General features: G+C 40.6%; 1 protein-coding gene across 1 annotated transcript; it reads left to right on the top strand.

The window, feature by feature from the left end:
* Window positions 1-34,555: 34,555 nt before the first annotated feature.
* Window positions 34,556-52,686, top strand: STOML1 (stomatin like 1). The gene is made up of 8 exons (XM_089488322.1): window positions 34,556-34,631; window positions 34,714-34,820; window positions 40,101-40,250; window positions 43,683-43,886; window positions 46,101-46,305; window positions 47,559-47,582; window positions 49,616-49,756; window positions 52,490-52,686. The coding sequence occupies exons 1-8, from the start codon at window positions 34,556-34,558 to the stop codon at window positions 52,684-52,686; spliced, it is 1,104 nt and encodes a 367-aa protein (XP_089344448.1).
* The last annotated feature ends 19,403 nt before the right edge of the window (window positions 52,687-72,089 follow it).

Raw genomic sequence — 72,089 nt, 5'->3', positions numbered from 1 at the left:
ACAGGGAAAAGAAGCTCTCGGTAAGTAGAACTTCCTGTTTCCGATAACTCCCCTTGTTGATTCTTACAGATATCTCACCATAACTTCTGCTTTTGCTCTGTGTAACACAATTGCAAATGTTCATTAGGGTGTTTTTCTGTAAAGATAAGCATGAACATGAGGCCAAACCACCAAATTGTTTGTTTCTTTCAGGAAATGAAACATATTCCACAGTCATCCGGCAGACAAACAATGGGTTCGCCAAGAAACCCAGATTTCACAAGATTTATGGGAGTAGACCGTTATTATACACAGGAGATTATTTTATGAGAAGTAAGTTAACGATGAGAGCAAGGCCCTAATGTCTGACAGGGAATGTGGGACAAAGAATGGGTAGCGAATAGTATCAAAAAATGGCAAATAGGGGAGTGAAAACTGAGGTGGAAGGAATTGTAATCTTGGTGAAATGGAAAGCACTTGGAGAATAATTAGGACCAATAAATGAGGAAAAAGAGGAGAAGGCATAGTGCTGTTCATGTCCAGTTTATAGCCTATGGTACCCCTTCCTGAATGCTAAGGTAAGGGAGAACCTAGTGCTTCCATCCCTCAATATCTAGCTAGGCATCCATGTTACTGCAAAGTTTTGAGTAATAAAATGAGACAATGTACACCAGTTGTAGTATTTTATCATTTTTATTCCATCAGCACTACCTCCCATACCATGTATTCCTGCCTACTGAAATATTACACATCAATCTCTTTTCTACCCCTTCCTAGACCCTCATTTTGTGAAGTCCATGGTGGTGGAGAAAGAAGACAAAGACCAAGATAAAATTTTACTCTTCTTCAGAGAGGACAACGTTCAAACTCGCACTTCAGAGAAAAGCCTGTCCATGGTGGCTCACATATGTAAGGTGAAGGAAACATCAAATGACAACACTAATATGGGCTGGGAAGAAACTGATTAAGAAAATAGTTGACATTATGGTGTTTTATAGGAATAATTCAGTAAAAAATATACAGAAAAGTGAAGGTGCATTACATGTATTTACAGAGTGCCATCAGATTTTGTAGTACCATTACAATAGGAAACAGTGAAAGGTAACATTAATATTAATTAATATTGACAATATAATTTGACCATCAGGTTAACACATTTTAAGAATGAGGACATAAGTACCCTGTTCTTGCAAGCTTTCAATCTCAAAGGAGGTTGAGGATAGGTAGTGTGTCCTCATCTATACTGCCCTTACAGTAAAATGATGCTTCCTTGCTTGAGGTCTAAATAGCCCAATAAAATGGATTAAACATTTTCTCAGATTTTTTTTTTATAGATATGTATTGTTAATGCAGTCTCTCTCGTTTTGCTCCTCACATTTTATTCATTCCTTCTTTTTCCGCCACTCTCTCTCTTGATCAGGGGGAACAAGGTGCACAGAACACCAATAGTTACAATATGTTTAGTACTGCACTGAAATCACGACTTGTATGCGGGTCTATCCAGAAGGGACAGTATTTTCCTGTCCTCCAGGATGTTTTTCTGCTTAAGAGCAGGACAGGAAATCTGATATATGGCTTGTTTACTAATGCATGGTGAGTTTCCTTAATTATACAAATATTAATTCAAGTTTGCCAAAAGCCATCATTAGAAGAAAATCAAATGGTACTTTAGCGTCCCGATACTTAGCAGTATCGATTAGGCATTTGTGGGCCTGGAAATAAAAATGTTACTTTAGAAAGAGAAGGCAAATTAGTACTTTTTAAAAAAAAAAAGTAGACAGTTGCAAAATAACTCGAGCGGACAGCTATATACAGAGATTATTCTGCACCCAGGCCTAGTGTGGCACATCCAGGGTGTTGGCAGTCCCCCTAAAACAGATCGCCCCATGAGATTTCCCTCATTGCCGTCAACTATGAAGTATTTATAATAATTTTTTAAAAATTGTTAACTAGTCATGTATCTGCTTCCATAAAAAATAATGCAATTAAGCCAAGTGTTGCTGTTATGCATCTCCAGTTGCTTTACACAAAGGATTGAGTCTCCCAGGAGTCACCTGGGAACTCTATTAACAAAATGTATCCCTACCTTTCTATTATTAACAAAAATGTAGTCAGGTTAAATATCTCCTGTTAAAAAGTGAACCCTCCTGTGATTTGTAAAGAAAACAACGAAATCAGAATGTTTGACATTTAAATATCTGAAAATACATTGGCACAAATAGTCTGTTCCTTAATTTATGTAGGATAACAATAACAAATTGACAACTGCGTTACAAGCGATCTTTCATCCCATTCCTATAAACTACTGTAAAAATGCCAGAGAAGTTCCGTTTTTGGAGCCTTAATATGCCCTAGGAAAACCCCAGGGTCCTGTAAAACCTCCTAAATATACCTTTTGCGTGCCCTTACATGAGAGCCTTTCTCTTCTTCGTAGGAATCATAGTGCAGTCTGTTTATACAGTCTGTTGGACATTGAGAATGTCTTCAGCACTTCCACTTTGTTTGAATCTGAGAAGAACAACCTGCGCGTACGCCCAGGGACGGTAAGATTCCCCACTTATTTATTTGCCCTACTAAATTCTTTCTTTACAAACTTTTACTAGCCAATTAACTAGTAAATGGAGAGATTATACTTTATTCCCTATACAGTGCCACAATTGCATATTTTTATCAAAATCGCATTTTAAATCTACATAATGTTTAGATTTCTCTGTATATCTGTTACCTCTCTAAGTTTTACCTAGAGCTATGACATTCCACCTATTTATCCGTAGGGTCTCCCTTTCTATTGTTCCTTCCCCAGTTTACTTCTCATTTTCTCCTTATGATCTGTTCTGTTTCCAGTAATATTTTCCTTCTCTTTTCCAACACAATCTTCCACTGCATGAACCTGGTGTTTTTTCTCATTATTCCTTCTTCTTTTAGTGCCTTCCATCTGGAGGACACACTCCAGAGGACACATTTACAGAGGTTTCCAAACACCCTGAGCTGACAGATTGGGTGGAACCAAAGGGAAGGGATGTAGTTTTCCAGACCCTAAGTCACTACACAAGATTTGTGGTGGATGAAATAACAACAGGAGACGGGGAGACCAACAGGGTTATCTTTCTGGCTACAGGTAACACAAACTGACAAATCACCAGGACACGGAGAGCAATAATAACCGTGTGACCTTCTCTAAACATAACCCTTTGCGTGCTTTTTATGCTCGTAACCTTTGATTTTCCTCTATATTAATGCTAGCCTTATGGCAGCTACATTAATGTAGTACAAAGCTCAGCTTACAATAGTAAAAAGACTTATGTACAATGCATGCCATGTCTTTGCTTTCTTGGTACACAACTCTTTTTTGGTATCCTTATCTCACATTTTCCCCAGTTTTTTCAGCTTATCCAGAGCCAATGAATGTATTTGAAACTACAATAAGAGCAGGAACAAATAGAATATGACACTACCGTTTGTCTTTCTCCAGATAATGGGACTGTACACAAGATTGTAGAGTTGGGTGACGGAGCCATGAATATACAAGAGATTCGTCTATTCTCGGAGTCAGAAAAAATTCTTTACCTTGAGCTGGAGCCAACAAAAGTAAGGGGCAGACAGAAGTTAAAGTTGTGGGGGGGGGGGGGGGGCATGGCAGTTAACACCCCTGGTCCCGTGACTACCTCCACCACAGCTTGCGATCTTATTTCCTCCATGAATGACTGTACCACTTCCTTTACGTTACACCACCCCCTCCAAATATCACGCATTAGCTCCCCTGCACATATCTTAACCACATTTTCCTTCCTCAACTTTTACACTTCCAACAAATAAAGATGAAGATTTGAATTTGTTTACATCAATCTATTATTAAACTAAGACAGTTGTGCTTTTTTGATTATTCTTATTGAATGTTAAATTGAAGAAATGCAATGTGTACAAATGTGTATATGTAATGGCTGGGGATGTACTTGAGTTCAAACATTCTCTCTTAACTTGTAGCTGTATAGCAATGCATTATTACTCAAGTCAGATTTTTTTAGTTGTTTAACCTATTATCAAGAAGCCACATACTGAATGTTGGTGCTATTGGAACAGTACTCGGTAGATTTACAATACGAGTCACATAAGCACCTTACCAGGAAAAGAAAAAAGGCAAATAAAAACATAAAACACTGGACCAATTTATTCAAGTCACAACCAAAATGCTGTATGCGGCCCATTATACCTGTTCTGGCAGTGGTTATCTAAAGTGTAATATGTAAACTGTAAGGTGCCCATACAGAAAAATATTCTGTACCAAAACAAAAGACGCCTCGTAATCCAAATAGTATACGATGCTCTCCAGGCCAACATTCAGTATGTTTTTATTGTATTTTAGTAACCACTTAGTCACACTAGTAACAACACAGTAGACTGTTTTTTCTGAAGGACATTCCATGAGTTTGTGATGCATAAGTATTATCTTTGTCTCCAGCATGTGCTTTATGTGGGCACTGCCATACAAGTGGTTAGGCTACTCGTGGATGACTGTACAGCGTACAGCCAAGACTGCGAGAGCTGTATCCGCGCGAGGGATCCCTATTGTGGCTGGGAAAATGGGAACTGTACGTCTGTCCTGAGAAACAAAAGGTGAGTCATTTCACCCAGCTATGCCTTTTAAACATATCACTGAATCAAGAAATGTTTATCCTCCGCAAAATACAATCTAATAATCAAAAGGGATGGTTTGTTCTTAAACTACAACCTCATGAATGGCCACTGAGGATATTGAATTGAAATTCATGCTGACTGAAGCTGTTCAGCATTGTGGTAGATATACAACAAAAACTTCAGATATTTGTACTTTTAACAAAAACAAAATACTCAGTGTTTCTATAATTCCTTGCAACAAAGCAAAGGAAATGGCACAGCTGACTTCATATAAGAGAATTGGTCATCCTTCCGTGAGTCAGCATAGCTTGATAATTATGATGATTATCATTTAATGTTTCTTTTCAACAATAGCAGCTTTTAAAGGACACTAACCCCATAATTAGATTTGTTTCAAGTTAACATCAAAATAAGTTGTTTACTCCTCTTGATCTTACTGCCAAATGGAGAGAGTTCACAGTTTCTACTGAGAGTAGCCAGACTAAAAACATGTTAAAATATACATTTATATATTTATTTAGAGTTTGTCTACTAAATAAATATCATCTGTTTACAAGACAAGAAGATTTAAATGCCAAAAAATCCTTTCTTGTTAATGGAAAGAGAGTACATGGGTCAAAATGCGTCCTATCCACTTTTAAGTGAGTATCCCCAAAATGATTACATTACAAATGGCTGAAAGAAAACAAAAAAACCCACAAAGTATATGTAGCATTCATTAAGTCTACTTTTCCAACAGTTTGTGCTTTCACCTATGCACTAGTAAATTTTGTTCCTTTCTTTCGTACATTGTGTTTCCACTTTACAAAACCCCTTCTGGACTGTCCATTGTCCAGCGTGCTACCAAAATAGGCCTAAAAAACTACAGTCAACTGAGATTAGATAAACACTTATTTTATATGTACCAGGGACAAACGGAATAGAAAAACAGGCCTCGTCGGATGTAAATTTGAGGACGATAAAGGATTCATTGTAAAGGTTCAAGGTCAAATGGGGTCAATCAATTACGAAGAAACACAGGATGAATGAGCACGAAGTGGAATTAATGCTGCGCGTTTTTTATGTATATATGAAAGTAAAAGTAGATAAACGGGGAAAGTAACAAGGTTGACAGTGTTGTTTACTGGTAGCACAGGAACCGTGGTTGGGCTCGGCATTTATTTAATGCATATTTAATCATCTTCCCCATTAGCTAGAGGCTGGGAAAATGTTTACTACCTATCTGGAGTGATGTGGTATAATGTAGAGACAAACAAAAAATGAAATGTCAAATAGGTTTTAGGACGCCTCCACTTCCTATCTTATGTCTGGAATCTTTAGAATTCTAGAGTATCTAGCTCTTGCAAAAAAGTTATTTATAGGTAGGTTTTTAGGCAACATTAGATTTACATTCGGGTGTGTCTCAGGCAAAGGGAGTAGAGAGCATCATATACTATTTGCATTATGACTTCTTTTTGTTTCGGTACAGAATTTTTTTTCTGTATAGGCAGTATAATACATATTGTACTTTAGATAACAGTGCTGCCAGAACAGGTCTAGTGGGCCGCATACAGCTTTTTGGCTGTGACTTATTGGTCCCAGTGTTAAGTTTTTCTTGGTTTGTGTTTTTCTTTTCTGTTTTTTCTTTTCCTGGTAAAGTGCTTATGTGACTTGAGTGCTTGAGTACTGACCAACACAACTAGAACACTAGTTGTGTCTATCAAACGGATCCAATGTATGATTGTCTTAACCATTATATGCTTGCCAACATAATCCAGCTGAATAGGCAGCTTGAAAGTGTTATCTATTGGCTTGGAGGGCCAGAGAGCTTTACAATTCATGGATAAAAATATCATGATGCTAATATTTGAGTATATGTGGCTTTATTACCTCTGTTTGACCAGCTTTAACATATAAAGCACAAACACCCTACCTGTTTGCTTTTATTAGTGAATTCTAAGTTACATTGCTAATTATTTATAAGGAAGGGTGGTTTCAGTTTTAATGTGAGTGTTCATTTTCACACTATAGATTTTGCTCTCAGCAACCCAAATGTGGTAAAATTTCACACTTTCAAATTTCAGTAGTCAAAAAGTTTCCTACAAACCGAGGCCCTCAGATACTGAACACTTGGCTGCTTTGTTCATTTGGGTTGATATGAAAATACTAAATTAAATGACTCCTGCATTCCAAAGTATGGAAGGGAAAACAAAAAACAATTTCCCTTCAACATGATCTATAAACATAACAACCCCAAATTGTCCTAGCACTCTTGTACTACAATAGCAAGAACAAAACAAACACAAAATAATAATGTATTGTATCTTGTTTTAATGACAAAAGTATTAGCAACAATATATTGATTGTGTGAGAACATGTGGACTAATCGCAAAGGAGAAAATATTTAGTCCACCACTGAAATGTCCAGTTGAACCTTAAAATATAATAGAAGACAAAAAAGCAAAATTGCCACATAGTTATTAAAAAATATCAAATTGATACAAATGCATAGCCAGACAGCGACTCCACATTTCAGTTCATAGTGATATTGAAATGCCATTGTGTTAATATCATGCCTCTGCCCTGGCTCTGCTGATTGTGTTACAGCCCAGAGGTCAACAACAAACCATTGTTTGCACATCTCTTGTCTCCTTAGGAGTTTGCAGAATATCACACATGGAGCTCATGTGAACTGCATCCAGCAACGTGAGTATTCAATCCAATTAATGTATCTTTAAAAAATCGAACAGCAGCCTATGTAGCCAATTTATGAACAAATCTGTGCGTTTATATTTATATAAGATCAGAAATATATGGACACCTGGCCATCTATATGAGCATACAATTTTCTAAAGTGTCTTTGTATACTGTAGCATTAACATTATCCCTCACTGGAAGTAAGGGGCCTAGCCAAAACCCTGAAAAACAGCCCTAGACCATTCTCCTTCCTCCACCAACCTTTACAATAGGCTTGTACTTACACATACATCCTCGTGCTACTACACACACTTACACTAACTCGCACTTTAGCACATGTAGTTACACACAGACATACTCATGCTATACACACGCTAACACACATTCTAAAATAAACTAATTCACTCATGCTAAACCGCACACTAAGAGTGTGCATACTTACACATACACAGGCATGGTAACATACTGCACGTACACACTCATGCTAACACATATATATATATTACACATGCATATGTCTTATGGCTATGTGCTAATACACACACACACACACACACAAAATGAGAATAACACCTTTCTTTTCTCATTCTCCAGGAAGCCAAGTATTGTCTCAGACTCCTTTTTCTGAGGGCTATAATGATACTCGTTACTTTTTGACCTGCCCAGCCGTTTCGAAGCATGCCACATATAGCTGGAGATATGGAGACTTTGAAATAAGTGGCTGTACCCCACATAATGGTGTTTGTGCTCTGCTGTTTGACAAGGTCACACATTTTGGAGAGTACCAGTGCATAGAACAGGAACAAGAAACTCAGAGATTGGTGTCCAGATTTTTTCTGGTGATGGAGAATAGGGGAACCCCCAGGCTTCCTACTGGTCTGTGGGTGTTTGCCACACTTTTAGTTTTGTTTTATATGTGACACCCCTTTCAACAAGTTTGCACTGGATTTGGACTGTTTTCATGTTGCTGCCCTTGAACCATTCTATTTCTAAGAAAGTCACTGCTCACTGGATAAGGAGTAGAGGCTTGCACGGAGAGTGCTGAACTAATGGAACAATTCATGGACGTGGACAAGCCTGATGCTGTCAAAGCTTTTAGTTTAACTTCTTTCAACCCATTGTTACATATGCTGTTCTATCACCTTAATCTAAATTGTTGTCCTTTCTTAGCAGTATTTATTTTTATTTAAGCCGTTCCATTGTCAATTCCATATTACAAACATAGAATATTCTTAATTACTCTTGACTATAAATATGAAAGTTTTGTTCAGATTCAAAGCAATTCCATGATTAAAAGTTCAAGATTTGTTTATTATTATTATTATTATTATTATTATAAATTTGGAGTGTTTGCAGATCTTCAGGCCCCACCGAATAAGAAGGAAAAAGGAATAAGTTACAGTAAAAACTGTAAATGTGGCAAACAAGTGCCAGTCACAAAACCTAGATCATTCATCAAATAATCACACGTGGGAGTGGGGGAGAGATAATATCAGAGCAAGCTATTGTTCATAAATTAAGTCATGATATGATAAGAAAACCATCCCAGGGAGATTGTTTAAAATAAATAAAAAAACAGACAAAGCAAAAGAAGTAAATTGGACCTCAGGTAAGATTTCTGTCGTTCTCTGATTCAGGGTAGCCAAATATCAAATTTGTCAAGTTTATTAATTTTGAGGGAATAACCTCTTTCCATTAAGTAGGATTGATTAACAACTTATTCCCAGTTAAATAGACCTGCTTGTCTCCAGTGTATGGCTATACATATCTTCACAGCCATAAAGATATGCATAATTAGAATTCTGTGGTTTGGACGGAATTTCTCAAATCCTAGATAGAACAGAAACATCTGTGGCTCTAGTTGATCCTGGAAGTGGAAAAGCGATCCAAGTAATTGCAGGATATTATTTTTTAAGTTTAGTAATTGTGGGCACTCCCACCATATGTGGGCAAATGTGCCTATGTGGGCGAGGTAGCACCAACAACTATTTGAGTGTGTGCTACTTATTTTGTTAAGTCTAGTTGGAACTAAATACCATCTGTAAACTATCTTAATGTAGATCTCTGTTATTGAATGAACATATTTTTTTGTGGATACAAAGGCCTGACGCCATTGTGCCAAAGAAAAGTCAATACCTAGATCTCTTTCCCACTTCAGGATCGGTTGATCTTTCTCGTCTTTTTGCAGAGATAATAAGAGTATGGTAGAACTTGAGATTTGTTTGGGTTTTTTTTTTTTTTCTTGTCAGCCAATGTTATAGTTCGGGATTCCTACTTGGTTAATAAAGTTCTTAATCCTCAATTAAAAGAATAATTCAAATGTTGGTAGTGAGAAGGATTCGCAGCGCTGGGGAAAAGGCATGATAGTGTCTTGATGTAGCAAATTTCCAATACAGGAGATACCGCATCTGGTCAGGTCTATGTCCCTGATGGAGTAGCGGATAGCCTCAATAGGAGTAAAGGGCATAAGAGATCTGTTCGTCCCCGTTTTTTGTTTAAGTTTAAGCAGCGTTTTAAGTGTGTCATGGATTATGGGATTCAAAATTCAATCGAAATATATCAGCCCAAAACAGAAAATATAATTCGCCATTCCGGATATCTACTTCCTCTATTTGTTCTATCGGTGTAGAGCCCCTCTCCTGTTTTTATCAATACTCCTCTCGTGTATGCCTTAAATGCGCACCAAAGAATAGGGTCTGATACATCACCATTGTCACTTACCTGACAAAATTGCTAGGCCTCCTGTGACAATTCTTGTAAAATTGAAGTCTTTCTCAATAAGGATTCATTTAGTCTCCATTTATTTCTTATGTTTTAATCAGGGTTATTAGTAAGCTCTAAGAAGAGTCCTTCACCATTTTCAGGGAATTTGCTTTTGTCAGGAAAAAATCTATTCGCGAATAGGTTTGGTGCATATTTAAAAAGAATGTATAATCTCTCTAGTGGATGAATAGTACGCCAGCAGTCAGAGTGTTTCTTTGTGAGTTTGTGCGTTTATTAGGAAGGTATTTAGGATGGCTAGGATCTATCTTGGGTTCCTGAACAGAGTTAAAATCCCCGCCTAAGTAAGAGTACCCAGCTGAAGCTCAATTTTAGTAATAAGTGTATCAAAGAAACAGACAGAAATCCTATTTGGAGCATCAACGTTAACTAGTGTGTACATAATGTCATTAATTTTAACTATCAATATCAAGAAGCGTCCATTAGGATCTGCTTCCTCATAGATAAGATCAATTTTAAGTTTGTTAGAAAAAATGAAAGTGACCCCCCCTTTTCTTCTTTACGCCTTCCAGCAGTAAATTTTTAGCAGTATTTGACTGTTATTTTTAATGCACTTTAAAGGTTTCCCATGTGTACATAGACAAGCTGCTGAAGGAAGAACTACTAAGGAGTCTGCAAAAAAAAAAAAAAGCATCTGTGTGTCCTTCCTACCCTAAACCACTGTGTAGTTATATCAGACACCACCATAGTCTTACGATTTGTCACAGAATATAATTCGTTATATGTTTAACAAGGAAATGCTGCACTAAATGCGAGAGGAAATAAATCCTGAAATATAATCAAACAGTATTTAAAGAAAATAAAAATCTTAACTTTTTAACTTTTACTTTCCATGAAGCTGAGACTCACTCAGCAAAAGGCACAAGATTATCTTATGACTTGCACAATCAACTACATGTGTTAGGAAGTACGGTAATATTCATCTGCTTAAGTTTTAGATTTTGTTTCTAACCCTTCTGATTTTGAGTATGCATATGTTTAGTATCTAGTAGAAGACTGGCCACTTTTGAAAGCAATAAATAGTAAAAGCTAATAAATCAGAAGAAATCAGTAGTACACATAGTCTGAGGAAGTCAAATATAGCTAATAATAGCTAATACAAAGTATCGTATTTGCTCTAATATAACATGACCCCCCAAACTGTGAATATTTATTAACCTAGGAAAAAAGAGAGCCTGAATATAAGACTACACTATAGGGAAAAAGGTTTACTAGTAAATAGTTTGTGAATATTTTTTCATATTTTTTTTTTTCAATAATATTTTTAATTTATTTAATATTATGTTTTTATTTCCTTTTATTTGCCAATCTGCCCCACGGCTTGCTACTCTGCCCCCCAGATATACTATATAGCACTATTAAACTAGGGCAGAATACAAAATGATCAATTGTAAGAAATCATTTTTATACTTTTATTTTGTTCTGCACATTCTAGGCCTGAATGCAACTTGAGTGCTAGGAACATATGGTATCAATTAAGTGACGTAGTTTAGAGGGTCTTCTGTGGAATGCCGGTGTATCCTATTACTGTTCCAATAGGATTCCTTTACGTATACCCTAACCAAATGTAAAGGGGTATAAATTGGCATGACTACAAAGACAAAGTCTCTTTCCACGCTCTCATCTTCATCTCACCAAGATACTTAGCCTACAGTACCTTTTATCAACATTTGTTCCAGCATTGGTATTGTATGAATTGATAATTTGTTATCGAATAAACCTTATTAATAAGACATAGAAGCTGTGGTCTTGATTGCTGTTTGATCACTGGAGAAGCTTAGATATTCAAGACAAAGAATATTCTAACATCAATGTATTCTCATTAAGTCTCATTAATAATCTCACAAAATCAAGAATTACATGAACCCATGTTGAGACATAGTGGTATAGAAGGAAACAAGTGCGTTCGAGTTAACAAATTAGCTCCTATTCTGAATCCGCACACTTGAAATGCGTTGATTGCTCATAAAGAGACATGACTGTAAACCCCAGAAACCAAAGAAGCAGCCGTCACACATTATTGTTAAGAACAAGACACTTAATATATACCACAGAGCTGTGCATCAACCATAGCTTGGAACTTTCTAAATGAACAGACCCTGAGACGCTTCAAAATATTAACCCTTTAATGGTCCATTATGGAGATTCTATGTAAAGATTCATCAAACGTGTTAACCAAATTACTCTAATACTGGTTCTCATGGAAACCTTTGTCCATTGCATGTACATATTAACCCATAACAAATCAATAAAAACCACAGACACAGTATTGTAAATTGGATAAAATTGGCCGTAGCTTTATTTTAGTGGGTATATGAGGCATCAACAACTCAAACCATTTAATGTAATAACAACCAAATTCTTATATATAATACACCAAATATAATCCGCCCCTTTCCAGTTGGGGGCTCCCTTCACTAAGCTCCTTAACGCCCTGCGGCTGGGGGAGCTCTTGCACCCCCACTCTCTGATGGCCACAATCACTGTCCTGCCGAAAGAGGGTAAAGATCCGCTGCTCTGCCAGAGTTATAGGCCCATCTCGCTTTTGAACTCCGATTTGAAAATCTTTGCTAAAGTGCTGGCCACTAAGCTGCAGGGGGTACTGGGCTCCTTGATCCATCCTGATCAGTCGGGATTCATGGTGGGGAGGGAGGGAGGGACACGATGGGACATATCGAGCTCTTAACACGATTCACCTGGCTCACTCTCATCCCCGTGTCTACGCCTGAATGGGGCCCTCACGGCCTCTTTCCCCATTCACAATGGGATGGGGCAGGGCTGCCCCCTGTCTCCGCTTCTTTTCGCTGTCTCCCTTGAACCCTTCTTGGAGGCAATCAGGAAAAATCCTAGCATATACGGACTGACCTGCTCCGGCCGCGAACACAAGGTCTCTGCGTACGTGGACGACTTGCTGTTCGCGATCTCCCAGCCTGTTGTTTCCTTTCCCCACATACATGCTGCGCTGCGGACCTATGGGTCCCTCATTTTAAGATTAACGCCGACAAGTCTGAGGTTCTGGATGTGTCATTGTCGGCGGCTGAGTTATGCGCGGTGCGCGCCTCATTTCCCTACAGATGGTGCCCGGACCACATTAAGTACTTAGGAGTGCAACTCCCCAGGGATCTTACGTCTATCTAGAGGGTGAACTTTCCTCCACTCTTCCAACAGTTACGTGCCGATCTTACTCGATGGAACTTCCCTCATTTCTCCTGGCACGGGCGAGTTAGCGTGATCAAAATAAACCTCCTCCCGAGAGTCCTATATCTTTTTCAGACCCTGCCGATTGTCATCCCGAAAAAAAATTTCTCGGACCTCCGCGCTCTGGTGACGCGGTATGTTTGGAAGGGCAGTCATCCTAGACTCAGCTACAGGCTGCTAACGCGCCCGAAAGATAGAGGGGGTCTCTCCCTGCCCGACTTCTTTGGCTACTATCGTGCCACCCACCTATTGCGTTTTCTTGAATGGAGATTCCGCCCGGCCTCCAAGATTTGGGTCGCGATGGAACAATCTGATACACGTATACCCTTTGGGGGCTGCTTGGGGCTCCGCCCTAAGTTGCTTCAGCTCTTTCTCAGCCTGAACCCCTTTGTGCAGGCGACCTGGGGGGTGTGGCGGAGAAGATGTGTTAGCGGCGCTCTCTCCTCCTTTCCGTCACCGCTTACTCCATTTGCTGGCAACCCGGACTTTGTCCCGGACCTGGAGGGCGGTTATCTTCAATCGCTGGAATTGCCCCCTGGCGCCACTGTTTTGACAATCTGGGATGGCGTTGCCCCTGTGCCTCTTGACCGAGTGAGCCCTACAATCCAGGGCACTCTGTTACAACGTTTTCACTACGCCCAAATGGTGCGATATGTTCTCTCCCGGGCAAACATCATATTACTAGGCCCCTTACTCCGTTCGAACAGCTGGCTGGAATCTCTGCGATCTACCGCACTCTTCTGGAAGTGGACTCTTCGGTTCCCCCAGCGTTCATGGGGAAGTGGGAGGCTGAGCTTGGAGCAGTGCTTACTGACCAGGAGTTGGAGAAGGTCTGCGTTTTGACGCATAAATGCTCTATTGCGTCGAGGTTCCAAGAAACCGCCTATAAACTGATGTCTCGTTAGGACATATATATAGGACTCCGGTTGCTATCAGTAAACTTATACCGGGGAGTGATCCGACCTGTTGGAGGTGTGGGGTGGAGAGGGGTACTTACCTACACATCTGGTGGGACTGCTCAACTTCAGCCCTACTGGAATGGGATATTTCGCTGTCTGGAGGAGGTGTCGGGGGGGCCGCTCCGGCCTCCTCCGAGCTTTGGCCTCCTTCTTCACTCAGAGCGCTCCTTGGGGCTGATGAAGCGTTCGGTCCTTCGCCACCTTCTCAATGCGGCTCGCAGTCTCATCCCACTTTATTGGAAACGGTCGGAGGTTCCCTCGTTGCGCCAATGGGTTACCCGTGTGGAGGAGATACAGGGTTTAGAGGAGATGGTTTATTTGGCTTCTGACAGGATGGAGTCATATACTGCGGTGTGGGCTAGCTGGCTGTCCTTCTAATCTTCTCCCGTTTTGGCCTCCCTGCTCCGGCAGTGATTGCTCAGTGAGCGTTTGGGTGTCTCTCCCTCCCTTCTGCCTTTATGCCCTTACTTCTTGCTATTGCTCTTCTCCCCTTCCGATGTTTGCTTTTCCTCCTTCCCTCGCCCTTCCTTCTCCCTCCCCCCTCTTGTTCGTGTTGGTCTGTTCCTGTTCTCGTTTTAATGTGGGTCTCTCACAGAGGCAGGTGGCACTTTGCAAACGCGGTCTGACTGACCTCGCCCTAACTCCGCATTGCTTTTCAACTGTGCGCCACTCGGACTTGCGTAAAAAGTACAGCGATAGAATATTGCCGCTGCTATTAAGATTTTGAATTACCGTATTTGCTCGATTATAAGATTAGGTTTTTTCCAGAGCAAATGCTCTGACTATGAGACTAAGATCCAGATCCCCTGCAGCGATGCAGGGGACCTGGATCCTCCTGTGTATGCCCTCCCCCCCTCCCAACTTACCGGTGCTTCTGAGTCCCCGGTGCTTAGTCTGGGCAGCGTGTAGAGCTCTACGCGATTCGCGTAGAGCTCTACACGCTGCCCGGACTAAGCACCGGGGGACTCAGAAGCACCGGTAAGTTTGGAGGAGGGAGGGAGTGTTAAATGGGGGGGCATAAGGCATTTCTGAAGGCAGAGTGCTCTGTGAAATGCCTTTTAACCCCCTTAATGCCAGTCTGCCTCCAGAAACGCCTTTTAACCGTCTATACGCCACTCTGCCTCCTGAAATGCCCTATACCTCCCTATATGCCACTCTGCCCCATAAAATGCCTTTTAACCCTCTAAATGCCAGAGTGGCATAAAGGGGTATAAGGCATTTCTGGAGGCAGAGTGGCACATAGGGGGTCAAAGGCACAGTGGCATATAGAGAGTTAAAAGGTGTATCATGGGGCACGGTGGCATTTAGAGGGTTAAAAGGCATATATGGGGTATAAGGCATTTCTGGGGCAGAGTGGCATATATGGGGTATAAGGCATTTCTGGGGCAGAGTGGCAAGCCTGGGGGATGATGTGCATAACTGGGGGGGGCAGGTTGAAAAAAAAAAAAGGAAATAAAAACAAAATATTTTTCTCAATCGTAGCTTTTGTTAACAAACAATTGTTTACATGAATTAACAGTTACTGGAAAAACTTTTTTCCTATAGGGTCGTCTTATATTCAGGCTTTTTCTTTTTTTCATAAATTAATATTCAGATTTTGGGGGGTCGTCTTATAATCAGGGTCGTCTGCCTCACCACCCCACCCTTTATATTGTGTCTTTCCCCTATTGTCTTGATGTATTGTGTTTATCCATGTTTCAAAAATTTTCAATAAAATTTAATTCCCCTATAATACGCCTCTTTCTCAGCCAGATTGTGTAACGCCAAGCCTCTGTCCACCTCAACACAGAGGCGACCTTTACTCCTATAAAACTACAACAATATTGCCCGGCAACCTAGAACTAGATTTAGCTAACCTGGCCCGCCTTAACTTTCCTGACCTTTTAGTGACCCCTGTTATATAACTAATGCCCAGCAATGGACAATTAGCGCGCTGCTTAGGCAGCTTGCTCTTTCAACTCTTTTCATTATTGAAAGATGCAATTGAGCAACATGCATTTAAACAGGGACATCAACCAGGCCCGGACTGGCCATCGGGCACACCGGGCGTTTGCCCGGTGGGCCGGGCCATGGCAGGGCCGCATTGACTTAGGGGCTGATGGAGCTGCAGCTCCAGGCCCCTACCCTACCTACGGCCGCATTAACGCAGGGCATAAGGGGCACCTGCCCCTTAAGCCCGCCGCAACTGCGACCGGGTCCGCCACTCTAAGAGGCCGGGAAGTCCCAACCAAGGCCGGCCTTACGGGTCTGCGGCCGCACAGGGTTTAAATTAAAACATCGGGGTTTTTTTAACTTTATTTAACATCCTCCATGTTAAATAAAGTTTTTTTTAACTTTATTTAACATGGAGGATGTTAAATAAAGTTGAAAAAAAACCCCGATGTTTTAATTTAAACCCTGTGCGGCCGCAGACCCCTAAGGCCGGCCCTGGTGGGGGCTTCCCTGCCCCTTAGAGCAGGACCGGCCTTTGGGGTGTGCGACCGCACAGGGCGTCACACTCTAGGGGGCGGGGGGCAGTCCGCACCGGGTGCTGCTCATCAGGGGGTGCCAACTTGCGGCACCCGGCACCCCTCCAGAGACGGACAGTAATGTCCGCCGCTGGAGGAGCAGGCTCGCAAGGGAGCGGTATCGGAGGTCTTTAACAGACCTCCGGTTCCCTTGAGTGATTTTAAGCCGGGTTCAACTCGGCTTAAAATCACTCAAGGGAGCCGGAGGTCTGCTAAAGACCTCCGATACTGCTCCCTTGTGATCCACGCAGCAACAGCTGCTGTGCGCCGGGGTTTGTTGACAGATCCCGGCGCACAACACTGAAGCCGCGCCCACCGCTGTCCGTGCCCTCTGAACCGGAAGAAGACAGAGAAGACAGAAGAACTGAAGAAGAGGAGCGAAGAGGAGGAAAAGGAGCTGTAAGGAGAAAAGAGGAAAGGTAGGAAAATATTCAGTGAGAGTGGATTAGTATATATGTGTGGATTGGTATATATGTGTGGATTGGTATATATGTGTGGATTGGTATATATGTGTGGATTGGTGTATGTGTGGATTGGTATATACGTGTGGATTGGTATATACGTGTGGATTGGTATATACGTGTGGATTGGTATACGTGTGGATTGGTATATATGTGTGGATTGGTAAGTGTGTGAGAGTGATGGGTGTTATGCTGTACCATTTCCAATGTCTTTTTCATGATCTAATTATGCTCTAAAAGTACATCATAACTCCCATCACTCTATACTGTTCCATACAGTGGCAGAGCTGGGAGGCAGAGGCCTTGCACCCTCACCGCAGGACTCCTGAAAGGTAAGTGAACTTCAAAGAGGGAGAGGGTAGATAGTTAGGAGGGGGTAGATAGGGAGAAGGGCGTGAGACGGGGGAAAGGGGGTAGATAGGGGAGAAGGGAGTGAGAAGGGGCAGAAGGGAGTGAGAAGGGGTAGATAGGGCAATCATACTCCTATCATGTCTGCGAGTACATCCTGGAATCTGAGTATGCCTGGGCATGATAGGAATGTGATTGCTGTTAACAATCATATATATATATATATACATATAATATTGTTTTTTAATTGTTTTGTCCTATTTTGGTGTGTTACTTTAAATAAAAGTGTTTTTTTTATGGTGTGGGGAGGTCACATTCGGTTTCGGACAGGTAAATGCTGCATTTTCGGTTTCAGTCCAGAATTCGTTTCGGTGCATCCCTACTACTAAGCCAGACAATGAAGTGGTAGGCCTACACCACATCAATGTTTGGCGTAGTATATAGTGATTGGGGTTATGCTGCACTATTGTCAATGTCTGGCTCAATGTATAGTGATAGGGATTACGCTGTACCACTGTCAATGTGTGCCTCAGTATATCGTGATAGGTGTTATGCTGTACCACCGTCATTGTCTGCCTCAGTATATAGTGGTAGGTGTTATGCTGTACCACCGTCAATTTCTGCCTCAGTATATAGTGATAAGTATTATGCTGTACCACCGTCAATGTCTGCCTCAGTATATAATGATAACAGTGAGAAGAGGCAGAGGTGGTAGATAGTGATACAGGGGGATAGATAGTGAGAAAGGGGAGTTTTGTTACAAGTTTTTATTCCTTCCTTTTTTTGGGATGGGGGGCACCAGAGGAGTAGTCCGCACAGGGCGCCAGAACACCTAAGGCCGGCTCTGCCTTAGAGTGGCGGACCCGGTTGCAGTTGCGGCGGGCTTAAGGGGCTCTGCCTTAATGCGACCATATAGGCCCAGTCAGTCCGGTCCTGACTTGGCCCTTTTTTAAGGTAGGAGCCTGGAGCTGCAGCTCCATCAGCCCCTAAGTCAATCCTGCCCTGCCACAGGCGCGGTCGCAGTTACTGCTTGCTCTGGCAACAAGGTAAGTAGGGTGAGGGAAGGGGCTGCAGTGAGAAGGGGCAGAGGGGGGTTAGGTAGTGAGAAAGGGGGAGAGAGGATAGATAGAGGCGGTACATATTGAGAAGTGGGGAAGGGGGTTACATAGTGAAAAGGGGGAACATAGTGAGAAGGGGCAGATAAGATGATGAGAGGGGGTAGTGTGAATGCATATGAGAATGAATGAATAAATGTGTGGATGAATTGTGTGAATGCGTATGACAATTAATGAATTCATGTGTGGATGAATTGCTTGAATGATTTGTGAGACTGCATTAATGAATGTGTTAATGATTTGTGTGAATGATTAAATGCAAAGATGGTACATGAAGGGTGGGCTTTAACAATAAATAAATAAATAAATAAATAAATAAATAAATATGGGCTGCTCAGGCTTAAATGCCCGGGCCTATTTTTTGTCCCAGTCCGGGCCTGACATCAACCATGACATACTGGTAGCAAACGCACAAATCAGGAGTCTTATGGCGATATCAGACTAGTGTGGAGCATGAATGAGTTAGTTCCAAACTGTGTGACGCTGAGATTTTGCTCCTTTACTCTGAGATTGGAGCAAAAGCCATGAGACACATGATCAAACTCTGAGAGTTTCCAGGTATGGCAATAGTAATTATAGTACTTAAAATTATGTTTTATTTACATATGGCTGCACATTCTACTTCTTTTCTTGGAGAATGTATATGTTTAGTATCTAGTAGAAGACTGGCCACTTCTGAATGCAATACGTAATAAAAGCTAATAAATAATACACATAGTCTGAGGAAGTCTCCACATAGTATGTTATACAAAGTAAGAAAGTATTGGATGACGGGAGCTCTTAAACACTAGTGAATAGAATTATTCTTTTCTCTACTGTTAATCATATGGGTGATAATTTACCTCCCCAGGTCTGCAGACTGACATGTGACTGTTTAGTGAAAAAGAAATGTCAGAAATATTCCTCGGAATATTTCTGACATGTGACTGTTTAGTGAAATAGAAGTTTCTGAGGAACCAAAAGGTCCTCTTTATACTTGGTTTCGGCGGGTAACTGCTTCTTCCACATTCTTATTTCACATGTCTTTATTTTTTCTGCAAAATAACGTTTATGACAGAATCCTCTACAGATCTTAATGATGCCACACCCTATTCATTTAAAGCAGATGGACACTATGAGATATAAGATGGCTCTGCACTGCATTAATCGGGTAATAGACATGTCTGCTGTAGAGCGGCTTCTCTCTGCTAAGCTGTTTATGAGCAGCTCAGGGTACTGCAAATCAAGTTACTGAACTACAAAATGTGTCATGCGCGCCTTGGCTAACCCAGCCCTGTCAGTGGGCCAGCTGGGGAGAGGTTGAATCGCTGATCGAGGAAAGTCTTGGGTTGTGGCTGACAGTTGCCTGGGCCAAGCTTAAGGCATTGACACACATAAATAACTTTTTGGTTACATTTGTATCAATGTCCATTGCATGTACATATTAACCCATAACAAATCAATAAAAAAACCACAGACACCGAATTGTAAAATTGGCCGTAGCTTTATTTAAGTGGGTATAAGAGGCATTAACAACACAAACCATTTAATGTAAAACCCAAATAAATTCTTATATATAATACACCAATTACAATCCGCCCCTTTCTCAGCCAGATTGTGTAACACCAAGCCTCTGTCCACCTCAACACAGAGGCGACCTTTACCCCTTATAAAACTACGACAATATAACATATTACATACGTTACATTTAAACACAAAAAAGGGAGGGGGGTGGGACGCTCGCTCAGCAACAGCTCCTTGAAGATTTCTCTTGAGGTAAATTTAATCTCCCTTCGCGCAGCTTATTTATTTATTTTAAAATTGTCTCACGCCGCGAGCACAGCTGATTGCACCAATCAGCTGTGCTTATTTTCCCGCCACACAGAACGCACCCGCAAACGCTCGTGCTGCAGCACAGCTGATTAACCAATCAGCTGTGCTAACTAAACTACCTGCCCAGCAACCTAGAATTAGATTTAGCTAACCTGGCGCGCCAAAACTTTAGCCTTAACTTTCCTGACCTTTTAGTGACCCCTGTTAAATAACTAATGTCCAGCAATGGACAATTAGCGCGCCGCTTAGGCAGCTTGCGCTTTCAATTCTATAAATAATTCACTGGGAGCAGACAATGGCTTTCTAGGGACATAGGTGTAGTGCTCTTCTTGGCTCAGGGTTATTTTAAGTTGTAACCAAAATAGTATGTCTTGCTTTCAAATGAGAATGTATGAAACTTTCTTTAACAAAGTCTAATAATGTAGATCTAATGGACTAAATTTGTTGAGAGTAAGACACGAAAGAGTTATAGGTTTTGGATCCCCAGCACACTTTAGGCGGCAGCAACTGATCTAGTCAGTTTGAAGTTAATGCCTTTAAAGGAATGATCTAGGATGTATTTCACAAGGAAATTTGCTCATTTATTTTGAAATTGGGGTCTTTGTTCTAAGGAAACGCTTAACAATGTAAAGCTATAACTAAGTAATTTCCGTCCGAAAGATATATTTCATACGGTGAAATTAACTTTGGTAGCATGTCATGTAACGCAGATGTACACTGGCCAATAGTGAAGAATTATTTCTATAAAATGGATCTCTATCTTGTTTTTTTATTGAGAGCAATCAATTAACTTCTAGAGCTAGAACTGAAAAGTATTGAAAAAACAGGATTTCTTAACTGTATTTCTGCAGGTTAGCTGTGCTACTGTAGCGATACATACCACTCACATCTCCTACTTTAGTAAATAAACTCCTCTGTGGTGTAAACAATTGCAGAATACCCCAAAAAGATCATGTCCAAAAGACTGATATAAGTAACTTCATTTCATTAGGGGTGAACTGAGTATTTAATCCAGAGCCGGCCTTAAGTGTTTTGGCCGGCCCTGTGCGGACTACTCCTGTGGCCCCCCCCATCCCAAAAAAGGAAAGGAAAAAAATCTTGTCACAAAACTCCCCTTTCTCACTATCTACCACCTCTGCCCCTTCTCACTGCCTCCCCCCCCTCTGCCCCATCTCACTGCCGCCCCTCACTCTCCATGACTCTGTTGCGATGCCAGCGTTTCATGCTGAGCGCTGGAATATGACATCATTACGGTTGCTGAAAACTTCATGAGCAACCGCTCGGCGCCCCTGCCCGGGACTTAACGCATCGGGGTTTTTTTGTTGTTTTAACTTTATTTAATATCCTCCATGTTAAATAAACTTTATTTAACATGGAGGATTTAAATAAAGTTAAAAAACACAAAAAAACCCGATGTTTTAATTTAAGTCCCGGGCAGCAGCACAGGGCAGCCGCCCCTGTTGCCATGGCGCCCTGTGCGGCCGCACAGGTCGCACACCCCTAAGGCCGGCCCAGATTTAATCCATTTCCTTTGCTGCTCTCTCATTTTTTTCACTCTGCGTTTATAATTTGAGATATTTCTTGAATTTGAGATGTAGGAAGTCTGCATGCCAAGCAGTAGCAGTCACAAGATCCTTGAATAAAGACTTCATTGTGATAGACGCCTTTTTTCCACTGCAGCTGTCATACAATAAACCAAGCATTCTCGGTTGGTATTATGTGTCCTGAACAACAGCTGGAGTGACAGGCATTGCCTAAAAAACTCATATTGTGTATGAAGCACTTACTCATGTACAGAATCTCCTGTAGTTGTAAGGTCCATTTTGAACCTATAGAAAGCAGGCTGCCACCGCAGGTAAACTATCCTCGGAGATAACTGCACTATTTTACTATCTCTAATCAATAGTCCTCTGTAATTTTTGGTTCAACAACTGTTCTGGCTTTCAGCAACTGATAGCCCAGTCCAATCCTAACAGGAGCAACACTAATCCATAAATTGGCTTCCTTTTTATAATTTGTGCTACTATTAAAATAACACTGGTATATTTAAAACATTTTTTTTTATCTCTTACCTACTTTTCCATTTCATTCTCTCAACACTTAAGTGGTGGGTGGCTTAATTGTGGTTGGCAGTTTTGAGAAGCTGTATGGTTCTGACAGATGTTTATATATAAAATTCCATGTACCTATTAGTGCATGGATTGTGTACATTATACTAAAGTGGGTATGTAATTTTGACAGTCATTGTTAATGTGACCACTGGATTACTTTCTCTCAAAACACAAACGTTTAGTTCTTCGAACATGTAACTAAATACAAATTGTAACAAGGTGCGGGGTGTTGTCGTGGAAGGGGTATACATTCCCCCTCGATTTTGCAGGGTTTTATACGACATATAGGGCAGGCTGGTGCTCCACCCCGCAGTTTACATGCACCTGGACTGACACGGGTTCCAGGCCGGGAGTTTAAGCTGACTCCAATGCACTGGTCAGCTGCAGGTAATTAGCTGCACTGACTGCAATATAACCTGACCTGTTGGACAGAGGGAGAGAGAGAGTTTGTTTGGAAGCAGCAGAGCTTGCTATGCACAAAAGAGACCATCAAAGAGGTTGGTGGGATTATGTTTTGTTTTAGTTTAGACCCTTAGTAGTGAGGGAGTTATATGTTAGTAAGCGCTCAGACGAGCTAGGCTTTTGTTTGTAGCAAATTTGTGTTCTATGTAATCCCGTAAATATCTGCATACGTGGACTAGAAATAAATCGATGGTGATTACCTAACTGAGATGTGGCGTTAATACCCTAGAGGACCGTGCTGTTTGGTACCCTGTGTGGGTGCAGGATCACAAAATATACTTGTTTATCTTGAAAAGTAAATTTTTTAAAAAAAACACTACTCCCAGTTTCTCATAGTTTTGTTAAAATTGCAGGTTGTAATTTTACATTCTAAACAATAAAATATTTTTCATTAACTTTGATAGCTGAAACATAACCATGCATTCATAAGCCTTTTTATGTGCGAACAAAACATAGTTCCCATTAGTAATTTCTGGTGTAGCAAAATCATATACCACAGGACTAGCCAAGTGTGTCCAGGCCCAGACATCTGGCACACTGGGGAATACACGGTGGCCCAGTAGCCCGACAGCGCCACCCACTCACCAGATCTGTTTCTCCAGTAAGCATAAAAAAGTAGCGCGCAGGTGTGCATAACCAGCTGTTGGCCTTGCTTACGTCATCAGGGGGCCGATGGACCTATAGTGCCAGGGCCATCTCAACATCGCTAGGCCAAATCACTTTTTTGAAACCACACTCCCCTCCGTTGTATTTACAAGAGAAACACTCTGCAGATTTGGTAGCCAGCCACCATTTTCGGATGTGGGCACCCTATTGCATAGGATATTGCTAAAATCTTTACTGAAACCATAGACAAGTGACAAAATACACTAAGAACAGCGCAATCAGGAAGCTACTCTGATTAAAAAAAAGGGACACGTTTGCTTAACCGATTCCTTACAGGATAGACATAAGCGCCCCTTTAGTTAAAGCGTTAAAGGTTTGTTTAACCAACTGGTTGCATTGCTAGTACTTTTTTGAGTCCCAGACATAAATATTTTTACATGAGGTTTATTCTACACCAATGTGTGTGGCTATATATTTAGCAGCCTAGGAGTAAAATACAGGATTCATGGCAACCCAAATGCGCATATTTTTTATGTTTAAGATATAATTTTGAAATAATAGTTTACAAAGAAGGAAAGGGCAGGCCCCACAGTTTACACATATGATACTGATACAGTTTCAGTGATAGTTATTTTATTTTTACACAGGCTTTTTTTTTGGAAAGTACGTGTCACGCATTCATTTGGGGGAATATTTTGCTTTGGAATATTTGGGTGACTTTGTGTGTTTGTGAATGATTCTTATATTAGTGTATTAAGAGGAACATTGATTCCTGAAATGACATATCAAATGAGTCACTCTGAGTACATGAACATATTTAACACAAGCCAGGATGTAAAGTCTGCAGGGCTAAATAAAATAGCAGAAAGGTTACCGGTTATTCTTGCAATATCCGTTGCATCAGATGTTTCCTATACAGCATGTATATGAAACCATGTGTGTCTGCATTGTGTATCAAGGGCAGGTCTTAAGTAGAAGTTGTGGAACTCAGGTTCAGGCAGGGGAGGGCTGGCAGCCCAAGGCCTGGGGGGCAAGTCTAGTCAACTGGCCCATTGCGCCACCAAAGCGGCAGCGAGCGACATTGAAAGTGGCTGTCGTGCGGCAGTCACTCCACCGGCGCCTAATGAAATCAAAGCGGCCGGCGTGCACGCACCGCACAATGGCTGTGCCTCAGCTCTTCATCCCACCCCTTTTAAGACGTGGGACAAAGAGCTGAGGCACAGCCATTGGGTCTGACTGCCGCATGATGCAGGGGCGTACCGAGAGTATTTGACACCTGTGGCATATACTGTATGTGGCACCCCCCCACACACACTTTAAAACTGCATAGTTTCTATGGTTAGGCAAACATTGACAGGGGTACAGCATAACTATTATATACTGAGGCACACATTGACGTCAATGCGTGCCTATCACTATACATTGAGCCAGACACTGACAATACTGCACTACAACCCCTATCACTATATACTAAGCCAAACATTGATGTGGTGTAGGCCTACCACGTCAGTGACTGGCTTAGTATATAGTAGGGATGCACCGAAATGAAAATTCTGGACCTAAACTGAAAATTCAGCATTCACTTGGCCAAAACCACAAAAAAAACCCCAAAAAACTTTAAAATACTTTATTAAAAGTAACTCACCAAAATTAGACAAAAAAAAAATCAACAACAATATTAATATATATATATATATATATATATAATTACCAGCAATCACAATCCTATCATGCCCAGGTTCTAGCATGTGGTGGCTGACTTAGCATGATAGGAGTGTGATTGCTGTTTGCAATATATATATATATATATATATATATATTATTCTGTCCAATAAAAGTGTTGTTAACACACCAAAGTTGGACCAAAAAAAATATTGATAACAGCAATCACACTCCTATCATGCCTAGGCAGCCAGTATATGCTGGAATCTGGGCATGAAAGGAATGTGATTACAGCCTCCCTATGCCATGCTATCAACCAACATTTACACATCCATGCATAACACCCGTCACTCTCACACACTATCCACTCTCGCTGAATCTTGTCCTACCTTTCTTCTGTCACTGTCACTTTTCCTCCTCCTCTTCGTTCTTCCTCTTCTTCTGTGTCCTGTCCTTCTGGTGCGGAAGATGGTGGGCGTGGCTTCAGTGTTTTTCTCAAATCCCGACGCACAAGTCCTGACGTACAGCCACAGTTGCCACGCCGGCACCCCTCAGATGAGCGGCAGCCGGGGTGGGCCGCCCCCCGCCAGGTACGCTACCGGCACGACGGCCGCATTCAATCCAGCCGCAAACTAAGCGGCTGCGTTGAATATCCGTCTGCCGCCCTTCCGGCCGGCCCACTGGCCCGGATTCAGGGCGGCCTGGGGGGCAATTGCAATATCAGATATTATTATTTATTGTTTTATATAGCAGCATCATATTCCGTAGTGCTGTACAATGGGTAGACAGGACCTAACGTAACAATTTTACTTACAGAAAAGGCAAGGAGGGACCTGCTCAAACGAGTTTATAATCTAGATATCAGTTGAAAACAGCAAGGTAGAGGGATAAAGTAAAAGTGGAAGCCAGAAATCATGAAATTGTGAAATTCAGTAATCAGAAGTACAAACACCAAAACCTGGATTATTTCAATGCAGGAGTACACAACAATGTCAGGCAATAGGTGAAAGCCAGATACTAACAAAGTCTAAGCAAACAATGCAAAGGGGCAAGAACCAAATGTAGAACAAAAATGGAGGTCAAACCAGGCAGCTGAAACTGACGGGATATGCAACATTCCAGTAAATTATATATAAACACTTAAAATGATATAATGGAACATTAATGATCTTATAGCTCTTTATGAAGTGTGTATACATGTCGCAGTTTAAGACAAATAGAAGAGTGCATATTTTTTCTTAACAACAATAAAACATTTCTTGTCTTCCAAATTGCTTATGTAATACAATTCATCATTGTCATCATGGTCAATTGTGAAGAACTGGCATCAGGACCACACAGATAATCCAGACGCACAGGACACCTGATTACCTGGTTAATCCACTGAATTGGTTTAAATAACTGTTTGATAAACCCTTAATTGCTTGAGTGAAGCTAATTGTATAATTTGCACAAAAATTCAAATTAGTAGAAGACTAGCATGATTAGCAATCCAACATGTTAACCGTATCAGTTTTTATCTCTAGAAATTGTAAAGATGTGGTAGGGAAAACTGTCTTTTCTTTAGCTAATGGGATACAAAAGGTTTTGAGCATCGACATGCAATCCTCTCTACCTGTTTTCCCCATTAAAAAAAAAATAATCCAGGAATTAAATTACTGAATCCAAAACCTCAACCCTTTTTACTGCCCTTCCCAAGAAGGAAGCAAAAAATTCATAATAAAAAACATGAAAACAGCACAACCCATTAGCAAACATTTATCAAACCAAAATCTAAAAGCTGCCTCTATATTCACTTGAGGTGCATATGCCCCACTAGGTACCCTAGGCATGGTTCGTAATTGTAACCATAAAATTATTTCTGTAAGTGGACAAAAAAAACCAGACTGAAACATAAGAATGTGGCAAATGAAGTCTCGTTTATTATTTACAACAAACTGGGATATGGAGTCCCCTCAACTAATGTGGCATTCCCTCTCCCTGAGGACAGCTGCTGAGTCACCATGCGCTCAGTTTACAGCTCATCCTACACCTGGTGTGACACGTGGGTCCGAGGGGCAGGAGTTCAACTAGCCATTCACCCCACCCCAAAACAACAGATAGCAAGCCAGGCCCCCCTCCCAGCTGCAAACAGGGAGGATCAACGGGGCATTATCACAATGGCCCTCCCCATCCTCACCCTGGCATGCCTCTGGCAAAAGCCCCATTCGCCCTGAAGACAAGCCTGACCACAAGATCAGTGCTTGCCCTTGACCACCTGGCCACAAAGCCTGTGCTTGTCATTGACCGATACCCTGATACCATCACCGGAGGAGTATGCCTGCACCCAGCCATATGCCTTTGCAAGGTCCAACCATGAAGTCAGTGCCCAGTTCTAACTCGAACAGAACTGTAGAGAATGTTTGCTGGCTGCATTACCACTGACAGTCTGTGGAGCTTTTGGTGTAGCTTGAGACTTCTTTGTTTTTTTTTCCGGTGCTCCTGCATCGCTCTCGATGGGATTGGTGGGTGTAAAACAAAGCAGAAAAGTAATAATCAAATGGTCCAGAGGGCCAGTTTAAATTGCCATTTAATTTGCCTAATCCCCTTTGTCCCTGCCACAAATTTTCCTGCCTTTTGCATGCTGGGCTAACCTGGGCACCATTTTAGGTGTACCTGGGGATAAAGCACCTTAATGGTGCTCATTCTCAGGCAGTCCCTCGCTAGTAGTTTAGCTTATAATGCATTTCTACAACACCCTGCTAATTTTAAAGCTTCTTCAAAGGATTTGTAATTCACATACCTGGGAACCTGGCTACCCACTGACGCCAGTGTGTGGTCTCGCTGATGTCAGTGGGCGTTCTTGCTGATGTCAATGGGCATTCCCGCTGACATCCCGGGAAACACCCTAATTTAAAGGGGAAATGGGCAGGGCCGAACTGGGAATGAAAAGCAGCCCTGGAAACATTTGGAGAGCAGCCCCATATAGTTTATCTCGCGGTCGAGCTCTTATACCCACACACACCCCTAATATATACCCAAGTCACACTATTTGCCATACAAATAACTATAAAACATTCTTTTTATCACATTATTTGTATTAAAATGCCAGAAAGCAAAAGTGTTAAAAGGCCCTAATAAATTAAATACATTAGACATAATGGAATCAAAACATTTGCTACTGCAAACATTTTTAGATGAAAAAGTTCCATTTTATTCAGTGGAACAAAACAGTGATCACATTATTCTTCACAATATTCTTGTAAGAAACTTTTATTTCTTTATTAATTCATGTAAACTATTTTTTCATATTTAATAAAAGCTGTGCCTGGTTGCCACTTTCAATACCGCTCAGCGGCTGTTTTGAAGGTTGATCTGCCGCCAACCGGCCCATGGAGCGACCGGCCCACCGGGAAATTTCCCGGTATCCAGGTGGCCCAGTCCGGCCCTGGAAATGGGGTGTGTCAAGATCCTGTTTCCACCACCCAGAGGATTCGGGTATTGACATGGAGAAGCATCAAGCCCGGAGAATTCCCAGGTATGGTAATTCACTGAAAAGTTGTCTTTACATATTTCATCATTCAAAGTGCCACTTTTTGTAAATGGTAAATGATGAATCAGCCTAAATGATCCAGGATCCTTCCTAGATAAGCGAAAATAAACAAACGGTTGTTCATAAAAAGGGCATTCTATTCTACTCAAATTTATTTCCTTTTCTTATTATCCTCCACAGAAATTACTCACCCTTATATACTGGATATTTGCAAGATAAATCAGCTCCACTACCCGTCTGTTTGGGTAATTGCCTAAAAGAGGGAGCAGACCTTCACTGGTATCATTGCTTTTCTGAACCTGCTTCTTCCTAATCTGCCCTCTTTTATGATAACAGCAGGAAGCAGGGTGATTACCAGCACAAACAGTACATTCATGATTAATATTATGCATGGTGGGCTACATACATTGTGAGTCATAACAACCCCAACAAATTCTCTTCTGGCGACCTCCCTGTGATCTGTAATTACTAAAATTTCACTGTGGCAGCATAATGCTCATCCCGGTAACTATATCCTTCATACCACATTTTTAGGTCTGTCTAAAAATCTCATCATAGTAAAAACCACCCTGACCACCAAAATGCATTGCATACCTGGGAACTTCTGGGGTCCAGCTACCTGGAGCCTACCCTTACAGGACGCGCCAGGACTGCCCACTGATGTCGGGGCTGCCCCAGTGACATCAGTGGGCAGTCCCACTGATGTCGGCAGGGCATTCCCGCTGACGTCCTGGGAGTTCCTGCTGATGTCACTGGGCGATCCCGCTGATATTGCAGGAAACACTGCCATTTAAAGGGGAAATGGGTGAGGAGTGGGGCCTGTATAATTTTTTCTTGTTACTACTAAATACATAATTTTTCTTTAAAAGAATAATTAAAAAGCAGTAACAATATATTCCTAATTTGTTGATTGTTATCAAAGATACCATTGAGACACCTTCAACACAATTTGTATCAAGATTGCTAACTATAAACGTAATAATTGCTAATCTTCATAAGCAACATATAAAAAAGTTCATTACAACACTATCATACAATAATAGATAATAAAGTCCATCCACAATCTTCAAACACTATAATTAATCTGTACTGTTGGAATCTCTTCCTCCTATAAATTTTCACTTGGTTTCCATGAAAGCAGTTTTCAGTCCTGTATCTGGGTGTTTCCAAAAAGTCGACAATGCCCCCAAAGTAACGTCAGAATACAAAGAGCTCTGTGGTTAAAAGTACATTTATTCATAAAACGGTAATATAAATAATATCTATCCATGTGAAAACCAAGCCAAATTTCCTAGGAAGTTAAGTTTAGATGTGGAACTTATATATAAATTCCAGACCCTGAGATTGCGGTAAAATGAAAGCCGGAAAGCTGTTACAGTCCCTTCCGGGTTGCGTCACTACTGACGTAACCCAAAAGTTAATCGGAGGACAGGATATCCCCTGCAGGCTATATATAAATTAGGTATTTCTGAAATCATGACACCTGAATTGATAAACTTGGAGGGGATTTTCCATCACTTTACCTAATTTTGTGAGGATTCAGAGGGAAAATGTAAAAAAAAATTAGGTGGTTTTTTTTTATATTCGCTAGTTTTTACTAAATTTCTCATTCCAAATTATCAGCTAATCATCCAACTATGGTATCAAAAGAAAGCTCTATCTCTCCTTGAAAAAAAACAATATATAGTTTACATGGGTACACTATTCACAGGAAAAGAGAATAATCGCTGAACCGGCAAAAATGGCAAAATTGCTCTGGTACTTAAGGGAACCAAAAACCTCTGGGATTGAAGAGGTTAAAATTCTATTTTAATTAACATATCAAGGCTCTGACAACTAGTCCAGTATTGGTGAAGAAAGGAGCTGCCAGATGGTGTTGTGTGCAGATAGGGCAGGGGCTGTTGGATGGAGTTGTAGGGTAGCTGCATACTTTTGTGCAGTGAGAAGAGGGGCTGCTGGGTGGTGGTGTGTGCTGGGAAGAGAGAAGATGTCAGTGGAACACCTTGATATACTTACTACCAGTTAGCTCCAGCACTGACTTGGCAAACACTGAGTTTTTTAACATGTGTAGAAAGTTCTCCCAGTGATTTGCTGATCGAAGCTATTTATATATATTTTTTTCTATAACTTGCCCTTGAACATTTCAATCCTAAACATATCATAATATCATTAAATACTATTAAATGACTAATTTCTGGAAGGAAATAGTCGTGGTTTTTGATTGATGCACTTTGAAAAACCTATATATATATATTAGGGCTGAAACAACGAATCGATAAAATCGATAATAATCGATAACGGAAATCGTTGTCGACGATTTCCGTTATCGATTAATCGATTCGTTGTTGGAGCACTCGGCTCCTTTTACTTACCTCCGCGAGCGTTCCCGGCTTCCGGTTCGCTCTGTGCGAGTGGCTCCGTTCGCACAGAGCGGTTCGCTCTGTGCGAGTGGCTCCGTTCGCACAGAGCGAACCGCTCTGTGCGAGTGGCTCCGTTCGCACAGAGCGAACCGCTCTGTGCGAGTGGCTCCGTTCGCACAGAGCGAACCGCTCTGTGCGAGTGGCTCCGTTCGCACAGAGCGAACCGCTCTGTGCGAGTGGCTCCGTTCGCACAGAGCGATTCGCCGGGGTGGGGGTGGGGTTTCAGGGGATGCAGGGCAGAGTGGGGGTGGGGGGGCAGGCCAGGGTAGGAGACTGAGTGCAGGGCAGGGTGTGAGTGTGGGGGCAGGGCAGGAGACTGGGTGCAGGGCAGAGTTGGAGACTGGGTGCAGGGCAGAGTGTGAGTGTGGGTGCAGGGTGTGAGTGTGGGTGCAGGGCAGAGTGGGTGCAGGGTGTGAGTGTGGGGGCAGGGCAGAATGTGGGGGCAGGGCTGGGTGCAGGGCAGAGTTGGAGACTGGGTGCAGGGGCACAGTGCAAACTGCCAGGGCTGGGTGCAAAGTGCCAGGGCTGGGTGCAAAGTTCTGGGTGCAAAGTGCCAGGGCTGGGTGCAAAGTGCCAGGGCTGGGTGCAAAGTGCTGGGTGCAAAGTGCCAGGGCTGGGGCAAAGTGCTGAGTGCTGGGTGCAAAGTGCCGGGTGCAAAGTGCCAGGGGTGGGGCAAAGTGCTGGGTGCAAAGTGCCAGGGCTGGGTGCAAAGTGCTGGGTGCAAAGTGCCAGGGCTGGGTGCAAAGTGCTGGGTGCAAAGTTTCTTGAACAGTAATAGTCCACCTCTTTTCAGAATGTTTGGGGTTATTTTGTTTCAGAAATATTGTGTTTGGGTTTTTGTACTTTGAAAATATTGTTTTTTTTATTACATCATAACAAAATAAGAATGTTAATGTAAATTTTAAGTTGTTTTTTAACATCCAGTTCATTAAATTATTTTAAATAAACAAAAAATTTGCATATTGTTTTTTTTATCCGATTAATCGATTAATCGAAAAAATAATCGGCCAACTAATCGATTATTAAAATAATCGTTAGTTGCAGCCCTAATATATATAACAAATATGTTAATAGAATGAACCCCCTGGAATATGTGAAATCAGTATGGAGTACAAGTAGTAGACTGTATAAAATGAGGAAGCCTGAAATAGAACATTGTTATTTCAGCTGCTTCATCAAGAATTCTTCCAGTAACTCCAAATTTCCAATGAATAATTAAATCCTACTGAATAATTAAACCCCACCCATATGGTGCCAGAAGAGCCATCATTGAATTATCTCACTGCTCCGGCTTTTCAAGAGCTCAATTCGAAGTAATGCTAAATGTAATTTCTTGGACAGCATTTGGAACGGAAGGTAGAGATGATAAAGAGACATCCTGAACCTTAAAACACTAACTTGCACATAGAGAAGAAGCGTCTTTTAAAGGGGCAAATCCATCCTTAAAGGGACAGTCTAATGTCCCCGGTACCCCTACTTTATAACAATTATTAAACTACTCTCTGAGTATTTTAATATTGCATACTTCTAAAAAACAAAATAAAACATGAGAATTTATAGGGACCACACAGCTATCATATGCATTAAAGTACATATGAAGGCTGGAGTACCCTTTTCAATACCAGAAAAGAAAGTTACCATAATTATATCATTGAATTGCGTGTCTTTAATTCTTAAAGCCTTGACAGCTATATTATTGTTGAGAAATTTTCTTTTATGTTTCACTATTTTTCCTTTTATATTTAACCATTTATATTATACAACCCTTTTTATTGTAAGCAAACATGCATATTAGAACCTTACAATTTACAACACTGCAAACTAATTTTATTGGAGAAAAGAAAAATGTGGGTGCGCTAAGCTAGTCCCAGGCTCAAATAATACAAATGTGTAAAATGAGGCCTACCAAACGGTGTGAGCATGCTGCAAATAAAGTGAATTGGCTGTACAGAAAAAAAAAACAAAAAAAAAAACTGTCTGCGCTTCCCACCCTAATAAAGTTGGCAATTGTATTGAATTTTATAAAATAATAAGAACACAGACAAAAACAAGAAAAAAAGGGCAGTACATAGCTCATTCGTCATCACCCCAGATCTTGACAACGTGGTAATGAATGAACAAACAAAACAAGGTCCACTGAGCATCGTAAATAATGCTGTGTCGGGTGAGCTTAATTATGCTTTGACCATTTCATATAACCAAAACCTCTCATTTATATTATGTTAATATATTTCTTGCCAACTTTATTAGGGTGAGAAGAGCAGTCTTTGTTTTTTGTAAACTAATTTTATTGTACAGTGCTGTCTGAACCACTTTCTGTAACCTTGTGAATACTCATAAGATAAGCCTGTGAATCCTTAGTGGTTCTTTATAAAATATATCCTCATGAAGGACGTGTTTTGTTGTGTATTACGATAAGCGCAGTTAAAGGGCAAGGCTTTACTGAGAACAGCATTTAGTAGATTAATGCCTTTTATTTTGACAACGCAATTAGATTGTAAACTCTTTTGAACAGGGCCCTCCTCACCTCGTGTTTCTGTGAGTCGAAATGTTATATACTACTTGGAATTATGTCATTACTCATTGTACAGTGCTGCGGAATATTATGGCGTTACATAAAACAATACAATAATAATATAATAAACACATTTTCTGATGTTTACATACACAATGTTGTGACATTTAAGCCCCTTCACCGAGATATACGGTAATCATACCCTAGCGGCAGTAGCTGTCCAGGCATCTGTGGCGCTCAGTAAGGCCACCTAATGTGACACTCGGTACTAGAGCCGCAGCGCCACCACATGCAAGAAGAACTGGAGCTAAGCCGGATTTCATGACCCAGCCCTGAGCTGCTGTCCAAGGTATCTGCCCCACCTCTCCCGTGTGTGTGGCAGACGCAGTAATTGACAGCATGTAAAACACCGAGCAGTTTCCGGGAACGTATTGACCCGGAAGTGTTTATATAATTCGGTCCAGTGCAGAGAAACCAGAAAATACAGTTGATCTGGAAAAGATTGGTGTTATGGTCTGTGGCGGCATCGCGTTTACTTATTAACCCGTATAGTTCCAAACTACTGTTAACTTCAGATCCAATGCAATGGTTCAGATAGGTTTTCCAGCGAAGCTTTGATGAAGTAGAGGACCTGTCATTTCCGAAACCTGAACGCTCGCCTCCGATTTATCTGCGTTGTTTTTGACTTTGAATACTTTGTTGGGTAAAGCAAATGTTCTTTAGGGGGTAGTGGTGTATTGCAGCCCTCTTCTTTCTTACTATGCACCCTTGAAATCATGTGGAGCCAGTATACATATACGAGTTTGCCGGTTGGGTTAGATGAACCTCCTCCATCGCAGTCTCAGAAAACCGGTAAATATAAACCATTACCTGCTTGTCAATGTATTACAGATTAGGTGAAGCTCTCAGTAACGTGCGATCCTCTAACCCACAGCTCCTTCTCAGTCATTGCTGCTTTCTGGATTGTACACGGCAGTTACCTGCCTGTCATGCCTCATCCTTGTCATAACCTTCCCTCTCTCCATCTGGTGTCTTCTAAAGGTAAGCAGACTGAAGCTTACTCCCACATACCACACTCTGTGCCCCATATATATATGGATGAATTGGCAATGAGATCTGTCCCAGGAGCCAACCATGTATCTTATACAGTGACAGTATTTCTATAATGTAGTGGAATGCCAGTGATCATGGGTCATGCCCTGCAGGAAACATCTAGCTATATGTGCAAGACTTCAGTTGAACAGGGATGTCTTGCATTTACAGTTAAGAGACACATCATCAGTAGAAAAATTTCCTGCGGATGTATGCAGCATGCAGCCGACATGGCTACTTGCTAACATGGCATCTATTGTTAGAGAAAAAGTGCCATTATACTGCCGGCTGATCTGTTGTAAGATCAGCTGACCAGCATGTTAGAAAAAAATGCCTGATCCCTGCTAACATGCAGCTGTGACATCACATGCCTCTTTCCCATTAACCCCCCAAAAATATGCAGACTCGGATATATATATGCTCAAGATTGTAAGCTTGCGAGCAGTGCTGACTCTAGAAACAATATATGGGGGGGGGCACATAAGGTACCACAGTGAAAACTGGGAGGGGGGGGCATTAATTTCCACCATTAAATCATACCACTGATATATATGTATATATATACATGGACTAACATAATACTTGATCATTCAACATGGGAAGCCTGAAGCCACAATTTAGTGCGACTAATATCTTAACTTTTCCACTAAATGATTTCACGTCCTTGAAAGTTTTGTCCCCTAAAGTCACTACAAATTCAGGAGGGCTTTTTATCTCTGGATAAGTAAAAATGAAATAGTTCCTACTGTAAGTTAAGTGCCAGGAAACTGACGACCAAACACACATACACACCAGGACAGGCTCTGCCACACCGACACCCAAACACACACAGGACAGGCTCTGCCACACCGACACCCAAACACACACACACCAGGACAAGCTCTGCCACAATGACACCCAAACACACCAGGACAGGCTCTGCTGCACCAACACCCATACACACACACACACACACACACACACACACACACACACACACACACACACAGGTTCTGCTACACTGATAACCAAAAACACACAAACAGCAGGACATGATCTACGACACAGACGTCTACATCAGGATGGATTTTCCACACTGCGTTGTCGGTTATACCCCTCTTAGTGTTTTTGCCCCTTGTGTATTGATGCCTCAGCCAGCACCCTTTTAGTATTGATTAATGTGGTGCCCCCACACCCTTGTATGATCACCTCTAGCCACCACTATTTGTATTAATGCCCCCAGCAAGCCCTTTTATTATTGATTTATGTGATGGCCCCATCACATATATGCGTTAGACATGCATTTTTAACGTGCATCTTTGAAGTAAAGACTATGATTGAAATATGATTTGAAAATAACTGGTTTCTTTAATATTAGATCCTGCTGCCGATATATAGATATTACATCCTGCTGCCGATATAAATTAATATTAGATCCTGCTGGCGATATATTTTATTAGACTGCCAATAGCAGGTATAGATCAACACATTAACACACAAACCCAGCATTGCATGTATAGATCAAATGAAATTCACTTGTGAACTCGGCACTGAAGGTATAGATCAGATAAACAGAATCAGACATACAAATCCTCTATTTGCAGGTATACAATAGTAATGTATGGAAATAGATCAACTGGAAAGCACATGGAAACTCAGCACTGAGGGTAAAGATCACACATAGGATTTGCCATCTTTGTCCCCAAACAGCCCAGCACAGTCAACTTTGTCCCCAAACAGCCTGGCCTGTGCCATCTTTGCCCCAAAAACACCCTGCCTGTGCCATCTTGGTCCCCAAGGCTCAAACATCCTGCTAGTGCCATCTTTGCCTTTCCACAATTATACATCTGATACACACAAACACTTTTACAGTCACTCACTAATTCACACTTTCATTCAGACAATTCACCCACACATATAGGGCTGCAACTAACGATTATTTTAATAATCGATTAGTTGGCCGATTATTTTTTCGATTAATCGGATAAAAAAAAAAATTTTTTTCAATTTAAAATAATGTAATAAAAAACGTACAATTTACACTTTCATCTCTTTATTGCAATGGCCTCTCTCTATTCACCTTCTTATTTTACTGACATAATAATAAAAGCTACAAGAACCCAAACAGTGTTTCTCAAACTAGTTTTTAATACAAAGTTATTAGTAAATATTAATTCATATGTTAACTATTTTTCATATTTAATAAAAACTATGAGAAAAAAGCCTTGTTTAAAAAATTTTTATTTACCAAACTGCCCCCGGTTATGCACATCTGACCCCCAGCTTGCCACTCTGCCCCCATATATCCCTTATACCTCTTATATGCCAGTGATATGCAACTGAGCCCCCTGATATACCTTTTACCCCCAGATATGTTTTATGCCCCCCTGATATGCCTAATATCGATATGCCTTATACCCCCTATATGCCCTGAAATTCATAATACCCCCATACACCACTATAACTCACCCATACACCACTCTGGCTCCTCCCCCTCCCATACACCACTCTGGCTCCTCCCCCTCCCATACACCACTCTGGCTCCTCCCCCTCCCATACACCACTCTGGCTCCTACCCCTCCCATACACCACTCTGGCACCTCCCCCCTCCCATACACCACTCTGCCTCCTCCCCCTCCCATACATCACTTTGGCTCCTCCCATACATCACTCTGCCTCCTCCTCCTCCCATACATCACTTTGGCTCCTCCCCCCTCCCATACATCACTTTGCCTCCTCCCCCCTCCCATACTCCACTTTGCCTCCTCCCCCCTCCCATACTCCACTCTGTCTCCTACCCCCTCCCATACTCCACTCTGCCTCCTACCCCCTCCCATACTCCACTCTGCCTCCTGTCAGCCACGGAGGTTCAGAAGACACCAGGGAGCCGGGTGGAGAGGCAGAGTGCCGTATGGGAGGGGGAGGAGCCAGAGTGGTGTATGGGAGGGTGGCTCCCATACACCCCTCTGACTCCTCCCCCTCCCATACACCGCTCTGCCTCTCTACCCGGCTCCGTTACTGACAGGAACTTTCACTGCAGCTTCATAGAAGCCTCAGCGTAAGTGAAGGTGAGTAACGGAGGCTGTCTGTGCGATGCAGACCCCCACCGGCTGACAGAGAGGATGATCCTCTGTCAGCCGGTGGGGGTCTAAACGATGCGCACAGACAGCATCCGTTACTGCCCTTCACTTACGCTGAGGCTTCTATGAAGTCAGTAACGGAGCCGGGTAGAGAGGCAGAGTGATGTATGGGAGGGGGGAGGAGTCAGAGGGGTGTATGGGAGGGGGGAGAGAGACGGAAGTGAGAGACCGGCCGACAGTGAGGGGAATCCAGGTCCCCTGCAGCGTTGCGGGGGATCTGGATTCTAGTGTTATAATCCGATCTCTGTTTGAGGTTGGATTATAATTTTTATAATCGATAAAAATCGATTCGATTAATCGATAATGAAAATCGTTGACAACGATTTTCATTATCGATTATTATCGATTTTATCGATTAGTTGTTTCAGCCCTACACACACACATTCACACACTCACTCATTCACACAATTAATCCGCACATTAATTCATACTCTCCCTCATTCAGACAATTCATCCACATATTAATTCATACTCTGACTCATTCACACAATGCATCCACACATTAATTCATACACACTCATTCACACTCTTTACTTATTTCAATATTCTTACTACCCTCTTTCTCATTATCTACCCCATCTCCCCCTTTCTCACTATCTACCCCCTATCACTTTCCAACCCCTCCCCTTTCCCTACTCACTATTTACCCTACCCCCCTTTGTAGTTCACTCACCTTTTAAATCTTGCGGTGGGAGCACGAGGCTTCTGTCTCCTTGCTCTGCTGTGGTTTGTGCTGCTTCACTGGTGAGTGCCGGTATATGACTGTCCCGGGCAATCTGGACATACAGTGTCAGTTGGGTGGTTCCAAATTCGGGGGGGGGGGGGGGGGCAAGGAATAACCTAGGGGGGGCAATTGCACCCCTGCAGCGACGCCACTTGCGAGCAGGGCTCTCTCCATCTAATGTATTGGTTTGTCTTAGTCTGTCAATTCTCGTCTTGTCATACCCCTTGAATATTTGTATTGTATTAAGCGCTGCGTAAATTGTTGGCACTAAATAAATAAAAGATAATAATAATATATACACTAGTAAAAGCCCATTTATGGACCATCACCCTCAGCCAATATCTACCTAAGTACCGTATTTGCTCGATTATAAGATGAGGTTTTTTTCAGAGCAAATACTCGGAAAAATACCCCTTGTCTTATAATCGGGGTCGTCTTATAATCAGACCTTAAATAGGTCTGACTATGAGACTAAGATCCAGATCCCCCGCAGCGCTGCAGGGGACCTGGATCCTCCTGCCCCCCCCCAACCTACCTGTGCGTCTGACTCCCGGGTGTGTAGTGTGTAGACGTCTACACGGTTCGCGTAGACAAATTCTGCTGCGTCCCGGTGCGGGGAATTTTCATTGACAACCGGGGAAGGTCTGCACGATGGACGCAGACAACCCCCGCTGCTAACCCCACCTCCTTCCGGCTGCAGCGGAAGTTCCCTATGCGAATCGCGTAGATGTCTTCCTGCTGCCCGGACAACACACCGGGAGTCAGAAGCACCGGTAAGTTTGGGGAGGGAGTGTTAAATGGGGGGCATAAGGCATTTCTGTAGGCAGAGTATTTTTCTCAATCATAGCTTTTATAAAAAAAAATTGCTTACATGAATTAACATTTACTGGTAAAACTTTTTTCCTATAGGGTCGCCTTATATTCAGGCCTTTTCTTCTTTTCCTGAATTAATATTCAGATTTTGGGGGGTCGTCTTATAATCAGGGTCGTCTTATAATCGCGCAAATACGATACTTACTTTTAAGCGAGCCTACACAAAAAGGCCAACACATACATGTTATTGCAGGCCTTGAAAAAGTGTTAAACACTCGGCTTTCTCATTCTTTAATCATGCCTATATAACGAATCTATGAAGGCTCCCAGTGGAAAATGTATCCTGACCACAGCACTCAAATGGTTAATTCAGGAACACAATAGAATACACAGTAGTGCAACTGTAGCAAAGGTTTACTTATTTAATCATTGTGTATAGAATTATAAGAGATAGACATCTGAATGCTTTGATGTGTTGTGCCTGTGTTTTGGTGTGGTAGTTCTCACGTAGACAGGATGCCAAATAATCATCTTGGTAAAACCTTCAGATATCCGTATTCCCTGTTTCTATAGATAGTGCCAGATTATCAACGTGTAGTCGTATTTCGTCTTGGACGTGCACGAGGACCCCGAGGGCCAGGACCAGTCTTACTCCTTCCTTTGATTGATCAACTTCATAGAGTGGACATGAGGGTTCGTGCCTTCAACATACCACCATCTAAGGTAGGAAGTGTTGTTAGAAATGGAACCTGTATTGTAATAGTCTGGATATGTTCGTACCCCTATGGAAGCACCTATGAAAGGTGAGGCAAGATGTCCCATTTGACGTACCAGAAAGTCAAGCCTTTTTTGCAGTGGCAGAGACATCTCCCTGCTGCTGCAAAGGAGATCTAGCTGCTTAATAGCCTGGGCTCGCCTCTGTCATCAGGAGCCAGCAGCACTAATCCTTTAAGCTTTTTCATACGACATGGTGGATTAAAACTCTTCTCATTGGTCTGGCCCATTGCAAATATCTGCCACTTATACACTATATAACTTAATTGCTGGCCAGATACATATAGAATTCTGATCTTACATATTTGGAGTGTGTCTATCAATAGGAGTCTGTTTACAAAATATGGACTTTGTGTTATTGGACACAATATTGATTTAGTAAGAAATTCTTCCCTGGGTTAATTCTAATCGATGGACATGCTGGGTGAAATTGGGGCTGTTCCTTCACATTTGTTACTCCACCACCTTATATAAAGAGTGGGTTAATACAGCTGAAAAGAGTTGTGGAGGAACTGATCCACATCAGATCAAACGCACACTTAACTGGTTGACTAGAGTTCACTGCCTCTGAGTACATTAAGAGGTTAATATCTTAAATGGTTCCTTCTGCTGACTGCTGTACAGTCTTATAGTTAGTTTTGGGAAAACTGTCAATAAAATTTGATTAAAAAACTGTCTCCCGTACACATTGATAATCTTATACGTAAGTAGTGGTTTATTGTTCAAATATCATGTTGTTTTATCCTGCGCTGTGTGTTTGTCTTATTAAATAAAACCCCTTCAGGACCGGGACGTACCTGGTACTTCCTGGTCATACGTCACCGCCAGACCGGGACGTACCAGGTACGTCATCGATGATTGGTGTCCCCAGCGATCCATAGCAGCCACTCCCCCTCAATTCCGTGCACGTGATCACTTTGAAGCGAATCATGAGCACGGAATTAAAATATTTAAATAAAACTGTGGTCTTCAAGGGAAGGGGAAGACACCGGTCCTGAAGGGGTTAAGGCTCTCTACCAATGCTCTTTCTGCTCTTCCCTTTATCGATATTAGCAGAAGGATTCTCTTCCTCCTCCAACCGCAACCTTATTTCTGCTAAATGTTTTAAAAAGGCAAGCTAAAAATAAGTCACACGAATGTTATTGTGGGTGGAAATAGTGACTAAATCTATTTTTTTTTTAAGATTTTTATTTTTTTGTGCTTGAAAATCTAATCTAATTTGCTGGGTGGACATAACACAGAAGGCTATCAGTAAAGAGCTGTTGGATAATGAATCAGTCAGCATTTCCCACTGAGATAAATCTTCTATTGATGTCTATAGATAACATTATTATTATCTTTTATTTATATAGTGCCAACAATTTACACAGCACTTAATACAATACATATATTCAAGGGGTATGACAATACGAGAATTGACAAACCGATACATTAGGTGGAGAGAGCCCTGCTCGCAAGTTTACAAGATAATACAAGAGTGTACAACAGGGGTCACCAAATTTGTCTACAGTTGTACTCATCATATGCCCCCTAATGTTTTTTTAGAGAAATGTCCTATTCTAAAGCTAAATATATATAATAAATATATATTTTTTTTTAATAAAGTATTAGTCAATACATTAAATATTTGGCAAATGTATATTGATAATCCATTTAATAAAGAATTGATAGATAAACTATCTATTTAATGAGCTGATATATTCAAATATCAAGTTAATAATTGATAAATATTAAATTTCCAAATACATAAAATAATTGGAGATAAATCAATTCAGTGTTAAAGTTGCTAAATGTATTAGTACATTATTAAACAAATGGAGCAACATGACTCTACCTGGAATGGAGCTCAATGTGCCTGTCCGTTCTGTTCTTGTACAGGCCATGTGATGCTGTAATGCCCCATGCAGCGCATATCCGTCAAGCTCCTGCTCTTCCTCTCCATCCCCCAGGTGCCACTAACACTAGGTTCACCCCTGACAGAATGTTAGCGTGTGTTATAGTGTGTAAATGTATATTAGGGTATGGCAAGGCTCGACAAACCCCCCGGGCACCAGATTGGGCAATATATAAAAATAAAAACATGACTCCTATTTTCTTTTGGCTGGCTTCTAGATCCAAACCAAATTTGTTGACCTCTGACACAATGTGCATTACGTGACCACGCTGGGCACCTCGCGGCACCAGTTTCACTCTGTTCTTGCAGCAAAGCAGGGGGGAGTCAGTTTCCCTATCGTGGCGCTAGTCATGGCAATCTTGCTCCCTAGGTTTGTCAAACCTTTTTCACCCCATAATTTTGTAGCGTTGCTTTTGTCTTGTGTTGCACATCTGCTATGTGCTTTAACTATTGGCCCCTATAGTGTAGGTTCCTACAATCTAATGTTACAGGACGTTAAGCACATGGTGTATACAATTATGCTGTGCTTACTGCGGTGAGTGAAGAACAACATTTTTCTGAAGTATACAGGAATGGAAGTGGTCTGCGTTATCATTGGTTGCTAAAGGAAGTCCTTGCTAGTTTTGCAGAAAGTGTGGTTATTTGTAAGAATCAGAGGAAGCAACAAGGCCATTTCTGTTAACTTCTCTTTTGTGTGTTATATTTTTGCAGCCTTTGTGCAGCGCTTTATGTCTTGGATTGCATGTGACAGTGTTATGCAGTCCTTTTTGTTCTCTGTTGCAGTATTTCTTACTGATTGTGTAATTGTTTTCCCATTTTCAATTTGACTTGTGACAGCATTCATTTTTTGAGTATACATCAGTGGTTCAGTTTTATTTACATACTTAAAATTATCATTGTATTAAAAACATATTTGCTCACATGTATACAGCACTAGCTCTCTGAATGTCTATTACGGTATTTATATCTGCTCTTCTTTAAGGGACACTGTTGCCATCATGTAGCTGAGTGTTCCCTTAAAATTATTGTCCTCATCCCTGGCAAATGCATGGAGGGATTTAGCAGAACCGCCCCCCCAATATGTATTTTCCTCCTCTCCTGACATACCTCTCCTGCTTGCCACAGCTCACACAGGCTACTATCTATATTCATCAACGGCTCTGGCAAAAAAGAAAATTCATTTTATCTTTTATGAAGATCTGATGATGTCGCCTGTGAGACACCTAAGTCACTGACCAAAGATAAATCACACTAAACAACTGAAAACACAGCCAACCTCATTCTCCATAAACTGGTGTCCCAAAAACAATTTTGGCACCATTGTGTGTAAACTTTTAATAACACTTATTAAACGAACAGCATTGAAAGCCTACTGAAAAGGTATCTTTTGCAGTCAGGCTATGTAGACTTTAATCGACTGAAATTTTAATCTGGTGTAATCATGTTATCATCTCCTCGTTCTCTAAAGCTGTTGCTTACGTGCACAGGTGAAGTCACGGGATGGGGCTCTGGTGTCCCTTGGAGCTGATGTCCAGTTCCGTGTACGTGATCCCGTGCTGTCTGTCCTCTCGGTTCAGGACCTGAACTTTGTGATACGTAACACGGCGCAGAACCTCTTGACACAAAGCCTCGGCAGAAAGTATCTGAGGGAAATCCACAGTGATCGGGTGCGCATAGGTGAACATCTGAAGGTAAGCAGCAACATTCTGTCTCTTAAATCAGTGGTGTTCAGCAATGGGCTTCAAGCTTGAGTAGTAACATAGTAACATAGTTCATAAGGTTGAAAAAAGACCAAAGTCCATCAAGTTCAACCTATATACATATTGTGTCCCTACTGTGTTGATCCAGAGGAAGGCAAAAAAACCCTTATGAAGCAGATGCCAATTGCCCCATACCAGGGGAAAATTCCTTCCCGACTCCAAATATTTCAATCAGAATAAATCCCTGGATCAACGTTCTGTCCCTATTAATCTAATATCCATAACTTGTAATATTATTGCTTTCAAGAAACACGTCCAGGCTCCTTTTGAACTCTTTTATTGAGTTTACCATTACCACTTCCTCTGGCAGAGAGTTCCATAATCTCACCGCTCTTACTGTAAAGAACCCCCGTCTGTGCTGGTGTAGAAACCTTCTTTCCTCCAGCCGTAGAGGATGTCCCCTTGTTATAGATACAGTCCTGGGTATAAATAGGTCCTGGGAGTGATCTCTGTACTGTCCCCTTATATATTTATACATAGTTATTAAATCCCCCCTAAGCCGTCTTTTTTCCAAACTAAATAACCCTAATTCTGATAATCTTTCTGGGTACTGTAGTCCTCCCATTCCCCTTATTACTCTGGTTGCCCGTCTTTGAACCCTCTCCAGCTCCACTATATCTTTCTTGTACACTGGTGCCCAGTACTGTACACAGTATTCCATGTGTGGTCTGACTAGTGACTTGTACAGTGGTAGAATTATTTCCTTGTCGTGGGCATCTATGCCCCTTTTGATGCACCCGATGATTTTATTTGCCTTAGCAGCAGCTGCCTGACACTGGTCGCTACAGGTAAATTTACTGTTAACTAAAACTCCTAAGTCCTTTTCCATGTCAGTCGTCCCCAGTGTTTTCCCATTTAATACATATTCCCAGCCTGGGTTTTTCTTCTCCATGTGCATAACCTTACATTTATCTGTGTTGAACCTCATCTGCCACATCCCAGCCCAAGCCTCCAACCTATGCAGATCCATTTGTAATCGTGCACTGTCCTCTATTGTGTTAACCACGTTACAGAGCTTAGTATCGTCTGCAAAGATGGATACTTTACTATACAATCCCTCTACAAGGTCATTAATAAATATATTAAAAAGAATAGGACCCAAAACTGACCCCTGTGGTACCCCACTAGCAACAGTAACCCACTCAGAGTATGTACCATTAATAGCCACCCTCTGTTTCCTATCACTGAGCCAGTTACTTACCCACATACACACATTCTCCCCCAGCCCAAGCATTCTCATTTTATGTACCAGCCTTTTATGTGGCACCGTATCAAATGCTTTGGAAAAATCAAGATATACGACATCCAGCGATTCACCCCGATCCAGTCTTGAGCTCACCTCCTCATAAAAGCTGATCAGGTTAGTTTGACAGGACCGATCCCTTGTAAACCCATGCTGATATGGAGTCATACACTTATTTTCATTGAGATACTCCAAAATAGCATCTCTTAGGAAACCCTCAAACAGTTTACACACAACAGAAGTTAAACTAACAGGCCTATAATTCCCCGGGTCACTTTTTGTCCCCTTTTTGAATATTGGCACAACATTTGCTATGCGCCAGTCCTGGGGAACAGACCCTGTCACTATAGAGTCCTTGAATATTAGAAATAGGGGTCTGTCTATTACATTACTTAACTCCCTTAGAACGCGGGGGTGAATGCCATCTGGACCTGGTGATTTGTCTATTTTGATTTTTTTAGGCGGCACTGCACTTCTTCCTGCAGTACAGGCATCCCAATTAAAAATGAATTTAACTACTTGTTTCCAGGCAAGGATGCACACGGTTCCTGTCCAGTTGGCGACCCGTATGTCTTTGAGCACCATTGATTTGAAACATTTTCTCTCCCAACAGTTTTTTTAAATACCATCAATAATGGATATTTTCAGGCTTTCCCGAGAAGCTTTGAAAGTTTCATTATCAGCAGACTGTGCAATATAAGATGTTAGTGTTTTAAGGATTATTAAACACCATGTGGGTTTTTAATAAATTATGGTTACGCTTTTAAACAGTGTTATTGCTATAATTCAGCTGTAACATAGGAGTGTTTGCTATGTCAAAATTATACTTTTTTACCTTTGCATTACATCCTTTTTAAAAAAAAAAAAAAATAACCTCCAATTGAATATGTGATGCTTTCTAGGAAGATATTAATGAACAGGTGAAGCCATGGGGTGTGTGTGTGGAACGTGTAGAGCTGGCTTTGGAGGCCATCGTGCAGCCACCTGAAGATACTTTGGACAGTACTCTGAACATACAATCCAAGCCCCCTAGCGGAGGATTTGAGCAACTACTCCTTCAGGTCATCTCACTGGCCAAACAAAGTTCGGAGAATGACTCCAAGCCGTGTGCAGGTGCCTAGATTCTATTTTTTTATTTTTATCTATTTCTCCATAGAAATATTCTTCTGTCAGATATTTTATGCTGGAAAACAAGTATTTTATATTTGTATTTTACATGAACATAAGATGTCAGAGCCATTTTGTTTTCCTTAATCATATAAATGATTTTTTCTTTCATTGTTCTCTCTATAATTTAGAACAAATAAGCTCTTATGAATATAGCTGCTTCACCAAATATTTCCTAATTAGTATATCTTCTATGGGAAAATTTAAGGAGCAGAATCTACTTATCTCTAGAAATGTAAATTGGAATGGGGGCTACTTTGCAAGACCACCAAAACTGATTTACTACCTAGGAGGGAACTTCTAGAGATATGCGTTATCAAGGACAAATTTCAGATGTATATGTAATTGTTTAACGTTATTTCTTAGACCAGAGCATCTTTTAGAGGTAAATGATGAAAATACAATAATGCAAATATGCTAAGAAGTCCTAATTATAATGAGTAAAATCCACAATTATGATTGGAGAATTTCAATCAATAGGTGGAGAATATGGTAATAAGCCCTGTCTTTGAAAGTTTAGGTTTTAAACAATTTGAAGACCCCAGACAATTTGAAGACCCCAGACAATTGGAATTTTGAACATCACAAGATCTTGGCAACATATTTCACTCTCATAATTACTTTGAGTATCTAACATACCGTATTGGCTCAAATATAGGCTGCACCCGAATATAGGCCGCGCCCTTAAAGTTTGGTGCTATTTTAAAGAAAAAATACACATTAGTGGAATGGTAAAACAGTATTTTGTCTAATGAACAGGAATACATGTATTTTAACATTTTTGGTATCTATCAGTTTGTCAGCATATGTTATATACAAACAGAAAACCAATAGCCATTTTAAGGGTACCCCCCCCCTTAATTCATAATGCACCCCCAGATATGCCACTCTGACACCCCAGATATGCTTTATGCCCCCTAGAAATACCCACCTATCCCCTAGAAATGGCCACCTGCCCCTCCCAGATATCCTTTATGCCCACTAGAAATGGCCACCTGCCCCTAGATATGCTTTATGGCCCCTAGAAGTGCCCCTCCCCGCCCCCCGACTTACCAATGCACCCCCAGACTCCCTGGTGTCTAGCGGGGCTGGCCGGTGGACGTCTGTCCGATGCGAGCAAACAACCTTCGCTGCCGGCAATTCAGCGACAGAGATGTGCTGGCAGCGGAAGTTGTCTACGCACATCACCGCAGCCGGTGAACGTCTGCACGATACGCGTAGGCAACCTCCGCTACCGGCACTTCTATGGTGGAGCACCGGAAGGTTATGTCACGCTGGTGCTCCACCATAGGCGGAAGTTCAGGCAGCGGAGGTCATCGCGCAGACGTCCACGGCTGCTGGAGAGAAGGATCCAGGTCCCCTGCAGCGCTGCGGGGGATCTGGATCCTAACCCTGTTGAAAACGGAACAAAAACACCTGCCCGGCGCCCGGAACTGCATGTCCTGGGCGTTGGGCGACATGAACTGTGCATCCCTGCGCAAAACCCAGAATATAGGCCGCACCCCCACTTTAAAGACCTAAAGTGGGGGGGAAACTGTGGCTTATATTCGAGCCAATATGGTATATATAACTTTAAGAAAGTTATTTTTCTTTCCACTTTTTTCCACTGAACCTGGATTGATATCTGTAAGGACCAGTTGGACCACAGCAACAAGTGGTTGTGAATATAATGGGTTTATTATCCTGAATAGAGGGGAATTTTGTCTACTTCAATATAGAAGAATTTAATCCCTTCTTCTGGGAAATAGTATATGACATTATTGTATATAACGGCTTGTGAGACTGCAGTTTATAACCCGTAATAATGACAATGATGTAAAAGGTATTTTTACCTGTAACCAGGGCCGGCCGAAGACTTAACGCCGCCTGGGGCGAAGTTTAAAAAATGCTGAGCGCCGGAAATTGACGTCACTTCCGGCGCTCTGCATTACAAGCCGGCACCGGGACCGAACAGGGAGACTCGCCGCAGAGGAGAGAGAGAGGGGCGCCGAGCGGGTAAGCGAAAACCACTCGGTGCCCCTCTCTCCTCCGCTTCAAAAAAAAAAACAAAAAAAAAAAGCGCTTGGGGCGGCAAAGTGCCGCCCCTTCTAAAGTGCCGCCTGGGGCAATTGCCCCAGTCTGCCCCATTATAGGGCCGGCCCTGCCTGTAACTGAATTTTGACATTTTTTGCATCTATTACAAATGTCACTAATACTCTTAAGACATTATTAAATTATTTTTTAATTGTTGTATTAGTAATACTGATATCCACTAATACAGAGAAATAGTGATCTTTTTGTTACTGCCCTAATTATTATTATTTTTGGGTTTTATTTTTGGATGCTGTGTGGATTGGAAATGAATTAGTTTGATATTAAATGCCATTTATGTAAGTTGATATAATTTGATCAAGCTGAAATGTTTATGCAATGTGTTTGTTCACCTGTTGCATTCTGTATATGTTAGACTCATAAGATAATGATTCATATTTGATAACTAATCAATAATATACTGTATTTTTGACATGTTTAAAATAATGTTCCTGTTTTTATCTTCTGCACTGCACAGGTAATATAGATATTTGTAGATTGTGTTTTTACAATAAATAATATTTTGATTGACTTAGTGGTGATATAATTTTGAATTATAATTTTTGGCGCAATCTGAAAGAATTTAGGATCAGAGATAAAATATAGGGGATCTCTTTATATTAATATTGTGGATGTGGTCCTACAATAATTAATAGCGTTATCATTTTGTGTATGTGATAGAATATTGGTTTTGCCTATTTTATCTCATTAATATCCCTAACAGCTCTGTGTATTCGTCCTTCCACTCGAAGTGCTACCTCCCTGGCTTGACTACGGCATGTACAGGGTGTGTCTTGGTATATTAGTGAAAGGGAGGAGGAGTGAATTTGTAAATGCATACTCCCAGTCTATCTACTGACATGATTAAATCTCTCTCTTATGACATAATTTCATGTAAGGATAAGGAATAATATGAACAATTATTTTTCGGAAAGCTGTTTACCGTTTTCTGATAATCAGGGATATAGAGGGATAAAACTGGTATCATGAAAAATTAAAATAACCTTTCTATATCTGATGGATTGTTCTATTTTTGTCAGAGGATACCTTGCTTGTTTACTCAAAAAACCTTATGAGAAATGTAGATTCCTCTGTGTTTTCAGTTAACAATTACTGCCATCCTTGTATTTTCCTAAAAATATGTCTACATTTATCTAATCTATCTTGTCTGCATTTCCAGGCCTTTCATTGCACCAGCTGCTGTCTCGCTTAGAGGGAAATCTGACTTCATCACTGGTTTCTGAAGTGGGGTCATCCTTTCAGTTTTATTTGACTTTACAGGGTGGGGAGAAGGCGGCATATTTCCTTGACTTGACATCAGGTAGATAGCACAATAACCATGTATGTTAAAAGCTTCCTTGTGTTTGTTTTACTAGACAGGTTTGCTGTTTCCTATGATGTAGTATGTCTAAATCTTGCAGTAAATTCAACACAAGATCCTGAAATAAAAATAGTTATCACATGAAATATATTTCTGTATAACTCAGCCTTCATATATGGCTCTCCAAACCAAATCTAGTGCTAATTATCCCCCTTTGCCGTTAATTTTCGGATCCCTTTGCATACAAGCGCTAGTAGCTTTGAGGCCATGGAAGGCTGAACCAGAAGGCCTAGTGACCTCAAATCCATTTTGTCTGACTTGACAGCAGATCAGAACCATTGTTCCATCCTTGGTCTGATATCAAGTGAGGATAGCTTGATGTCTATCACATGGCTGTTTAAATTCCCACACTGTATTAGCCTCTGCCACTTCTGCTAGTAGACTGTTCTATTTATCTAGTACCCTCTCAGTAATGTAGAACTTCCTTACATTACCTCTAAGCCTCTGACCCTGTAGTTTTAGACTTGGACCTTTAGTTCTAGCACTGCTCTTCCTTTCAAATAAGCTTGCCTCCTGTACTCTGTTTAATCCCTTTAAGTACATTTTTCTATTACATCTCCCCTGTCTCTTCTTTCCTCCAAACCATAGTATTAAGATCCCTTAGTTTTTCCTGATAATTTCTATCCTGCAAACCATGTTTTTGTAGCCTTCCTCTGAATCGTCTCCAATGTGTCAATATCCTTCTGGAGAAGGGGTCTCCAGAACTGTACTCAATTCTCTAGCAGAGGTCTGACCAAAGATCTGTAAAGTGGCATAATCACCTCCCTCTTCCTGCTACTAATGCCTCTCGCTATAGAACCCAGCTTGCTTTTTCAGACGCTTTATTGCTTGCTATTGCTTACTTTTCAGTCATCAGAAATAATTCTGCCTGAGTCCCTCTCTTCCGTTGTCACTGGCAGAACAGTATCCCCAAAGCTGTATTCTGCCGTGGGATTTTTACATTTTTACAATTGCATTATCTTACAATTATCAACTGCAGCTGTCTATCCTGTTGCAGACCTTTTGTATCATCTGCAAAAATACATACCATTAAAAACCTTCTGCAATATCACTAATAAAAATAGTACAGGTCCCAATACTGATCCCTTAGGTACCACAATAATAACAAGTCCTTTCTCTGAATATACACTGTTAACTAAAACCTTCTGCCTCCTGTCACTCAACCATTGCCTTATCCATTCAATTATTTTGAAATCCAAAGACTGCAATTTATTGAGTTAAGTTTTTTTTTATGGTGGACAGTGTCAAGTGCCTTACTGAAATCTAGATAGACTATATTAACAGCTCCTCATTGGTCTATTATCTTAGTTACTCAGTCCAAAATGCAAATTAGTTTGACTCCCTGTAGTAAACGCAATGTTTTCCTTTAGCATGGCTTCCATTTGTTACTACACCCTTACAAAGGCTGTATGAGCGAACCAACCAATTGGCAACAACCAGCAACTTAACAATAAATAAGTTAAGAAGGTGTAATTAGGAAAATACAGGAAAATAAGATACTTGTCCCTGGATAAGATGTTTCTAATATATATATTGCTTATTTGAATATGTAAGCACTTGTGTAGGTTTATTTAGTGTATGGAAATATGTAGTATTTAACCCCTTCATTCCCCTATAGACGTACTGGGACGTCCAAAAAAACGCCCACAAAGAAACCCCTATGGACGTCCTGGTACATCCAGCCCTTCGTGCAGCGTCAGGGACACATCCCTGCCGCTGCATGGGAGACCTGGACTCCCCCTGGCATCGCCGGCTTTCTGCTGCCCGATCTCCCGTAACAGCTTCCGGCATGAAAGCCGGTAAGCTGTTACGGTTGAAAGTGCCCGATCGTGCAGTTGCAAATGGGCGATCGGGCATTCCCTTCCGCCCCGTAACCCCTGCGGGGATATCCTGCCCTCCGATGAGGCACAGAGATGACATCACTGGCATGTTTAGGAGGTCCCTAGGAGGACCTCTAACCATTTCTGTGTAAAAATAATATATATAAAAAAAAAAAAAAATGTAAAAAAATGAAAATTAAAAAAATACATATAAAAAAAGATAATAAAAAATTATTAAAAAAACTTACTTCCCATTGCCCTAGCATAATATCTAGCCAGTATAACCCTTCTGCCCCCGTTCACAACCCCCAAACCCGTTAAGCCATAGGCATAAAAATTATACAAAATTGTACACCTTATAGTATGCTCCCTGGTGCTGGGAAAGTCTGGAAAATCTATATAAATTAGGTATTTCTGAAATCAGGACACCTGAATTGATAAACTTGGAGGGGATTTTCCATCACTTTACCTAATTTTGTGACGATTCAGAGGGAAAATGTAAAAAATAATTAGTTTAATTTTCTAATCTTCGCTAGTTTTTACTACATTTCTCATTCTAAATTTTCAGCTAATCATCCAACTATGGTATCAAACGAAAGCTCTATCTCTCCTTGAAAAAACAATATATAGTTTACATGGGTTTACACTATTCACAGGAAAAGAGAATCATCGCTAAACCGACATACCCCAAAAATGGCAAAATTGCTCTGTGCTTTGAGGTACCAAAAACCCCTGGGATTGAAGGGGTTAAGGAGAAAATGCAGAATCTGGACTCATCTGGATTCCCCTGCCATTTGTTGTATACTTTGTATATCTGCTCTTTCAGATATTTCTTCTGCTTTTGTTTGACCAGGTTCTGGCCAGTGTGGATGGGGAGTATTCCATCGTAATCCTGATGTGACTTTGGAACTTACTGAAGCTGACCTCCTGTCGCTAATTCAAGGAGATCTTCACCCTCTGGCTGCTTACACGCAGGGTCGTTTACGTGTGACTGGAGACGTGCAGACTGCTCTCAAGCTACAGAGGGTGTTACAGGTCGCAAAGCAATGAGATACAAATGTATATTCTTTCATAGTCTTTAAATATTTATTTTTTATGGAATGGTAGCATTTTCTAAATTATTTTTGTTTTTTATTGTTCCACACCAGTTTATGTGCTTTTGCTTCATACATATGAGTAAGACTTTTTCATTGTCTGCTGTGATCTGTATCTTTATCTTTATTTAGTCTTTATGAAGTCTTTTCAGGTTGTTTTTTTTTTTTTGTCATGTGACAAAGTGTTCCCTGCAAAAATAAATATTTACGGCAAAATTGTACTTGATTAAAGAATCATTTCTGGGAGAGGTATGCACATTTAATAGTACTAGAAATGGTGTTTCTAATGCTGGATTTGGTTACACAAGTGCTAAGTTCAATAGAGTAGACAGACTTAAACCAGCGTTATCAATCTACGAGTTGCAAAGTGTCTAGCATTTCTTTAAATATCTGTATCCTTCTGCCGAGTTCTAGGTGCGGTACAACATTTTCACTGATGCAACTTCCCGAGTACTATCACCAAATGTCAAGAGTTTTTAGGCAGGGATCCTCAAAAAATGCTGTCTTATAGGGAAAATTTGTAAACACGCGTCAGATTCATCTTACATTCAAGGTTTTTTTTTGTGTTTTTTTTTTTTTATTTGCTTTAACATTTTAGCAGCAGCAAGTGAAAAAAACTAAAATAAACTCTTGTACTTTTTGAGCACAATCTGAACATCAGGTTTGCTCTCTAAGGCCTCCCTGGTTCCCAAATTAACACAAACTCAGTGTAGCACAATAGAAAAACTGTAGTTTCTAGCAGTCCAGCTCCCCTGGAAAAAGTGAACTGGGTCAGCCTGGTTCATTTTAAGTGGAACATACCATGGAAAAAAATAATTTTCAACGTGAGCATGAAATTCCGTGCTTCATACAGCAATGTAGGTTAACATTAACATTAAACCAGGCGTTATCTCCTTTTGTTCCAATAACCTCGCTCTATCTGCAGACCCGGAGGCTGCCATTTCTGTCAGCCATATGATATTTTGAGTGCACAATTACCACACCTGAGCTGATTCTTTATGGCAATGCTGTTAATTACCTTAAAACCATAAAAACTGAGCCATTGTATTTTCACAGGCAGAATAAGGGGTCAGGGTGTTTATCTAGTAGATTAGTCTAAGATTACAGAGTTTATGCATATGGTTAATATGCAGCTGCCTGAAAACTGTATATAATGCAAAAAAAGAGAACTGTTCCAAAAAAATGGTGAATGTTCTCTTTAAACACTGCTGACTAGGGCAGGTGAGCTGGGGTTTTAAGGCTGTAGGCGCTCCGGCCCACACAGCTCTTTGGATGCTGCACCCCGGGACCCATAACGCATTGTGCAAGTTTCATTAGCTTTGCTTTATTTAACTTACATGGAATTGCCAAAACAGGTCTGGAATACCTTCTCCCCAACACTATACCAGTGTTTCTGTAACAGCAGTAATTTCTAAAGTCACATTACTCCTTTGAAGACCTATATTTTACCTCTTTAAGCATCAGTATCTCTGTAGCCAGCATTTTTTTTTGTCCTTATGGTATGGGGGTTTTGTAGTAATGCTTAAAAGGAAGCTAAATTGAAGTCTCTTAGTTTAATCCTTTCATGTCACACTCACTGTGCATGTTTGCCATATCTGTGTTCAAGCTCACTGGGAACTCTTGATATATTTAGTGTCTCCAGTAGTGTCAGCACTGATACCCCTGTAAGACGGTGCCAGAATGAGCATTTTGGCCATCCAAATTATATTGAAATGCAACCAGAGTTGCATCAACTGCAGTTATACAACATCTGTCAGCATATAATATGATTGTTCAAAGGTTAAATGATGTAACTTGTACAGGCCATGTACCTAAAATTTCCAAAATATACTGTAAATCAGTATTAGTATTAGGCTATGCAGTTATATATATATATATTTATATATATATATATAGTGATATGTATAGCTCATGTTGTTATGCATGTTTGTTTCCTGCTTTTTAAAAAAACGTTATCTTCACTGCAGTTGTTCTGTGTAACCTAAAGTAGATGTGACTTCCCCTGCTCTTTATTTGGAAAATGTCATGATTCATTCGCTTCCCAGTCGCGCCTCCACAACATGATATATGACATATTTTATTAGTGGTCAAAACATCCACCCAAACACACTTCCTGTAATGTCTAAAAGTTGGGTGGTGATGCCTTGTTTTATAACATTAACAGTTACGAGTATCAGATAAACATTTGGGAAATTCGGACTATGACCCGCCTTCTGTTCAGTAGGATTCTACTCCACTGACTTGACCTGTATGAAATAACAGAGGTTATTGCTGAAAAAAGTAGTGCAATTTGGACATATTACATATAAAAAAAATTGTACATTTTTTTATTTTGTACAGGGTCCAATCGTGCAGTTGCTCAATGTAACATTCCCCACTCTATGCTAAAGGCTATTTCACGGGCCATATGTTATTATTCCTTCTCTGAACATCATATATGCACTACATGTAAATACACTCGCTGCAGTGCCATCTTATGCCAGGATCTGAGAAAGCACGAACATGTGGATCAGTTTGTTCTCTTGATATGGAATATATGATATTAAATTAGGTCTGGTTCCTATGCTATCAATATGACATCTTGCAGCAACATTGCAATTTGTGTTGGCTTAAAACATTATATATAGTCTGAACATCGGGCCCTTATATATTATGTATAGTGTGGCACAATGTGATGCTTAGGGATGGGGTTTGCAATAGAGATGCATGTACTTGTGTGAGGATGTGAATCAAATCGTTCAACACACTTAAAACAATTGCCCCACTGCAAACAGCGGACTATTTCAGACACTTACAAATGAGATTTAGCTGGAAAACACTCATCTAACTTCGGTTACCTTGAAATGTATGATCTTCTACATATATTTGCATATGGTGCGGGAAGGTCTACCACAGCCACTCCCATACGTCAAACAATGGGAGAGACATAGACGAGAAGTTAGATGGGGAGGACTGGTAGAACATATGGGAAGCCCCAGCAAATATCTCCATCCGCACCACACAAAGAACAGGCATATAAAACAATACTCAGACAAAACATGCCCCTGTGTCAGTGATCCCGCTGGCTTACCAAATGCTCTAGCCACTAGTTTCGGCAGCCAGGAAGGCGTTGGCCTGGAGTGGAGGTGAAACTCTTGGTAGATGAGGTGATCGTCATGGACCAGCTAACAGCATTCATGAGTGATTCCCCCAAGAAATTCCAGAAGCTATTCCTTCCCTGGGAATCCTGTTTCCCTTAAGACACCCGAGTCCGGTAGGAGAATCAGCTAGCAAATTTAAGTCCTTCTTTGCTCCTCCGTGCAGACTGATTGTTCAACTCCTCTTGGACAATTCCCTCCCTTTCCCTCTTTCTCTGTGTGGGATATATGCAAGTGGAAACTTTTTAAATGGCCCTTGTACATAAGGATCAAAGCTTTAATTGACACATTTTGTAAGACAGGACAATAGATTGGGATCTGAATGAATGCGCAAGTAAAGCCTCAAAGAGGTAGATGCTCCAAAATGGGCTGCATATGGATTATGCACTTTACAAATATGATATCATCTACTGACATAGATGCATTAATAGAAAAGAAGGTTGGAAGCACAGATGACAGGAAAAGATGAGCAGAGGAAACAGTCAGCAGTATATCGTCAGTATAAAGATGACAGATAAATTATTTCAGGTGCAAAGGCACAATACAAAAGTGTTGACTGACCTGTGAGATAAAATAGTAGGGAAAAGGATGCAGGATGTGAATAATATGAAAGCAGTTCATACTAATCAATCCAAAGGATCTCTACATATGAAGTATGATTTTATGGAGAAAGTGGTTTAAGATATCAACAAATATGAAACCTTTTAGAATAGAAAATTCGTTTCTGAGTGTCGCAGAAAATGAAACAAAATGAAGTATAGAGGATGCCAGTTCTAGCAAACCAACTTTGCACAATGAAAGTATGGTCTTTGTATGATACTGTGAAAAGTGAATTTCCCTTAAAGCATTTAGATCAAAAATGTGGAGGAAGACCCTAGAAACCCTCCTGCACAGAGAGATGAACTGTTATAGCAAACCAACTTGGTGAAAGCATATGAATGAATGAATAAATGAATGAATGAGGGAACACATTTCTTGTATTAATTATGTTATCATTAGTAAAGTATGTATTATTTAAATATTACACTTATCCACAGGTGCAATGATCATTTCTATCTTCAATGTAATAAAGTCAAAGGTCCCAGTGATATTGCCAATACCATTAAATACAGACTGATGAATACTTGCACATACTATAAATGAACGTTTAGATAGCATTAAAAGGTCTAGAAGTAGAAATGTCCGGACTGTGAAACTTTGTTTTGTTATAGTAGATACATTGAGAGGAGGCTTCAATAACAATAATAAATGCTCCAATTCCCGTGCCAAATGAACTCCAATATGCATTAAAATATAATATATATATATTATATATATATATATTAAGTTATATGTCCACCATGAGGACCCCAATTGAATTGACAGGATAGATGTTCACCTCTACTTCAAATGCTTCAATATATCCCCTTCATGAGAGATGATTTTTTAAAAAAAATCTCAGACAACAGAGACAACCCAAGGCATCTGCCGCTATAGGGCAATTACTTCTGCTATCTTTTGCTACCTGTATGGTTTGGCTGGACCATGTTCAAGATTTAGCCAAGAAAAACAATTTGCAAGGAAGCCACTAGAGGGAGCCAACATGTCACTATGTAAAAACTGTTATTAAAAAGTTGAATATAAGTGAGAAATACAAAGTAAACTAATATCTTAATTGAATAACTACAATATCCAATAATATCACAATTTGTCACATATATTAAGCCAATTCTTTGTAATTTAATGTGATATCACATACCACACATACATTTGTAGTGTTTTTAACAACAAAATGCCACCTGGGGCGAATTTTAAAATGCTGCCCCCCCCCTTATCTACCCTTCCTCTCCCTCCGTCCCCCCCCCCCATTATCTACCCCCCCCCTTGTACTTACCTTTCAGCAGAAATCTTCCGGCGCTCAGCATTACAAGCCGGCACCGAGACCGGACAGGGAGACTCGCCGCAGAGGAGAGAGAGAGGGGCGCCGAGCGGGTACTGACAGCTTGGTAAGCGAAAACCACTCAGCGCCCCTTTCTCTTTCGCTTTAATAAAAAAAAAAGGTCTTGGGGCGGAGAAGTGCTGCCCCTTCAAAAGTGCCGCCTGGAGCGGTTGCCCCACTCGGCTCCATTGTCGGGCCGGCCCTGGTTATAGCGTACAGCAATTTAATACTGATGATGTGAGCCACCTCACATCGTCCACCTTTTTTCCTTTTCTATTTTTCTAGCATTTTTCTTTTTCAGTCTGGATCATGGTTTTATTTCACTCCGATATTAGGAAAAAAAATAAAATTTTACTGGGTAGAGATAAGGCTTAGTAAAGAAATGGTAAGTGTAGGAACTAGAAAAGTGTGAAAAACTAGTGTCAAAAAGTGTGTACAAGAAGAAATAATAAAAAGATACTTTCCTTTCTCTTTTAAACCGGATACACAGCTGCAAACCCGTAATAACACTCTCCTGGTGTTAGAAAGATAATTTTTGATCCACTAGGGGGCGCTCGTGTTTTTGGTCGGTATTTCAATTAGAAACATAAACAGAGAAATAACTATGATAGTATAGTATGTCAAGCTTGGTCTTTATATGAAAAATGGTGCACTCACAATCTGAATGAGATGATCAGGCCTTGTATATAAACCCACCACGATCCGTATGTGGAGTATATATGGAGAAAAACGACAACATAAAGAGCACAATGGTGTGATAACTCAACAAAGTTCTGGCACGGCAGAACAGATGTACACTTACAGTTATAATTGATGTGTCAGGCGCATAGAAGTTAGGTTTCCTCAGTCGACACGTTTCGCCTAAAATGCGGCTTCCTCAGGAGTATTTCTTGTGCTGTTCGTCAGGCGTCTGACGTCAGTACGTGTGACAGATGAACGACGAACAACGCCAGAACGGTCACACGTACTGACGTCAGACGCCTGGACGTCAGGGACCTAAGATGGTGCCCCCCACATGGATAAAAAGACCGACGGAACAACACAAGAAATACTCCTGAGGAAGCCGCATTTTAGGCGAAACGCGTCGAGAAGGACGGATAGAGCTCCCGTCCCCATACTTTGGACTTTTCATTATATTTTATTTTGTTTTGAAACAGTTTTTAAACAGTTTTTAGCGCGGTATAGGTATTACCTATACACGCAGTGTATCTTATCGAGCTGGGCATGTGCCCAGAATACATTTCTATTTTACATATATATATATATGTTCGTGGTGGATCAGTTCATACATAAACCTTCACATACAAGCACGTGACCGGGAAGAACTGAGGAAACCTAACTTCTATGCGCCTGACACATCAGTTATAACTGTAAGTGTACATCTGTTCTGCCGTGCCAGAACTTTGTTGAGTTACCACACCATTGTGCTCTTTATGTTGTCGTTTTTCTCCATATATACTCCACATACGGATCGTGGTGGTTTTATATACAAGGCCTGATCATCTCATTCAGATTGTGAGTGCATATACACCATTTTTCATATAAAGACCAAGCTTGACATACTATACTATCATAGTTATTTCTCTGTTTATGTTTCAAATTGAAATACCGACCAAAAACACGAGCGCCCCTAGTGGATCAAAAATTAGTAAAGAAACGGGCAAGCTATTTCTCGTGTCCTACCTAATCAGACAAATGTAAAAAAGCAGTCAAACATACAATAAATTCTGATGGTGAGGTACTTAGGAGCAGTAGCGTACCTAGCGGGGGGCGGTCCGCACCGGGTGCCGCTCATCAGGGGGGTGCCAACTTGCCGGCACCCGGCACCCCTCCAGAGACGGAGAGTAATGTCCGCCGCTGGAGGAGCAGGCTCGCAAGGGAGCGGTATCGGAGGTCTTTAACAGACCTCCGGCTCCCTTGAGTGATTTTAAGCCGGGTTCAACCCTTGAACCCGGCTTAAAATCACTCAAGGGAGCCGGAGGTCTGTTAAAGACCTCCGATATCGCTCCCTTGCGATCCGCGCGGCAACAGCTGCTGTGCGCCGGGATTTGTTGTCAGATCCCGGCGCACAACACTGAAGCCGCACCCACTGAACCGGAAGAAGACAGAAGAACTGAAGAAGAGGAGGAAAAGAAGCTGTAAGGAGAAAAGAGGAAAGGTAGGAAAGCATTCAGTGAGTGAGAGTGGATTGGCACGTGTGTGGATTGGCACGTGTGTGGATTGGTACATGTGTGGATTGGTACATGTGTGGATTGGTGTGTGTGTGGATTGGTGTGTGTGTGTGGATTGGTATGTGTGTGTGGATTGGTATGTGTGTGTGGATTGGCGTGTGCGTGTGGATTGGTATATGTGCGGATTGGTATATGTGCGGATTGGTAAGTGTGTGAGAGTGATGGGTGTTATGGTTTACCATTTCCAATGTATTTTTCATTATATAATTATGCTCTAGTACATCATAACTCCCATCACTCTATACTGTTCCATACAGTGGCAGAGCTGGGAGACAGAGGCCTTGCACCCCCACCGTAGGACTCCTGAAAGGTAAGTGAACTTCAAAGGGGGAGAGGGTAGATAGTTAGGAGGGGGTAGATAGGGAGAAGGGAGTGAGAAGGGGTAGGTAGGACAAAAGGGAGTGAGAAGGGGTAGATAGGGCAATCATACTCCTATCATGCCAAGTCTGCGAGTACATCCTGGAATCTGGGTATGCCTGGGCATGATAGGAATGTGATTGCTGTTAATCATATATATATATTAATATTGCTATTTAATTGTTTTGTCCTATTTTGGTGTTTCACTTACTTTAAATAAAAGTGTTAGATTTTTTTTTTTATGGTGTGTGGGGGGGTCATATTCGGTTTCGGCCAGGTAAATGCTGCATTTTCGGTTTCAGTCCAGAATTCGTTTCGGTGCATCCCTACTACTAATGAAGTGGTATATACATATACACACGCATACAGTGACGTGTGTACTTTGGGTATTGCCCTAGGCCTGACACAGAACAGAACCTCTAACTTATTGGAGATAATTGATAACCAAAGTGGGATAATCATTATGATAAAGAAACACCAAAGTAAAAGTAAACTGAAGCAGTATGCTCACTAGAAGAAATCTTTGCCGACGGAAGTCAGTGTCTCTCCGCTCCCTAGATAGCTCATCAGGTAGACAGATCATGGGTGATACGGAGTGGCTGCCTCATATAGTCATAGACATTGGTTACCACTGCATGGGTATTATTACTCATAACATAAACATTGGCAGGAGAGAACTACGGCACAGACTACCCTGCGCCCTAGAGCATTTCCACAAATTATATAAAATGTGACACATCCTCGATAGCATGCTTTTCATAGGTGCCGTACATCCGTAATGACATCATATCCCAGCACTCAGCAGTAAGGATGGCATCATGCAGAGGGGGCAGCTGGGGCACTGTTATGTGTCAGTCCTAGGGCAGCTGTGTCCCCTTGTTGCACGTTGATACGCCAGAATGGTGTAGCATATAAGTAAAAGCAAATAAAGCAGATAACATGTTCTGTTACAAAAATTAGGTCTCAGGTTCCATGACCCCTGCACTACCAGACAACCCAGCCTGTGCTACCTCTTATCATTCTTAACAAAGTATGGAATTCCTGTTGAAAACAGTAAAGATTGTTGAGATTGTTAACTGGTATCAACCAGCAACTTATTTAAGGTGGACAGAATATCCTGTTTCATAGTTTAAGAAGGCTTTTCCTAGGGTTACAGTCTCAGAATGTCCTTTTAAAGGCAGTATATCTTCTACAGACTGTCTACATACAAGGAAAGTGAATGTATGATTTCTAGCTCTTATAAGTCTATACATCTCACATACTGCAGGGGAGCACTTTATCTGGGCTGGTCAGCAATGTGATACATTATGCTTTGGTCTGTGTATAAGGGAGTATGTGGACTCAGGCTGCCCCGAGGGCCGTCATACATGGACCGAGACAGGAATGCATGGCAGCTGGAGTAACACAGCACTCAGTGTTGTACTAAAGAAATGGTATCAAAAGAAAACCCTATCTGTCCTTTAAAAGCAATATATAATTTGTGTAGGTACACAAAACAAAAGAATTATGATTGGACAAACATGATACAAATGTCAAAAACGCTCAGTGTGGAGGGGTTGTGCGAAATGTTTGCATTGCATGTATGTTTGTAACAGCAACATCTATTGAAACTTTCTGTCCAGGGTGAGTTGTGCCATAAAACAACAGGGTTTGGCATGCATTGCCTGTTTGAAAACATAACATATATGTATGGGGCCCATTAGAGGTTTACCCAGAGTCCATTTAAATTAATTAGAAAAAAACTGTAAGTGCACAAGAGGTCTTCCTCTGTAACAGTGTGTTCGAACATGTATTAATTTAATTGTCAGTTTTAATGTTTATTGATAGTTTTCACTGCCACTCTATTGTAATAGTGTTTTATAATCTATCTAGGAGTTCCACTTTACTCTGTGGCAATACTTATCGCTAGCATATGAATAGCCGTTTACCTGTGCATACGTATTCCAAGTGTATTAATAACAAGATTTTTAATACAGTGGGGATTGAGAGGGTTAATTCAGCAGCTCTCAGCTCAGCAGTCCCTGAACAAACAGATTAATCTGTGCTCGTTAGGGGAATTTACCAGCAAACTGGCACTAATTAGGCAATGGCTGCAGCACCCCAATTTGCCACTAGTGGGCAATAGAAAGAACCTGCTTCTGTCAATCCCTTACAAACACAACCTCCAACATGTTTTGTGAACCTGAAGGCCACAATAAAATTTTTACTATATTATCCATACAGTTGCATAAAGTTAGTATACTTCTATTTAAATGTGATTCCTAGCAATGAGAGCATGCATACGGAGAAGTGTTAGTAGTTCAAGAGTGCCAAGACTGTAAACTCACAAGACTCTCTTACTTTGTTTTAATCTTATTGTCAGTTTGTATACTGTAAATATTAGTTTTATTGAAACACTCCATAATGTTAATGTTAATTGTCTGGCACTCTATACATAAAATGTAATGCAATGTAATTGTTCACAAAGTACCTTGCAATAAAAAAAATGTATCTGTGGAGATAAAAGAGTTAATGAGACTCTATGGAACCCCACCAGCCTGTTAACAGAGTGAGAAAGATAGAACAGGGATTTGGGGAAATCTTTTGCCCCAAACTCCCCTGAGGGCTCTACAGCAACCTGACAATTAGATAATTAGTATGAATATTAATTGGCAGATCTGTTCCTCAGCCCAGTGTTCCTTTTTTATTGTATAACATTTTGAAAACACTTTATTCCACTAGAAACCCATGTCATGGGCGTTACTGTAGTGCAGACAAAAAGGTTTAGCTGTGACTTTTCAATTCTTATGTATAAATTCTATATAGACAGAATTTTTAAAGCAGAAGGAAACAGTACCAACAGATTTATTATTACTGTCATCATCTATTTATATACATTTAAAAATATTATTTAAAAAAAATAAAGCAAATTTAAATCAAGTTTTTTTAGCTAGCTGTTACTTTTTCTAAAACCTAAAGACATTCAGACTTCCCATTTCGTATGTAAAGTCTCTTTTTTCCATCAGCCTGTGAGATGCTACTCTACCATGTCAATGGCATGGATTCCGATCCTAAACATGGCCGATAGGGGAGAATGTATTGGTAGGCAGTAAACACTCTTAATGCCAATGTCTGTGCACAACATGTCTACCCTGTCTAAGAAAGGCATTAATAAAAAAACACCTTATTTGAAGCCTTACCATTGGTCCCTAAAAACTGGGCTTTGCTGATCTTTAAAGAATATTCAAAATACTAAAAGTGACCAAAAATTATAAATTTAATACAAATCCTTTCAGCCATAGTTGTAATTGTCTGGAGGGTTTTGCTTGGAAAGTCATTTACTGCTGTTCACAGACAGGGCATGGTGACAGACTTTTCATTACCAACAAGAAAGGTGTTATATGGTCAATATTATATTCCTAAGTAGGTTGATTATATTTTTTATTAAACAGAAGATTTTTATCCTGTAAAATGTTTGTAAATGCACATATATTTGTGTTTTGCTGGGTCTGCATTTCCAATATTTATTTGCAGCGCCTAGAAATACTCAATAGCAATGTCATTGAAGCCGAGTTTCACATACGGCTGGCAGACAGCAGTCTCTCTATTATTCCAACGTATCTTCCAATTAACACTTCTTACCCTGGGCTCAGCATCCCACAGGAGAAAGTCTGGACTAGAGATCGGGCAGCATGGGGATGCAGGAAAGGAAGACAGCTATTAGATTAGGGGAAAGGGAGCATTTGAAAGCAGGAAGATTAAATTAGAAAAGGGAAAGTGGAGAAATGCAGAGATTGTGAAGACTGAAATGAAAAAGAAAAAAAAAGCAGGTCAAGAAGCAATAATAGCTAATATTGAGGTGCCATCCTTTTTTGTAGAGAAAATCTATTGCAGGAATCACATTGCACAAATAATTCTATATAGATAACATTGTGTCTTGTACAGTGCAAGAGGATTCACCCCCTTGGCATTTTTTCTATTTTGTTGCATTACAACCTGGAATTAAAATGGATTTTTGGGGGGTTTGTATCATTTGATTTACACAACCTGCCTACCACTTTGAAGATGCAAGATATTTTTTATCGTGAAACAAACAAGAAATAAGACAACCCCCCCCCAGATAACTTGAGCTTGCATAACTATTCACCCCCCCCCAAGACAATACTTTGTAGAGCCACCTTTTACAGCAATTACAACAGCAAGTCTCTTGGGGTACGTCTCTATAAGCTTGGTAAATCTAGCCACTCGGATTTATGCCCATTCTTCTAGACAAAACTGCTCCAGATGCTTCAGGTTGGACGTGTTCAGCTGGTGTACAGCAATCTTTACGTCATACTACAGATTCTCAATTGGATTGCGGTCTGGGCTTTGACTAGGCCATTCCAAGACATTTAAACGTTTCCCCTTAAACCACTCGAGTGGAGATGGAAGGTGAACCTCTATCCCAGTCTCAAATCTGAAAAATGTATCTATTATTGTGTAGGTTCATAGAAGATCAATGTATATAATATATATATTGGAATTAAATTGATGAATCTAACATTAACTTCTAATATCTTAATTCACCCATACTGTTTAATCTAAATGTCCAAACATATATATATTAAACATGGAAAATACGTTTTTTTCGGTACAAAATTACAAGAGTGATTACAATTTGCCCATATAAAATGTGTGTTGGTTTTTTAAGCATAGAAACATAGAATGTGTCAGCAGATAGGCACTTAGGCCCAAAAACATTCACCATCACTGCAATCGATAAGTAATAACCAAAAGGAAGATTCAACTGGTGATAAGACAAATATTAAAACCTCAGGTTCATGTTTCATACATTATCCCCAATATTTTCAAAGATGAAAGACCCTATACATTGTTTTAAGTTGAACCCTTCTTAAAGTGTGGGTGGAAGTTTTTATTTATTTTAAAAAAATATGTAAAATATTATTTTTTTGTGACACTCATTTACGTTACATTTTATTTATACAGATTTTATAATACTATTACAAGAAGGTGACAGTGAAAGAGTAACATTAAAACAATTGCATTATTACACATTACACATACATACTATTGTGAACTTACAGTTTAATTCTATGTAATTCCAATGGTCCTGGGCAACCTTTCTATACATATATTTTATGTATTCGGATAGATAAATGTGCCCATATGCAACATAAAACCCTGTTGTTCTAGATGACAACTCATCCTAACTCCTTAGCAGACACTATGGCCAAATGACATTACAGACATGCTCCTCCTAAGAAAATGCTCAGCTTGACTAATGTAAAGACAAGCACTCAAAGACTGGTTCCATTTAAAATTTCGTCCCCAAAATGTACTTGCATTTTAACCTTTTTGTATGAGGTGTTGAAGAACATGGAGGTATAACAGCATCCACATTTAGCAGGTGTCTGTGACAGACAGGTAGCATTTTAATACAACAAAAGATCTTTTGCAAACTGGATTTTTTGTTTTATCTCCAAAGATTCCCAGAGATATGATAAAAAAAAATACTGTTTTTTTTTCTTTATGAATCCTCTTTAAATAATCTGAATAGAAATTAACTACACTGTCAAGATGTCTAATGTGCCTGCATATATAATTAGATTGTTGGGATGCATTTACAAATGTCCTGGCAGACTGAAGTTACAGTAGCTGTCTTTCACGTTGTACACCGTGACTGTGAGCACTTTAGTGAATAGAGGAAAATATCCTATACAGTTTATCACCAACAGAACCATAGTACACCTCAGGAATTGTGCTAGACGGGAAAAGTGAAAAAGAGTGAATTAGATGGGAGGAATGCAACAAGAAGAAAGCATCAAGGAGGAGAAAGGACAAGAAATAGTAGTGAATAGGAAGACATTCCTTTATGGTTATGAGAAATAAGCAGGATGAATGGTAAAATAAAAGCATTATGGAGGTAGAAAGAGTCTAAGGAAAAATACAAGAATAAGTGTAAAAGAATACAAGTGTGAAATCAGGTACGGGCATTACTTCAAATGAGAGAAGAAAGTGTAATAGAAGACAATATGGAATGGATACAGTGAGAAGAATATTCATTGTTGGGATAGCAAGGCGTGTTTATGGGACACTACCCCTAGACTGACCCAGGGCAGCTCCTCCAGCATCTACCCTAGGCAAGGTCCTTTCCTTGTGTCACACATCCTATGTTTATCATGCGACATAATATTATATCTCATTTTGTTGTCTCAGAACGGAAGGAGGTTGTGTGGCTAGGCACTTACTATAAATGGACTGATTACAGGAAACATCCCAATTGGTTCACTGAGCAGCGACCCACTGGGGAGCACAACCAAGTATTTTGTCCCCAGTAATGCAGCACAGGAGCTGGATCCATAATTGAGCTCATGTTAGCCAGAGCAAGAATATTCCAGTGGGCAGTAGCATAACAGGAGCTTCAAGACTGTCCTCTTGCATTTAGGTATGAACAGTTTGAACTCTCTGCTTAATCAACATATTTTGATAGTGCCACCCTATTGTTATGTGAAATATATATATATATATAAAACATGTGCTATGGCAATCTTGAGCCAACTGTAATTTACATCTAAAACTGTTGACTCCTCATCACACATGTTAATGAACTGTTTTCTGCCTTAAGGACTCCTTGTAAATTATATAAAGTAGGACAACAAGCAGTGGCTTCTATGGTTGGAGCAACCCCTCTTGGTTTCTTTGGTGAACATGGGGTGTACATTTCTCTGCAACATTTTTGTATCCCTATGAATCATAGGAAGTAGAATATATTGTAAAAAAATCATATGATGTGTTATTCTGTAAACTGTTGGACAGACTCCATACAATAACTTTTAATTTTCTACTTCTTGGTACATAACAAACCATATTGTTGAATTCTCTGATAGACATATCTTAAAGTAAGAAAATGTTTGTCACTGTCACCTTTAAAATGCCCAGCTCTGTGTGGTTTAGCATGGCTCTGATTTACTGACCCCTTTTATCTAGAAGGGGATTATCTGAGCGTGAGAGTGAATATGTAATAGAGACGCAATGAAACAGGGAGAGAGATTAAATTGTAAACAGTGTAGACTGATAGACTATTTTTCTTATAAGTCAAGGTTTCTGGTGAGTGTGGGGGAGGAGTGCGCTGGTGAACAGAAGGAATGACAGAGGGAGCTGCAAACAGGGTAGAGGAGGTGTGAATGGCACAGAACATAATTACAACAGGGGACAGGGAAGCATTCGGAATATGGTAGGAAAGGAAGTGATGAGGAAAAGAGAAATGTATAAAGAGAAAGAAAGCAGAGCAAAACAAGGGGAATAAGCACAGGAAGATGGATGGTAAAAGCGCGGAACAACTAAGCAACTGAAATAGGAAAACAGTGTCATTTAGGACTTGTAGTAGTAGTAAAAAAAACATTAATAAAATAGGCCATGGATTAAAAAAAATAAAAAGCGAGTAAAGATATTGGAGTAAAATGAAAGGAAGGGTGGAATGGAGTGAATGAACTAGCGAAGGCTTGAGTGCAGGGGATTTGTGTGCATGTGGTGGCGGGGGGTTACTATGTCCTTGAAGAGAGGCTTATTCAGCACATGCAAGGTTTTGTCTCTTAATATTTAATTTCTAAAGAAAAGCTTCAAAGCAAGGAGGAGGGGGGCGGTTGTTCTGGGGCTGGGGTATACCGACCAGTCCTGTGTATGAGGAGGGGGCTGTACAGGAGGAAGAGAACTGATTGAGATTCTAAGCACTCAGATTTTTTAAATATGACGAAAAATATTGATCCACTCAGAGACGACAAAATCTGTTGATAAATATTGATCAGGGCTCGACTGATCAAGGGACAGGAGCGTGCAATGAGTGCATACGATTTTTAACAAATGCACATTTCAATTGATGCTTGGGAGGAGTAGTTTAGAAGTGTCTTCATAAGCAAACAAGTGTGAAAGGCTGTGTTTACATGTTTGCTTATTTAAGCGTGCATAGCACAGAGTGTCTAAACCCCAGCTGCAAAATAAAAGCATTTTCCTGCAGCAAGTATTGTGTTAGCGTACAAATGCTTTTCATAGGATGTTGACCATATTGAGTTCTTTAAAAAAAAAAAAAATCCCGAAGATTCAAACCAGTGAACGCTAGCAATTTTGAAGACTTTGCGCACCAAATATGAAATAACTAAACTTTCTCTAAAATTCACTTACTCTCACATTTAGACACGTGTATAAATAAAACAGAAACAAGAAATACTTAAGTTACTGGTGCTTGGAACAAAGACAGTTATAGTCTATTAACTCGGAATAAGGCACCCTGTTAAAATAGAGGTAGGGGATAAGCAGCCACTAGGCCATAACCTTATCTTAATGTTCAAGAACACAAAGCAAGTAACACAAGTAGTAATGTGACATTTGTCTGGCACAAGCACTGAATGATTTACATTACCAACCATATCTTAATTTCTGGTTTTGGCGCTCAGCATGTGAGTGGTTTCTGTTAAAAGCCTCATTTTCCTAATGCTTGTGTAGGCACTGTTTCTAGGAAACGAAACCCACTCATTCCTACTTTATACTGTGTTTTGAAAAAAGCAGCCCTCACTTGGCTCTTAATTTCTTCTACCATTCCCATCAGTATACATATTTAGAATTAATTTTTCAAAATTGCTCTCAATCACAATTTCTATTAACTAGCATATAAATCTTAAAGAAACAACCAGTAATTTTATAACATAAGTTCTATACCATTTCATTTTAAAAAACCTTTTCATCAGATCATTTTAATGAGATTTCAACCTAACTGCTCACAAATAACACACAAATGTATTTTCTACATTTATTTGTATTTAAATAAATCTAAATATGCCATTTTAAAAATGGGGATTTGGGAGCATTCTGACAAATGTTACATTGCAACATTTTGCGGAAGCAGCATGTACTTTAGAACTTACAAGCTGTTATCTTACTGTAACCAGTACTGGTTGCTTGCAAACAGTAACTACCGGCTCATGCAGTAGCATGGAATCAATTGGCCTCTGGTCTCAGTTCGTTGGCCCATCAGATACTAGCAGGGATGGACTAGGAATTAAAACCAGCCCTGGAAATAATTGAATACCAGCCCCATATTTCATGGTACCATTTGTGGGCACACTGCACATAAATGCTTTCAGACCTTGCATGCACTGATCTTTACTTTGTCTGATCTTGCTTTGGAAACTTTGCTCTTGGGCAATGCATTACCTTGCTACTAACCACCGAATACTTGGTCTACAGTCAAGTGTACCAAACCCAGCTATTCATTTATCACATGTCAATCTACAGTCTACAGAACTGGACAATACACTGACCATGACTTGATCTGCAGTCTTCTCTTCCAAACCTGACGTTGCCAGTAATGTCTCTAACAGGGATGTAATGTTACTGGTAGGGCTGAATCTGCGAAGGAGTAGGTAGGTAGGTATTGTTTGCACCATTGATATCCTGCAACTACATACTCCCTGCAGATCCAGCCCAACCAGTAACATTACATCCCAGTTAGAGACCCTTTTTGTGGCAGGTACATCTAGCTAGCCATAAAGGCATATGCATGAGATGATGAGAAAGATCCATGCTGATATATCACCATCTTCCTTCAAAAAAAGGTTCACAGGGACAGATTTGCGAGATGATGCAAGCTGGGCATTTGGTGCCTCACACTATTCATCAGGTTATGTGTTATCAAAGAGAGTCTTGGATTTCACCATTTTCCTGTGATTGCAAGTTGCAGCTATAATTCCTCTTCTCTCTAACCAAGCTGCGTTTTTCCTTCGTCTAGGTAATTGAGGGCTGATTGCAGTGAGGCCCACCCCAGCTGAGGTCGATGTCGTTCTGGCACAGGCTCTGTTGTCTGACTCTATCTTATATTATGTTACATTTTATTATATATAATGCAGAAGTGTAATATTAAGCACAGTGTACTGGTCAGAGTAAAATGAAGAACAGATGAGACCGTGGTAAAGACACTAGGGCACATTCAGTGTGCACACTAGGCCAACCAGACAAAGAGAGTCACCAAGTTAAAAAAGAACAATTATGACCAGGATAAAGAATATTATCATTTTCTGTATATAAACTGAGTCTCTTTCCCTTATGTACACCCATGAACATTAACACAATGACAGTTGTGGTCATAAAAACACATACCAACACATATATTGACAACTACTACTATCAATACACAAAAGCATGCAGACGCATACATTTTTATTTTTAATTTCATTTTTTTAATCTTTCAGCTACTTCCTACGTACTAACATTTCCTGTAGAGAGGGAGTCTAATCAAATTGCAGGAAAGTAGAAGAGGCAGGGGATATGTGCTGCTGGCAGTACTGACAATTAAATGGTAGTGTAAACCAAAACCTTTTTTCCGTTTATGTACACATCTTTTGTATTCAGGCAGGTTCAGTTCTAAACATAGACTTTAGCAAAGTATGAAACAATGTGTAAATATCATCCCTAGAATATCTAAATGACAAAAACATAAACCTTTTCTCTTTTCTAACTTCAATTATCACAAGACTTCTAGAAAATAGTTAATTTCTGGGTATGCTTAACTTTGTTAGCACATGCACTGTACAGTTGTTATATGTTCCAGATGGCTTTTACATATAGCATAGGAAGGGGTTACATGGTCAAAAATAAAACACACAAGCTATAGGTTTACATGGGAACTCCCTGTATTTCACCTGGAAGCTCCAGAAATCAGATGTGATTCCTGGAGTAGTGTGTTTAATCTACGGGTGAAGGTGCTGTATTTGGCCCTTACCACTTCTGCACCCATCCCACCCCTTCTTGGCGTCTTGGCTTCTCAATTATTTTGGGGGCTAGCCCATCACTATGAATGGCAAACCTCCAAACCTACGCATGGCTAGCTCCACCTCCTTAATCTACCCCCCTTCTTACTTTCTATAATGAGCAAGAGAGCTCCAGGGGCAATGCCTAGGCATCACTATAGATAGCTTGAATAAATTAATTAGTTATTATAAAAGTTGTAATGGTGACAGCTCCCACTTGTGGGGTTATTTCATGAATGTAAAAAGTAAAACAGTCACATGATAATAAATACTTTATTAGCCTGTGTGCTAATAAATAATTACATAAGCTCTTAACAGCAGACATCATTGGTACCAGCATCAAATGACCCAGCCAGACACCAAATTAGGGGCCACCTAAGACTATTGGCCCCCCTTACACTATATGGGGCATATGTTACACCCTTGCATGGTGCTAGTTATAACATATTTTATCCTGACAGCATTGAAGTATTTAGGTAATTGAGGCAGGGAGATCTAAAGAATAGTTATGCAAATGACTGCTCTACAACTGTTGTTGGATTACAGTTCCCTTCATCCCTATTGCAATTAACCTTTGGCACTAAAAAGGCACCACTGAGAAAGCAAAGAAGATAGTCCCTTTAAATGTTTGCAGTGGTTGTAAATATATCCAGTTACATGAATTAAAATATCCATTGTGTAACACACGCTTTAACCAAAAAGATAGGTATATTTTCAGCATTTGTACGTTAGAACAATCTGAGTGCTCAAATATCTCATAACATACAGTTAGTCACAGAGGGGGTACATGACAATGTTTGGAAGGACAAGGGGGTAAGCTTAGATATATTGTGAGCTAAGTGAGTTGAGGGGCTTATATTTATACTATACAGTTTAGAGGAAGCTCCGGATTACATTCTTTCAAAGATCCAACTGAAGGTACAGCTTTCCTGTCCACT

This window comes from Sceloporus occidentalis, unplaced genomic scaffold (assembly GCF_023333645.1).
Source record: "Sceloporus occidentalis isolate IW3139 unplaced genomic scaffold, rSceOcc1.0.p SCAF_37, whole genome shotgun sequence".
Taxonomy (NCBI): Eukaryota; Metazoa; Chordata; class Lepidosauria; order Squamata; family Phrynosomatidae; genus Sceloporus; species Sceloporus occidentalis.
This window is presented reverse-complemented; position numbering and strand designations above follow the sequence as displayed.

What these genes read in the sequence shown, in the direction of transcription:
- STOML1 (XM_089488322.1), top strand. Translation starts at nt 34,556, where the DNA reads ATGTGGAGCCAGTATACATATACGAGTTTGCCGGTTGGGTTAGATGAA. An exon ending in TCAACATACCACCATCTAAG is followed by an intron (nt 40,251 to 43,682) that starts GTAGGAAGTGTT and finishes TTACGTGCACAG; the next exon opens with GTGAAGTCACGGGATGGGGC. An exon ending in GCATAGGTGAACATCTGAAG is followed by an intron (nt 43,887 to 46,100) that starts GTAAGCAGCAAC and finishes GATGCTTTCTAG; the next exon opens with GAAGATATTAATGAACAGGT.